Below are 61,257 nucleotides of genomic sequence, written 5' to 3'. Positions count from 1 at the left end.
TAACTTCTTTAGGCTTCCTAGTCATTAAATAGCACAAAATCTTTTTTATACATTTTTTAACTTTAATATAATTTATTGATGATTGTCCTTATTTTTAAATAATAGAAATTTTTATCAATTTATTTTCATTTTAAATAATTATTTTGTTACGATCGTTTGTATATAAACAACATGCTAATACGATTTTACTTCAATTAATTAGCGAGTTTCCTTAATTCAAATCACATTTTTTACTTTATTCACGAAATTACCTTAAATATATTTTTATACTTTGTTATTTTAGTTACAGTCTATTATTACATGGAAGTCGGAGGAACTAATTTTAAACACAGATAAGATTTAGCACATGGTTTTGAGAAGCCATGGTTTTTTATAAAAGCCCATGGTTTGGGCACATGGGTTTGGATAAAAAGCGGTTTACCTTTCCACTATATAAAGGAGGACTTCCCTCTCATTTACACCACTTCACACTACCTCACATATATTTTCTTCTCTCTACACTCTCCATATTTTTTTTTCATAGGAAGACTAGCATCTTCCTCCTCTCTTTTATTTATTTATTTTTTTCTTTTCTTTTTTCATACATTGTCTTTACGCTTTTATATACCTTGTCTTTACATTCATTATATGCATAGCCTTTATATTTTTATATACATTACATACATTGTCTTTATATTTGTTCATGCATTGTCTTTATATATATTCATGCATTTATCTTTACATTTATTCATGCATTTGTCTTTATATTTGTTTATATTTATTCATACATTGTCTCTACATTTTCTTCATACATTTTCTCTACTTTTTCTTTAAATTTGCATATATTTTTTTACTCCCCTATAAATATTTTTCATACACTTGCAAGCATTTTCTTTTACCTTTTTGTCAATATCATCACATTACATGCTCATTTTTATTTTATTATTTTTTACACATTTTGTTCTTTATATTTTCTCTACATTGTCTATACATTATTTTTACATTTACATATATTTTAATTTTTTCTTATTCTTATATTTTTTACATATATCATATACATATACATTCTTACACCGTGTATACTACACCAATTCTAGGATCAAAACAAGTTTTATCTCCCTTTTGTCACGTTTAATAAACTTTATGTCAAATCGCTTTTTTAAAGGCTTTATGTCAAATCACTTTTCAAAGACTTTACGTCATATCGCTTTTCAAAGGCTTTATGTCAAATCACATTTTAAAAGTTTTATGTCACATCCCTTATTTTTTTACTTTTTCAAACTTCTTTAACTAACATATTTTTCTTTCATTTTACAATTTATTACAAATATTACACACATGGCCGATGAAGAAATTTCCGTCGATTTCCAAGGCCTCCCATGTACAAAAGATGAGTTTTTTTTGTTTTAAGTTCATTCATTATTTCTTTAATTCATTCGATAGTTATTTATTCTCTTACTGATACTTTTACTAAGTGTTTATACAGGTATCCAGAGATACATCCCGAAGACGACACTCAGAAGGAATCCAAAAATTTCATCAAATCATTGTTTGTATTTACTTTCCGCATTTTTTTTTATAACTGTACAAAACATAAACTCATAGTATAGTGGAAACTTTATTTTTGGAATGACGGGTTGATATATTTATTTACTCGTCGTCTTGTTTGTTAAACTTAAAATTGTCATTCGCTTTAGGCAAGACTTAGGCCATCAATACTTTCATAACTAAATTAAATTGATTTGGTATAAATACTTTATTAAATAAATTCACACTTTTGACGTTTAGGCAAAAATACTAGTCCATCCCTTATTTTATATTCTTTATATACTCTTAATGCAATTTACATTTTATATTGTTTCGTGTACACTAATACATATTTTAATTAAGTTAAATTCACATTTTGACGCTAGGCAAATATTAAGTCGTCCATTTACAAAATCTTTTATTATTTAGAGGCATTACACATTTTCACTCATTTTTTATCCACAATTCCTTATACTTATTTTTTACCAATACTTTTTACAATTATTTTGTTCCTTATTCTTTTGATAGGATATTCATTAAACAAACACTCTTTTTAACTAAACGATAGAAACAAATCAAATAAACTTCACTTTTCGAATAATTTCGTTATATAAAATTTTTACACCAATGAATATTCGTAAATTATTTTTACATTCTTTATGCACTAATATACCTAGTTATACAATTCTTTATACATTTTAGGTTTGATGTACACTCTTTTACACTTGAAATATGTTCTTTATATGTTTGATATACATACATTCTTTATACATAGACGCACATTCTTCATATCCTTGATATATTTATTTTTTACATAGTCTCACATTTTTTTATATTCTTAATATAGTTACACGTTCTTTACACTAACATATATATACACTCTTTGTACTAACAGACTATACTTTTATCTTACGAGGTACATTCTCTTTTATATATTCTTTTTTACTATACATTCTTTATGGATACTTGATACTTGATATAAATACATTTTTATACACCGTATATACTTAGTATATTATCACCTAGTGTAGCTTTTCATGAAGTCATAACATTTTGAAGACAGTAATAATAATAATAAACGGATAGATAATCCCCTCAGTGTTCGGTTAAACTAAGTCTAAGGATTTGTCTTGGACGAGGCTCCGAGGATGCTTAATACCTTCCTCGGGGTAAATAAAACCCTTATCTAGAATCTCGTATGTTTCGTGGACTAAAAATGGAGTAGACATACAAATACATATAGGTTTCCTATTTTTCCTTAAAGATTAGGTGGCGACTCTAACCCTTTTAACCCAGTTAGAATAACCGGAAAGTTGCAAACTATCTTGGACCCAGTTCAAAATAGGGCGTAACAGGGCACGAGTATGTGGTAACATAGATAACATAATCATAGGGGTCAAGATTATCATCAGACTCGAAAATCACTTAGATGATAGAACATGGGAATGAGTATTAAAGCACTATAAATACGTGGGACATGAGTGTGGTAACTTTAGACATGAGCACAACCTGATGTGCGGAACATGAAAGGATATTCCTTTGCATAGCTTACTATCGTGTGTAGTCTTAATTCTTGTATCTTAAATGTGGAGTGTTAAGCTCTAACATGGGCATGATATGGGTACGAAAGGCACGAGTAGAGTACGTCTGGGCATTGGTACCACATAGTACATGAATTACTCTGGAATTGGAACCGTTATACCTTTAAAAGCCGCTATTCGATCTAGAACTTCATCTCATAACATAATTACCTAGTACTTGATCTCAACTGGCATGACAAAAATCGCATTCTACGCACCTTATCTTGGCTATATGAAATTGTGATCCTCTGACATAATCTCCTTAACCTATCAACTTACAAAACATATAATCTATATCGGCCCCTTATCGCACGATCTCCCCTTAGTTCAAAAGTTCGACGTTTAAAGCACATGATCTCTCGAGTTAGCGATAGGTGGTCTCATCTAGTGGTTTACGCTAATTTCCTCTAAAATACCGAAGACTCATTTCTTCGCTTACTTAAAGCAAGTCTTACTTCATCGGAAAAGCTGTATTACTTAAATGAACGGGTTTCTAATGTACATAATCGGCATACTAGCTTTGTCAATCTTGGGAAAACTCTTTTCCGATAACTCTTAAAGGCTCTTCTTTGTAGCTTGCTCTCTTCATCGCTTAGATGGTTTTCTTCTTTCACCAATTTCTATACCTCAAATTTAACTTAAACCATTTTGGGTTCTAACAAGCCTTCGGTGTATTGTACAGTTACCCACTTAGTAGTGCTAACTTGACTAAGTAACTCAAATCATACTTCTACTAATTCTGCTGAAAATTTCTAATTCACTGCATCTATTTAAACTTACTTACTATGCTTCTGTTAACCACTTGCTGGCATCATATTCTCTAATTCTTCTCTAAGTACTAAAGTGAAGCATAAGGTTATTTCTAACTTTTCCTCCTTATCTGACTCTATTCTGGATTGTATACTATCTTTCTGAATATAGACATAGATCACACTTTGGGAAATTTCATCTGTCTCAAACGAGAAATTGGAACAACTAACCCCAAACTCCCTATACACTTTCAAAATTATATCATACTATACACATCAGGGATAAATACTTAATCACGTAACCTAAGAGGGAATAATCATATCTTTCATCTCATGGTAATACCTGCTTCTTGTAGTAACTTACTCACGTCATACTCTCTAGGTCTGATCTGAATAAGCTGAAACAATTTGAAACTAATACTAAAAAAAATTCAATATCGTCTGCTCATGGTTTTCTTATCGCATCAGTCCTTTCCTAGTAATGTGCACAGATCATATGGCAATATATATATATCCTTGAAAAAAGTCGAGACTTTCTAGTATTACAAGTGGTTGGCTCTTAGGCTATTCCCCTGCTACGGTTAACTTCATAACATGCTACCTCGTGGGGTCTTAAATATGAACCATCACCCTTATACTATAGCTTCATGGTCAAAGAGTCCAAATAAACTTACCCTATAGGGTATATAACCTACGTGTGCTACCATACCGAAATTTGTCTTTCAAATGGTACTAACATCTGATAAACACACCATGCACAACTTGGCAAGTCTTGGGTCTCGAATTTCCTTCTTGCCGCTTACACATTTGATACGTTTAGAATTCAATGGAAAAAGAATATTACTTACTGCTCTAAGCTTCATGGCACGAATTAGAATAATTCCTGATGACTCCATCTGAAAGAAACACATCGATAATGATTAGATTTATATCTTTCTCATCCATTGAGACGTGGCGTATTCAGTGGGAAACAACATACGAGTCCGAGTGATTTCTAAGAACATAACTCTATTGCACGATCTAGAGTTGAAAGAAGTGAGACAATCTTAAATGTCTTGGTGGTCAACTGTTTATATGTGTGGGCGCCATACACATATAAAAGTGACCCCACTGGACACGGTTTCATAGACTCCCTAAGACACTTGAACCTATGGCTCTGGTATCAAGCTTTGTCACGCCCCGAACTATGGCCTGGGCGAAACACGGCACTCGGTGCCATACTGCATGTGACCGAGCTGTTATATCCCGTATTTGTGCATTGGGACATTCCGAGCTAACCATGAAAAGTTAAGGACAAGACTATTCCGGAATACGAGGTTGAGACTTTTGACCTCCGATTTTGTTTTAAGGCATAAGTTGCTTATGATTTTATTGGTATGGAATATTAAGGAAAAGTTGGGGTTAAAAGTGAATTATGGAAAGTTGACAATTCATGAAAAAGGGCCAAGTTGGCCGTGTGGTATATGGGTGGTTTCCACCCATGGCTTGGCAAATTTTAATTCATCCAAGCCATGTGTGGGCCATGGTACACATGGATGAACCTTATATGTACACAATAGATGACCAAGCAAGACTTATTAGTCATCTTTTCAACCTTAGAAAACTTGAGAAGCTTGGAGAAAAATGAAGAGCAACATTCGGCCATGGTGGCCGAACATGGTGCTTCAAGAATTGATCAAGAAAAAAATAATTTCTTCTAGCTTTTCAACTCATTGGAAGGTCCTTATTAACATGGAGTGGTTGTTGGAGTAAGCCAACCATTCATTCTTGCAAGCACAACCTTAGCCAAGTTGAAGAACTAAGTGGAAAAGATAAGGTTCAATCCTCTTTTACATGTGTTATGGATGGTTTGTGTATGCCGTAGTATGTAGAAATGGATGAAATTCATGAAATGATGTGTCTTGGTGAGGCCGTGTGGGTGGTGTGTTGTGTAGGAGTGATGAACTAATTTTATTTAGTATTTTTGGTTGTTGTTGTTGTGGATTCTATGATGATAATGAAAGTTTAATGATTCAAGTCAAGTTGTAATTGTTGTGGGGTGATTTAGGAACTAATGTGATTCTAATATAGTTTCTTGTATTTAAGAGGATAATGTTGTTAACGTGTGGAATGTTGGTGTAGTTCATGAATTTGGAAGAAAGAAATGTGTTGTTGTTGTTCCTATTGAAATTGGAGGTTTCGGGTTAGGTGGTATATTGGTTGGGTTGTTTGAATAGTATGTGGATTGTTTGAAGTGTTCTTGGGTCTTGTTTGAATGGTTTCGGATTAGTACTTGAATGTGTGAGCATTGGTGTTGGTTTGATTGTATGCGGTTGATTTGAATGTAAATGAAATGCCGTCGAATTATATGGAAAGGAATTACTAATGTTAGAATACATTTTGAATTACTCGTTGATGTTGTTAGTATGGTTGTTGGTATTGTTGTTGAAGATTGGGCCGAGTTGAATTCTCGGAGTTGTTGAATTTACAGGGGAAATGCTGCCCAAATTTCTATAGATAAAGTGCTAGCTTGGGATTGGATTCCTAAGTGCTTATGACTAATGTTTGGTGTCTAACGACATTGTTGTAGATCTTGGGGAGCCGGGACTTAAGTTCGGATTAGCTTAGGAAGCGGACGAGGTATGTAAAGCCTAACCTTTCTTTCTTTTGGCATGTCTTAGTTGTAAGTAGGCTATGACACGAGCCTCGGGGTAACTCTCATTCAGCGATCCGAGCATGTCTCACGATTCTTATTCACCTCTTAATGTTGGCATTCTTAATGTAGAGAATTATGGTCCTTATGTTTTTGGTATGATTGGATTTCAAATGTTGCATAAAGATTTTTTTTTTGTTCTTAAAGGATTCTATGTCTAATAATGGTCAGTAACTTTCGTAGAGAACCGGATCGCCTCGTATGCTCGTAGAAGGTTACTCCGTAGCGTATAATGACTCTAACTTTCATAGGCGGGCCCGGATTGGGTTGATACTTGTCCGTGGTCCCCGCGACTTTCCTTTGTATAGTTCTCGACGACTTTGAAAGAACTTAGTATGGCTATCTTCCGACCCCAGAGCATGGCTAGTCTACTTATCTATTGAGTCCGTAATGATGATTTTTATGCATATGGTTACTCACGACCACTGCCGTGCATCCCGTTGTATCTTTCGCCAAGTCCGGGCCGGTTGCGTAGTCATGCACACACTATGATATATTCGGAGTATGATGTGTTATGGTTCGCCGAGCTCCTCGCTAGAGGTCGGTTCCGTATATATATTTTGGTGTTATGATGTGTTATGGCGTTATGATGTGTTATGGAGATATGTTGGGTTACGGAGATATGAAATCCTCTGGTGTTATGTTATGTTATGGCGCCAATGACGGGTGGGCGACCATATTCCCTGAGCCCCATGCATGATTTGTGTTTTAATCCGTAAGCATTTTGGTATTCTGGATTTTGTACTTATTTTCTATACTTTTTGTTCCGATTATGATCCGTTACATCGCTTCATGCTTTACATACTCGCATATTTCGTACCCCTTTCTTCGGGGTCATGCGTTTTGCCGCAGTACGTATACTCGTTTTGGTGATCCGCCACCTAGGATTTCCATTCGCCTATATTTTGGAGCGCTCCCTTGTTCGAGCCTATGTTTTGGTACGTACTTCTTCCGATGCATATGTATATGTCTATTCATGGGTACGGCGGGGCCCCGTCCCGTCATATGATTCTCGTTATTAATCTTAGAGGTCCGTAGACACATGTGTGGGTTATGGGTAGTTCGTTCGCCCGTCTCGTGTGATTTGTGTTCGGGCGTCCCTATATTATGACGCCCCTTGCCGGGCTTACGTGCGATATCATCTCACGAAAGTTGGGACAACATATATGTATATATATATATATATGTTTGTGACAGACGGGGGGGCGACGTATCACTTTTCGTATGTATAAGATCTCGTTATACCACTATGGTCCGACGTCTGACCTTTGTATATGTATAAGTTAGTTGCACGCTGTTTCTGGTTAATGGGTATGTCCGGGTGCCCAACTCGGGCACTAGTCGAGGCCTACGGGGTTGGGTCGTGACACGAGCGAACCACATAGCTTGCTGAATCATCATGAGGCATACATGAGCGGAAATATAGCATGAACGTGATGAGATTTTATAAAACATGAGATGTCATAATAATTTAATGAAATACTTGTTTAAATCACAAATGCGGAAATAACATGAGTTGAACCAAAGATGGCTAAACACCTTGCATGTCTAACATAACTAAACCGACTAGTTATGAAACATCTAATCATGAATCTTGACCGGAAAATGTACTTGGCTGACAAGCCCCCCAACATACCTTTAAATGCATGACTAGTAAAATAAAGATAACCGACTAAACCCCGAATGAGATGGGGGCTCACCCATGAGTCGATACGAGCAAATCACCGAGCGATCATGCACCACCGTAAATACGTACCCGCATCGTGAAATGCAGCCCCCGGCAATAAAAGGGACGTTAGCACATTACCGAATGTACCGGTATGTAAAGCAACCGAAAGAAATAACATGGACATGAATCAACATGATAAGAACCGAAACCGAAAACATGATCATGGACATGAGTACATATACATATACATCACGCGTAAAGTATCGCGAGTAGTGGGGAGAGCGAAGAATATAACCGATAACATAGTCCGGTACTTGCGTCCTACCGGGGAATACTCATACCTTGCCCGGGACACGAGGTTTAATAATATTATGAAAGGATCCGGTCATTATGAGAGATCGTCATACGGACATGGGTGGAGCGATCCTCATCCTACGGTGGCTACGTAGTTTCGGTGCTATTCAAGCCCTCCTCGGTAATTAAAGCAACTCCCAAAAACATGAACATGTAAAATAAGTGGCACTTATTGCCCATGATTTTCATGAATATAACTTGCTTGTATATGGATATCATGAATTATAGCTTGCTTGCATGAACTTGTAAAACATGTATAGTATTTTCTTGAAAATAGCATAATATATCATAAACTAGCATGCATGAACCCATGGAATGGGATATATGGGTTTTTCATAGATTACGTACGTATTCATAATAATCATAAAGAAATATTAAGAACTCAATGATGGAATTATAACAATTCATACATAATATAATCATGGACATGGACCTAGGGTTATTATGAGCATGGTATAGAAACCCTAGTTTTCGTAGAGAATCGTAATTTATGGACTATGATGGTGGGGAAGAAAATGATATTCCCACACGTAGATAGTAACTCTATATACCTTAGTCGCTCCAAAACTTGAATTAAAGACTTGAGCTTTGAAGAGATTTCCAAAATCTTGAATTCTTGAATCTTGAGATGGGTTTTCTTGAAAACCCTAGTTTTAGGAATGATGATTTCTTGTTTAGATTACAAAGATATGTATTAGAATTGACTTGGAATAAATAGAGTAAGCTTACCTTAGTATTTTTGATGATGGAAGAGGGTAGGAGGTCGTTCTAGGGCTTGAAGGAATGAAAAATAATGATTTGAACTGATATGGACGAATATATAGTGTTCTGGAAAATTGCGCTTACGTCTAGCAAAAAAAGCCGTAAAATACCGTAGTATTCCGTATGGACTGCACTGCGTATCTACAGTAAAATGGTCATAACTCTTTGCACAGATGTCCGTTTGACCCCCATAATATATCATTGGAAAGGTATTTCAAAGCTCTACAACTTTCATCAAGGAAGTTTTCCCAAATTCCAAATATGTTTTGAAATACGGGCTGTATTTTGAAATACGATCCGTATTTAACAATGTAACATTCAAATGTCAAATTCCAGAATGCTCAGAAATCCTTGGTACCAGTTTACGACTTGATTTACGGCCCGTATACTGAAATACGATCACTGTTCATGGGCGTAAACCCCCATCTTACAACTGAACAGGGAAATTCCAATTCTCACATCCTTTATCTGATTTTCTAAGTCTAGGATCATGGTCAAAGCTTAGGTTAAAGGCACGGGGTGTTGCAATAAGTGGGAACAAGCATGTCACTGCCAGAAGAAGAATCACACATTTCTCTGGAAAAAAACTCCTAATTGTTCCAGAACAATTATAAAGAAATTCTTTAACCAGAAGAATTTGATAGAGCGTAAAGCAAACATGAAGCAAATATAATGAGAGTGCAACAGGAAAGGAGAAGGGGCAGAACAATTTCATGTGAATCATTGTTGAATACTCAAGGCATTAAACAACAAAGAAATCTAAAGTTCTGGAGTATAATGTACTGGCAAATGTTGACCATAAATTTTTGAGTTGTCATGAAACACTAAACAGGTTCACTAGTTATTACAACCATCATATGAAGTCAATAATTGCAGAAAATCATATGTCAAAGTTCAACGAACTCTCCGCAGCTAACTTTGGAAGTGTCTTATCAGCCAAACTGAGAGATGCAGAAACCTGGAGGCAAGAATAACTTAGTGTCAGAGTCTCTCTGCATGGAGATAAACAACAAACAACGGCATGAAAAATAAAATGTATATCGTATATTTTAGATGCTAGCTTCACAAACAATCCAAAGATCAAATAAAGAGAACATGTCAGTAACAGATTTGTTTAAGTCATAAACTAGAAGACACCAACCAGATTTGTCAACGACAAATCAAAGTTATGTTTTTGGGTATTTACTGGTATAATTTACACCGCACAAACATGATATGAACCACTTTAAGTTAACTACGTTAATATTGTCATCACATACATAACATAGGAGAAAACAAGATTGAGAAAAACAAACCCAACTCAACCACTCAACATAAACTAGTGCATGTTTTCAACTCACGATATAAGTCTGGAAGAGGAGGCGTTGAATAACTCATATATAGCTACTTCTATTACTCACTTAAATAAGGCGGCCAAGAAGATACTGATGAATCAATCAATTATGTCGTGTTAGTTTAAATAAATCATTTTTATTCATTGCGCTCTATTCAGGTCTATAACAACAATATAACTCACACAACAAAACAATACTTACCTTAAAAGATCCATCTAGCTTAGAAGTGCTCGACCATTCAAGCCCCAAAACATTACTCTTCATCTGATACGTGGCCTTGCATACATGATCCCCATAAACTTTACGTGACACTGCCAAATCCCAAGATTTATTTTTCGTATCATAGCTCGGCTCGAGAGTAGTGAGTCCTCCATGAACATAACTGTACTTCAGTTTACAATCTCCCGAACCTAGCTCATGATTGGCCGACACATTGTTTGCAGAATTAAACACTAATGTCCCATCCAATATTGTTTTGCTATCTCCTATATTGTGAAGGGGCTTATTGTGAGTGTACTTCAAATTCAACGGCTTCTCCATAACCTTAATTGAGTTCATAAATTGAAAGCTGAAGTCCTGGAATCACAAAAGTTCTAAAGCAATTGTAAATAATAGTCGAGACAAATTCTAAACAAAACGGACAAAAATGTTGGTACTAAACAAAAAAGGAGGACTCCTTGCATTTTCTCTCCACCTGTTAAGAAAGCATTTCAGATTTTCAAAATACTTCAATTAGTACACTGAAAAAATAAGCTAATTCAGCAATGTTTTGTTCAATTTCTTGTGAAGTAGCAGAGTAGTCTTGTTGCCGAAAAAAAATAGTTAATCATACTGAGTGTTAAGCAAATACTCCTCCCCGAATTTATGTGACATGATTCCGAGAGTCAAACTTCTTTATTTTGATGTGAATTTGAACATAGAATCTTTGAAAAATAATTTAAATGTCTATAAACTAGATAAAAAGTGTGATAAGTCACAAGAATTAGAATTTAAAATGTTTAAAGGGCGTACAAATAAATTACAGTAAAAAAAATTTCCTATTTGACTTTCGAGAAGTGAAAAGTGTCACCTAAATTGAGACAGATGGAGTATATAAATATTGTAAGTGGCGAGTGATTTTAGTGCCACTATCCATGGAGATTTAACTATTTGTTGCTTGAATTCGTGAACTAACAGTAATTTGAAACACAACATAGCGTATTTGTAACAGGCATTTTACAAGGTAAATTTCATAGATGATCACGTAACTATCACTTTTTTCACTAAAATCAGAACTATGCGTTCTAGCCAAAAAAAAAAAAAAAAAAAAAAAAAAAAGAGGCCAAAGGTGCAAATATACCCTTCAACTTTGCGAGTTAGAGTAGATCTACCACTCGTTTAAAAAGTGGAGCATATATACCCTGTCGTTACACAAATAATGCAAATATACCTCTGTCGTTACACAAATGGTACAAATATATATATGCCCTTTTCGCTGCCTGATTATTTTTTTAAATAATTTAGCTAATCTTTTAATTAAGAAACGTCACGTGGTTTTGAAAAGAAAAAAAAAAACGAGTCTACCCAATTTTTAGCAGACTTAGTTTTTTTAAAGTCACAAGGTAATTTTTTTTTTCTAGTGGGTTATCTTGTTCTTTTCTAAAAAAAATATCTGCTTGACTTTTAAAGAAAAAAAAGTTTGACTATTTTTGTAAACGAATCAGACATGACCGATGAGGGAAAAAAAAAAAAATTATCCCGTAGCCTTAAAAAGTAATTACTAAAAATACAAATGAATAAGATATTAACGGCACCTTTTGGGGTTTGGATTCTTTTTCGGAGACCTTGTAGCCTAAAATAAATGAGTCAGGTTTTTCGATAGCTAAAGCTAAGCCGTTTAAGCTTGAAGCATTGACTACAGTAGCATCAGTCATAGAAGCACGTAGCTTAAAGTCGCCGGCGTTGAAGGTTACACTTGCGCCGCCGGAAACCCGGCCATTGTTGCTTTCTTTGTTGGCGGGCTCATACCCAGCTTTCACTGATATTGCATTCATCGTATTTATTTGAGTAAATTTTTTTTGATTAATATGTGCTAGCGAGATAACATAACATACATATATAGTAGTTTATAAAGGATGGAAAGGTACAGATAGTTCCAAACTTTTTAGCTACTACATGCAACTTTCACTTTTCTTTTTGTTTTCTCCATTCTCACGCCAACATACCTACTTTGAAATTTGTGGAAGAAGGTATTGCGTTTGAGTTTTAGGGGTCCTTTTTTTTGAAGAAAATTATGCTAGGATTAGTTAAGTTGGATAAGTTATTCTAGTAGTATTATATCTAATTGATTGTTTGGTTTGTTGTATTAAAAATAACATGCCAGGACTATTTTTGTTATTTTCATTGTTTAATCTTGGAACTATTATTCCACCCTTTGCCGGAGATAAATTATGCCGGTGCTATTTTAAATTTCGGGATAACTTATTCCAAGATTCATAACCAAACTAGAGATGAGACGGTACTAAACTTTTATCCCAAAACTATTTTTCCTTATCCATTGTATCAAACGACCCCTTAGGAATAGAATCCTTTTAGTTAAGGGCGGGTTTAAAATTTTAATTTTATGAATTTTGGATTTTTAAAAATATGTGTAATTTTAATAAATTTGTTAATATAAGTACAAGATTTTTGGTGAGATTTGAATTAATCGTAATAAAATTACAATTACGAATTGGTACTCACAAAAATGGAATTGCAACCTTTCAACCGGTATATATATCGCTTTGTAAAAGATTTATGCAATAAATTTCTTAATACAAGTACAGTACTATCCGTTTTTTTTAAGTATAAGTTTTATGCATCCACAAGGGAAAAAAATTTTGTGCATCCTCAAGGGACAAAAGTTTTACACCATTAGGTCACTTAAATCATAATGGATTAAATTTTTTATACAACATTAATTGGTAATCTCCTAATTTTTTTATAGCCTGTTTGATCAAGTTTTAGGAGATCAAAAGTGTTTATTTTTAAAAAGTGGGTGTTTGACTTAATTTTTGGAAGAAAATAAGTACTTCTGGAGAGTATCATCAACTTCTTTTTCAGAAGCTAAAAAAATATTTTTTCCTAAAAAACACTTTTGAGAAAATATATTTAGAAACACTGTTTAAAAGCTTGATCAGATACTAATTATTTTTTAAATTAATTGATCAAACAAAAACTATTTATCACCAACAAAAGCTTAAAAGCACTTTTCAAAATAAGTTAATTTTAAAAGCTTGATCGACCTTCGTTAGTTAACTATGTTTTCACTTGATAGTAGCTCCATCGTATTACTTTGTATATTTAATTAATTCGCTATGTATTATAATTATATTTCATACATGAAAGCATAAAGTACTAAAAAGTCGTTTGGTAGAAGGTATAAGCTGGGATATCCCAACACTAATTTTTATACCATGTTTGGTAGAAAGTATAAATTTATCCTGGGATAAATTTATACCTTGTACCAAACAAAGTATAAAATGCATCCCATGATATAAGCTGGGATATACCTTCTTATACTACTTATCCTGAGACTATTTTATACCATCTCCTAGATGGTATAAAATATAAGATATGGGATAAATTAGTCGGGATTATAATCCCGGATAATTTTGGCCATGCACCAAACGACCACTAAGTGCATAAAAACTTTAGACAAAAGAATAGCTCTTAAAGCTGCCACGTCCCAAACAGCAAACGAGAATATAATATTCGTTTCTTAGAAATACTTGACATCGTTAATCACGATAGTCCCAAACTAGAGAATATTCGTGTTTGAATGTGTTCCACATGCATCGTCGTTAATCACGACGATTGATACCTTTTCTTGTTTTGTTTAACTAGAATACTTGTATTAAAGTTCAGTTTAAAAGACAGAAGGGTAGAATATATGAGTTGCATTTCCAAGCCATCAAAACGAAATTAAATAACAAAAATGGGTATAGTAGCTAATAACTAGAGTGCATTTGACATAATGTAGCAAAAAAGATTGAAGGGAGGACTGAGGAGAATACGATGAAGTATGGGGCTCTTTCGAAGTGATATGAGAATGCGATTATTTCAATACCATACACAATTTATTCTATTATTTGTGAATGCTATCACTTCAATCTGCACATATATCTCCTGGTAAATCTAAAACGGAAAAGGCTCAAATATGTGGAAGAAGGTATTGCGTTTTGAGTTTTAGGGGTCCTTTGTTTTGAAGAAAATTATGCTAGGATTAGTTAAGTTGGATAAGTTATTCTAGTAGTATTATATCTAATTGATTGTTTGGTTTGTTGTATTAAAAATAACATGCCAGGACTATTTTTGTTATTTTCATTGTTTAATCTTGGAACTATTATTCCACCCTTTGTCAGGGAGATAAATTATGCCTGCTATTTTAAATTTCGGGATAACTTATTCCAAGATTCATAACCAAACAGAGATGAGATCTAAGATTAAACTTTTATCCCAAAACTATTTTCCCCTATCCATTGTATCAAACGACCCCTTAGGAATAGAATCCTTTTAGTTAAGGGCGGGTTTAAAATTTTAATTTTATGAATTTTGGATTTTTAAAAATATGTGTAATTTTAATAAATTTGTTAATATAAGTACAGTATTTTTGGTGAGATTTGAATTCTGAATCAGAATAAAATTACAATTACTAAATTGGTACTCACAAAAATGGAATTGCAACCTTTCAAATCTGGTATATATATCAGTTTTGTAAAAGATTTGTGCAATAAATTTCTTAATACAAGTACAGTACTATCAGTTTTTTTTAAGTTTTATGCATCCACAAGGGAAAAAAGTTTTGTGCATCCTCAAGGGACAAAAGTTTTACACCATTAGGTCACTTAAACCATAATAGATTAAATTTTTTATACAACATTAATTGGTAATCTCCTAATTTTTTTATAGCCTGTTTGACCAAGTTTTAGGAGATCAAAAGTGTTTATTTTCTCCAAAAAGTGTTTATTTTTAAAAAGTGGGTGTTTGACCTAATTTTTGGAAGAAAATAAATTTTATAGTATCATCAAACTTTTTTTCGTGTTTTAAAAAAATATTTTTTCCTAAAAAACACTTTTGAGAAAATATATTTAGAAACACTGTTTAAAAGCTTGATCAGACACTAATTATTTTTTAAATTAATTGATCAAACAAAAACTACTTATCACCAACAAAAGCTTAAAAGCACTTTTCAAAATAAGTTAATTTTAAAAACTTGGTCAGACCTTCTGTTAGTTAACTATGTTTTCACTTGATAGTAGCTCCATCGTATTACTTTGTATATTTAAGCTTAACTGTTCTGCTATGTATTATAATTATATTTCATACATGAAAGCATGTATAAAGTACTAGGTGCATAAAAACTTTAGACAAAAGAATAGCTCTTAAAGCTGCCACGTCCCAAACAGCAAACGAGAATATAATATTGGTTTCTTAGAAATACTTGACATCGTTAATCACGATAGTCCCAAACTAGAGAATATTCGTGTTTGAATGTGTTCACATGCATCGTCGTTAATCACGACGATTGATACCTTTTCTTGTTTTGTTTAACTAGAATACTTGTATTAAAGTTCAGTTTAAAAGACAGAAGGGTAGAATATATGAGTTGCATTTCCAAGCCATCAAAACGAAATTAAATAACAAAAATCGGTATAGTAGCTAATAACTAGAGTGCATTTGACATAATATAGCAAAAAAGATTGAAGGGAGGACTGAGGAGAATACGATGAAGTATTGGGCTCTTTCGAAGTGATATGAGAATGCGATTATTTCAATACCATACACAATTTATTCTATTATTTGTGAACTTATCACTTCAATCTGCACATATATCTCCTGGTAAATCTAAAACGGAAAAGGCTCAAATATGCCATCCAACTATCAGAAATGGCTCATTTATGCCACTCATCAATAGTTTTGTACCATTTATCGCCATCAAACTATAGTGAAATGGCTCATTTACGCCATCGAACTATGTAAAATGGTACTATTTACGCCACTCATCAATAACACTATTTACGCCATCGCCTATTATCAAAATGACTCATCGATGCCATATTTCATTAAAATTGGTTTTACAATACCATATATGACATGTGGCCTTCAACTAGATTATGGTTGTGGGTGAGTAAGGTGTATGTATCGGGTTTTTTATTAATTTGGTATTTAAAATTGGGCTGGTTTAATTAAACGACGTAGACCTAATTGGAGCACACGGTGTCATACCTGGTATTATAAAACGGCGTTAATGAAAAATGGCATACGAATGAGTCATTTTGGTAACTGATGGCATAAATAAGTCAAAGATTGATGAGCTAAGATAAATGAGTCATTTCTATACCAAGATAAACGAGCCCATTTTCTATACCGACGGCACAAACGAGTCAAACTATCGACGAAAGGGATAAAAAACATTTTCCTAATGGCATATTTGAGCCTTTTCCGAATCTAAAATAAAGTCATCTCATAACATATTCCATCAAGATATATCTCATTTTAAGTATTGAATGCATTTTTCAAATAAATAAAATATCAATCTCTTCCCTTTGTACGTCTCAAAGTAGAAAACTCCTACAATTATTCAACACGGATTCGAATTCGCTGGACTAGTAAGTTAAATTTATAGGACCAATAAATTTGAAATACTGGAACTGGAAGGCTAAAGCAAAAGTGGAAGCTTTTAATTATAAGCTTGAGTTTAGTGATTAGTCAACATATATAGTCATAAACCCGTCTGAAGGATTCCTTGGAGTGGCTAAATGCAAAGTGTATCCAGCCATGTGCTGAAGAATTCGTTGCAATTGCTCAAGTACTGTATATAATGATGATATTGATTATTCTAATATATTAACTCTCATGCAAGATAGTCCTATTTATTTTTACTCTTACTTTATAAAATTGTCTATTTTATTATGTTGATCAGTTTCATCCGAGACTCCAAAGTATAGTCCACTGACCAAAACGATGAAATTTCAAGGAACTTGTTAGGACTATTATTTAATAGAAAGGAAAAAAAATCGTGGAAACTTCTCTACACATTCAAAGCACTTTTGAAGCTCAACATTTAAACAACTATAATGTCGGATTCAAATTATAAATTTGGCAAAACACGACAAATAAAAATTTCCAAGAAAGTTGAGAGCTATGGATGGGAAGTTAATTGGTACAGTCAAAGTATCCGGTCAAGTTTTGGATGACTTGAGAATTATTGGAGCATTTAGCAAAAGTTAAAGGAGCATGGGCGAAAACCAGGTAAGAATTGCAATAGAAATATACAGGAAAAATTGTTTTTTAAAAAACTCAATGTCATTCGCCGTCTGTGGGGATCGAACCCACGACCACGTGGTTAAAAGCCACGCGCTCTACCACTGAGCTAAGACGGCTGGTTGCTAAATGTGGTGGAATAAAAATATATCTTATCGGCTCCTTTTTTATTTTTATCTGGTAATTTTGTGTTTTTTTTTTTTACATTGGAAAAATTAAATATTTTTTTAATATTCTTCACAGAGAACATGGCATAAGTCAGCCAGAAGAATAAACTTCATAGTCGTTAGAAAATCTTCTACATACTTGTGCCTTCCGTTAATCAGAAAATTTACGCATTTGTTTGTCTCCCTCAAATGAGGATTATATACCACCTCTAAAATAAGTTTGACAACCATAAGTAGTCTGTTGCCATTTCTCATTCTTGGTACCCAATTTCTTTTGCAAATTTGAGATCTTGTTAATGCTCTATATTTCCGCAATAAGACTTGATGTAGCCGTCTACTTACCAAAATATCCCAGCAACCATTTTTCTTGGTCATCCCTAAAGATCTCTCCAAAAGTATCATCTCTAAAACTTGATTCTTTGTATTATCATCGATATTAAGCTTAATCCCTCCTATACAAGGACGCAACCACAATTAGTTTAGCATTTTCAGATATATTATCGAAGAAAATACGCCATTCATTTTCTTAGCATAATCTCTAATTTGCTTGCATATAAGTTAAGTAAAATGTTATTCTCAATCAAAATTTTATTTCACTCTTTCATGTATCCACATAGTCGAAAATAGAAGTGTAACATTAAAAAAGGCTCGCCGAGAGTTATTTATGATATCATCAAACCATTCAACCATTGGTTTCTTATTAAAAGTATCATCCATTTTGCAAAATGAACATGTTCCATATCTACTTCAACAGTGGACAACTCCTAATACTATGTGCAGAGTCCTCGAATTCTCCATCACAATCGTTCACTCTTTGGCGATTCAATTATTTTCATGTTGAATTTAAGCTCATTTGACATTAGCCGATTATGTTTTATAAGTCATATAAAATATTTTAGCTTAATATTTAGTGCCAATCAATTTTTTCATTACGTGTTCCATTCCAAGCGGTCTATTGCTAAACAACATTGTTAGAGATGAAATGAGTATAAATTATTTTCAAGTGGATCAAGCAACGAAGCAACATATGTGATACCCATACTCCATCAAGCAACATGTTAAATACTGTAACTGTTGTGCCATTGCTGCTAGTGTCTACATTACTTTGTTACGAGTGGGCTATCACATATCACAATTCTAAGTAAAGAATTTATCAAACCACCATGATCTATATTCCATTTCGCCCTTTGAAGAAAACATGATTAACTCTTATAATATTTTCCAGAAATTTATGCTAAACAAACTTACTTGTGTTGCACAAACAACTTTACAATTACAAGAACTAGGAATTGTACCCTAAAACAAGTAAGATTCAATTCCACGTCTATTAATGGTTGATTTTGACTTTGTCTAATAGTATTAATTATAAATAGTTTGATTAGATATAAAGACGAATTATTAAGAAAAAGCATGTTGTAACACGTTTGTAAAGATTAGCATAATACACAAAGTATTATAAAAACTAAGGACCTATATAAGGAAAAATGCACAAAATGAAATTAATAAAAACATTTTAAAAGCTACATTGAGAAGAGGACATATAAAGATCCAAAGAAAAGTAGGAATTGTTTGCACCCTTAAACAAAGTTGTTTGAAGATTTAATTATAGACGTCGATTATCTTCAAGGTATATTATGATATAGATGAAATACTTTCATTATTTATTAAAGATTATGAAAGTCAAATTTTGAGTAATGAATTTGATAAAGGGCACTTCACAATTGAATAGGCATCACGCAGTGTTAATTTAAATATACTAAACCCAGAGAAATAGGATTTTTTTAGTTTTTTCCTTTTGATAGAGGACACTTCATAATTAAATGAGCATTATATCGTGCAGATTTAAATTCGTCAAGTCAATAAATTTTGATCAATCTGTTAAATAAAAAAAGCTTTGAATAGTGTTTTATTTTGAATGTACATATTTTTAAAATTAGTATAAATTTATAAATAAATAAATTATTTACAGCTTTAAATTAATTTTTGTTTTTTTTTGTTTTTGTTTTGTAACGATAAGCGTGAAGCATGTTGTAACACGTTAAAAGTATTAGCTATCCTAGTCAAAAACCAACAATTGACAACCTTCCTTCCTATATTAATATTCAACAATAGCCATCTAGATATTTCCGTAACCTACTCATCGCCAGCCTTTAGCCCTACTCCACAGTCAACACATCTCCACCGTTAAATCATCTCCCATATCATTCAATCCAAACCGTCCAATCATCCTAACCCGCGTTATAAAATGACGCATCATTTCTTGATCAACTTGCACTCCATTTTCAACCTCTTCCTTTTTCACCATCTCTTCTCTTTTCAGATCTGTTCACAATCATTTTTCTGCTAATGGATTGGTATTTAGATGTGTATAGATCGTTCGCCGATCTACAGTTTGAGTATAGTTTCGAGTTGTGTCAGATATCAGTTTTCTGGACAGTTTGTTTGCTTTTGAATGTGCGTTCTGACTGTTTTGTTTACGATCTAAACGGCGGTTAGAACGTATATTCATGATCAAACAAGATAGAAGGAAGGAGAGTCTTATTCTACTAATTTTATTGAGTCAACCTTTCAATCAGATCTATCGTTTTGAGTTGCATCTCCTATGGGCAAGCTGTCGGTAACGGTCAGATCTGATGGGTTTGGTACGAGATTGAGAGCTTTAAACAAGGTTTTGACCTTTGTTTCGTTGTTCGCTGTTAGAGTTTTGTCGGTGAGCCAATATTCTTTCTTATATATGTGTTTATATGTACAGTTTTGGACAAACTTTTATTTATTGACATGTAATTTTGGTATTTCTGGATGCTGCAGGTGATCGTCATTTTATGTGGGTGATCTTACCATATATTTGAAGAGATTGATTGCAAGTGGATACTGCTGGTCCTCAAAATTATGCTAGATTGGTAATCAGCAAGAGTGAGGTTGTGAGATAAGGTTATCATAGTTTAATTTGTTGTCAGTTATATATCAGCTTAATTACTAGTATGTGCATTAGTTTTCCTGATGTGCATGCATATATATAAGAGTTAATGATGTGGCTAGAGAGAAAAGAGAGGATATGTGAGGTTGTTATTTTTTGTTATTGTTTGCCGACCTTTGCCATGATGGGTGCGCTCGCATGGCAGGTCAAAATACCTAATAAAGTTTCGATTTTTGTGTTTGGAGGGGAGATGGTACGGGGTTTTTTGCCCGGCTCTCCTCTCTGTGTGTCTTGTCTTGGGCTTCCCTTTCTTTTTCCCTGGAATCGTTTGCAAGATCTTGTCGCATCGAATATGGTGGTTATGCGAATTTCGAATGATGGTTTTGTTTATCTGCAAAGTTAAACAACAACAATTTATGTTGGCATCAAACAGCAACAACAATGCACAGGTTAGGATTATTCTGCTCCAGCTCTCCAACCAAAGGTACAAAAATGAATTCCTTTCACTAATATTTACCGTTAACTTGCACATAGCATATGGTCTTTGCAAATAGTAGTCCATAATTTTTTTAATGTTCTATTAAACAATGATCGCGCTAAATAAACTGTCTTGAAATAGTTTTCCACAAGTCTTTTAATGTTCTATTAAACAATGATTGAGCTAATTAAAATGTCTTGAAATAGTTGTCCATAAATTTTTTAATGTTCTATTAAACAAAATGATCGCGCAAACGGAACTGTCTTGAAATAGTAGTCCATAGAATTTCAGTGCCCTTAAATAAAGATGGCAGTGTTAATGTACTTGTCTAAGTTTTCATTTGAGTTATTTGGATCAGCTAATGGTTTGCTTATCAGCTTAATTTCATGATGAAAGGGATTGTGCAAGATAATGGAGTTATTTTAAGGTCGATTGAACAATCCAGAACTACTTTGTTGAAATATCATGTTTTTAACTATCAATTTATAGGACAAACAAAGCTTAACTATGTTTTTGAGCAACTAGTTTTCCAAATTTTTGAATCTAAAAATCCATTTAGATTATGCTTCCTAATTTGGTCATTCTTAAAAGATTTTAGATGTCTAACTACATGAGCTACCCACGGCTAACCTCACAAATCATCCATTTCAATGCCAAAACCTACGTAGTAGTTTGTTCTCGTTAGATTATTGATTGCTAACCTCACTATTCATCCAATGAATATCATCAGCAATACTATTTACTTTGCAAGCCCACTTGAATGTGTATGTTTTGGACTTTGATGTTTGTACAAATGATTGAATGTCCTCATAGTATTTATTATCATTGTGAGAATCTCAAAAACTGGTATTGATTGTTAAGAGGTTGTAGGACAATCATTGTAGTTTCCTCTTGTTGTAATTTAGTGGCGGATTTCAACCAAGAGTTGTATTTTGTAGTCTTGGAGGGGTGAACATGTACTTGCAGATTTTATCTTTTGAAATTTAGAGTTGTTCGAGATTCTCCTCCACCGGTTGTGTGATGATTATCTCACATGCTGAAGAGTATAAGCTTTGGCCTCGGCTGAAATTATCGTCCAACTTGGATGCTGAAATTGCTGCTGTGTTGTACTGTGAATGGAGAAGCTTTGCTGCTGAATTGATCAGAGGTTAATAGTATTTCTGTTCCCTGTTTGCTATCATTCTTTCCTTGGAGTTTCTTGTTTGCTGTCATTCTTGACTTGGAATATACATGGAGCAGTAAACCAAATTTCAGCTGTTTTTGCTCTATTTGGATGGATCGGAATAGCTGTTGATCTGAAATTGAATGAAATGAAGTATCTGTCTTTTCAAAACCATCAAGTGTTGCTGGCTGAGTCGTTGAAGTTGGTCCAGATTGTTTGCTGCGTAGCTGAAGTAGTATGACCTTTAACACAGCAATGGTAGGGATGAAGCTGTACTTGGCATTCAACATTATTATAACTGTTGAGTACAACTGCATTCCCGCTGTTGCTGTGTTCAGAAGAAAGCTGCAAGGGGGGTCTATCTCATGTTTCATATTAACGTCTTTGTTCTTATTTTGTCATCTTGGTATGGAATTGAATATGGCAACTTTCTAGGCGGTGGATGCGGGTTCATTCTCATTGCGCCTAATCGAGATGTTACACGTTTATAATGAGAATATCTGCTATCTTGTCTTGTGCTAATCTTACTAGGTTGTGGAAGTGTGTACCTCGACTGAAAGATTATTTCAAGGAAATTTTGTCTTCTCTGGTACATGGGTAACTTGGTCATCTATTGAGGTAATGTGTATTGCCATATGCTAATTATTAATCGGATATATTGCCACCATGTTTTCGTTGTGTTGTATTTACAGAGTTATTCTACTGCCTGGTGGAAAGCTCATATTATCTAGATATAGCATGTAAGGGAAGTGATATGATGTTCAATCATCCATGGTTTTGAAAGGCCTAAATTTGTTACTGATGCGTTATTCGCGAGAGGAGATTGTTGTTATATTTTGTCTGATGAGGTAGTTTAATGTTACCTTTTCTTTTTCGTTGTTTTGTTTAGATTTTTAGTAAGATAAAATTAAAGAGTCCTGTAGTCTCTTTTCTCCCCAAAGAGTCCTGTTCTCCCTCTTTTCACACTTACATTTGGCAATTAATTGTGATATTAAAAATCATCCTGGGAACAAAATTATGTTTTCACTTGCCAAGATTATATTTTCCAAATATTTTGAGAACTAAGCGTAGGATTGGTGTAGTGTCTAATCTATCTATCTCGTTTATGAGAGGATGCTTGCCTTTTTCGCTGCCTTTTTCAGTAATAATTTATTGCGGCACATACTAGAAGTCGTTGTGGATTTTCTGCACCATGCTAATTTAAACCGAAAATTTTTTCTACTTGAATTTGTCTATTTATTTTTGTAGCTTACGTGCATAGTATTAAAAGTAAAGTAGAAGGTTAAAAAAGTTGTTAGAAGCACACAAGCATGCCTAATTTTGAAACATAGCCACTTTGTTTAAGAAAGTAGAGAATAATTTTGAAAAAGATGAGTAACAGATATCATTACTCTTAACTATTTTTTCACAAAAATTGGATTGCGGCTTATTGTAGATTTCTGAAAAAAAAAAGATGCATTTAGGACCTGTTTGGCCACAAGAATTATTCACTTGTTTTGGAGTATATTTGTTTTTTTTTTTTTAAAAATTAGTGTTTGATCTTGAAAATTTCAAGTTGCATTTGGAATTTGAAAATAAAGAGTTGTATTTGACCGGATCCCAAGAGTTTTATTTGATTGGATCCCAACCCATCAATACATTTGAAAAAAAATTAGTTTCACCTTTTTCACAATCAATTGCATTTTGATAAAAAATATTATTTGCAAAAATTATGATTAAATATAATTCCAACTCTGACTCCAAATTATGGTCAAATACAATTTCCACTCTTATCTCAAAATTTCAAAAAAAGTGAGAAGTTTTTGGTTTTAATGGCCAAACGCCTACTTATATTGTTGTAATGGACCCATTGTTTGGTTTTGATGGATCCAAGAGCTCGGCCTTTGGGGGAGCGCTCAATGCTAATCAGCAATTGAGAGGACGGTGGTTCGAATCCACCTGGATCCCATAAGTTTAACATAATTAATCCTTCCGTCCCAATTTAAATGTTTTATTTGTTTAAAAAATAAAAGGAGATTTTTGAATCACGTGGTCTTTACTTAAATGTGGGTAATGTATTAATTTTTTTAATTAAATTTTATGGATTTATACTTGTCGTGTGAGATGTTTAAAATTTGTTATATAAGATGTTTAGGCACTCTATAAAAAATAAAGTAAGACATTTAAATTGGAACGGAGAGAGTATTTAGATCTCTAACTCGTGATTTAAATTAGCACGTGGTCCTAACTTAAATGTGGGTAATGTATTAATTTTTTTTTTTTAATTTTATGAATTTATACTTGTCATGTGAGATGTTTAAAATGTGTTATATGTAAGATGTTTAGGCACTCTATAAAAAATAAAGTAAGATATTTAAATTGGAACGGAGAGAGTATTTAGATCTCTAACTCGTGATTTAAATTAGCGGGAAGAAATGATTCATTGTCTCTCTGGTGTTTATCATTAGGTTTATGTTGCCATTCTTAAAATTAATCTTACATGGTCTAAGTAACTTCATTAGGGTTGTAGAAAAGATGAGTAATAATTAAAAGTTGGTCGTCTTTTGTATGGGCAAAAATATTTTAAATTTTTCTGGTTGGTTGAAATGTTGAAACGCTTGGAATATATATATATATTTTTTAATAAAAACAAGCCCTGTGATTAAGTAAATTGTTTCTCTAATGGGGATAGTAAGAACAAGTTGAATAGCTGGCTGGCATTAGCTCATTATTTTACATGAACTTTCACCCCATAACCCCTCCATCCCCAGCCTTTACCCTTTCATAGAGTTTTCTTAGATCCCATACAAATGTTTGAATAATATTTTTTTACTTATGCATTAATTACAAGAAGCTAAGTGAGAAAATGGGGGATTTAATTTGGGGCGGGTCAAGTTGGTGGGTTGGGATCCGGTCAATTTAGATTAAATTTAATGAGTTTAGTTAATTAAATGATGTCACGTATTTAATGAGATGGAGCTATTAGAAATAAGGGCATATTAGACTCCAAAGGTGGACGGCGAAAGGTGGATGAGGTATTTTTACAGCAATTCTAATAGTTTAACGGTATTTTAGGCCTTTTTCTGATTACGAGAAGCTAAGTGAGAAAAAAAACTCATATTTCGGGAAACTATTTTTCATAAATTCTTTTCCTCATACCAAAACCACAAAAACACCCTTAGTTTTAAAGATTTATTGAGGTGGTGCGTTTTTCTTTTTGCTGGAATTGTTTTTTTTTAAAATGAACTCCAAACCTTCGTAATTGTGATTGTAAAATTTGTATATTAGTATAATAGTAGAAAATTGTATTATTGGTAGGAAGAATATGAGTTGTTTATAGATGTAGATAGTGTTGTTGTAAATATGCAATATCTTATCTTTTTCCTAGTTAAATGGTTCATAATTCATACTCACTCTGCTGGTTACTTTCTTATCTTTTAACTTGAGTTGTATCATTATCCGATGTATCGTAGACTGTAGTTTATTCTTAGTTGTTATTTGGCCTTTATTGGTATTTTGGTAGTTCTATTAGAGTGGGACAAGGAGACATCTGGCAAGACTAAAGACGAAGATAAAGCTGTACTCAGTTCATGATCCATTCACTCTTACTTTCTTTGTTGTCTATTTTCTAGTTATCGTTGCAAGTCATACAGTATACTGATTCTATTATGTTCCATTTAATACGATACATTGACTTGGGTCCTGAGGCCCGTGCGTATAAAAATACGCGGTATAAGCTAAAAGGGGGGCGGCAAGAAAATTTTACATACAAAAGGTATAACGTGGTGATCCGTTATACAACCTTTATAATTGTCGAGATGTTGAACTTGAAAAAAAAAAAAATATATTTTAGTAAAACGTGGATCCCTCCACGTTTTACTAAAATATTTTTTTTCCCGCACGGTTTAGGGTTTTGTTTGACGTTACCTCTATTTAAATCATATTCGGCTATGTTCTTAATAAAAAATTTTTATTGTTTTTTTTAATTTTTAAAGCATATAGTTAATTTTAGTGAATAACTCCAATAAATATTTTAACACATATAATAATTAAATATGTGTTATATATATAACAAATAAAAATAAAATATAAGTTAAATAAACGTCACATTAACTAAGTAATAAATGTTAAATTACATGATAACTATTAAACGGCACAAGACATGTTATATATTCTAAGATTACATATGCGAAACAACGATCGTACAAGTTAAGAAAAAACATAAAAACTAACAAGCAACAATTTTACCGATTGATGGCGGCGATTAACATTGTGGCGCATTTTGCTTGCACGTACTTCTAACTTTACGATCGTACGGCAGGGCCTATATCCATTTCATTCCTCCTTGGTTAGTCCGCGTTCGGATTCGCTCGTATTCGGTGTTTTAATTAGCGGAAGGGAGAAGGTGGCCAATATCTTTCATCACCCAATCGGTGAAAAATTTTCCTTTATCGTTTCTTTGTAAAACACACGGCGCGTAGTCTTGCTAACATGTTCCTTTGGTTGAATTCATGATATCACTAATTTAATTGCATGTGAACATGGCATATGGTAGTTTCTCCCCCACGAACACTTTTTCCCTTAAAGCAGAGACTTTATGGATATTTCCGCCACTAACATCGTGTGCAAGCCGAAATCCCCAGCCTTTCGCCAGGTTGCATTGTATTCTGTGCATCGGTATCTTTAGGGACCTCTCCCGGTATTCATCAAACTTCTTTTCAGCATTGTGACTAAAACTTTTATCCACAATCTAACGAATCGGCAAGGGTGCTTCTCTCAACAAACCGATCAATAAAATTTTTAAACGTATAACGGACCATGGCAAATATGGGCTAAGTACCCACGAGCTTTCTTGATAAACCGTTGTAAGACTCGGAGACATTAGTTGTCATAGCCCCCACCTATGACACCGTTGTCCTTACGATATCCATTCTCCTCCGGAAGAGATTTTAACCACAGATCTGGCTGGAGGTGACATTGTTTTGATTTGTTCCATCTCATTTATATTTCTTCTTCATAGCTCGCCAACCAATGACCATTAGGTTCTCAAGGTCTGTTGAGAACTTTTTTGAAGTTGTTTTTCAAATCTTCAGAACGCAAAACCTATGGTGTGTGGATGGTGGTTGTAACCAATCATGTGTTTGGACACATTTGCAAGATGCACGATGACGGTCGAGAAATAAGTCCAATTCCTTGTCTCTGCGAACAATATGTCTCCACAATAACATAAAGGAACCACGTCCAAGGCTCAAGCTCTCACGTGCAACAATAGCATATGCAAGTGGAAAATGTTATTGTTCGCATCAATTCCAACGAGAATTGATTTTTTCATCTCATCATCTAAGTACGGATAGATCGTCTATGAGATAATTGTGCTACTGCAACTTTTGAATCCATCGATGCTTGGTTTATAAGCCCGTAAAAGAAACTTGAAGATGTGTTCATCTTTGCATTGTAGTTGATTCGTGCTCCCACTCGACAACGGTCCCAGGATTGAAATATTTTAAGGCGACCATGTATCGGGCAATGTCTTGAAAGAGGTTTCAAAATCACCAAATACCATTTCAATAGCTTTCTTACGCCCCTTTTGTGCTTTTCTATAATTAGGAGTAAACAAATGCAATCCTTTTATTTTTTTCTGAATCGACTTAATGCGATATGGATCGACCATAATATATGGTATCAACGTAGTAGCAATTAGTGATCGTTCAAATTGAAATGATCCTTTACGTAATCATCCGTGAAGACATCAGCGTAGTGGAGATCCGCTTTAGCTTCTCTTCCACATACCACTTGAAATTTCTCTAAAACGGATCATCCACTCATCGACCGTATAAACTTTGCAAATAACCCTCGGAATTACCTTTGGAGTGATCACAAATGAACTCTTTCTTTTCTTTCGGACAATATTGTCTTTCATTGCGCTTCGTTTCATACGTTGCGAAATAACATACTAATTTATAATACAGGAAAATTATCAACCCGTAAAAATGGGCCAATAAATAAAGAATATTCATCGCCACCATCTTAACACGATCGATAAATTCGGGTTTTTACAATCCACGATGCGAATCGAGCTTGGACCGTCATCTCTCATGAAAGCAAAATCATCGGGCCTTCACGTATTTATCAAATACGGAATCGCATTAGAATGGTAGCTAACGTTACCGTCAACGACGATAATGTCTTCGTAAGAATACGTCGTCATCGGATGAGTGATGTGGAAATCATTTACGTAACAGTCTAATGGGATATCATATCGACTGTTGGGAGTGATCATTAGCTACGTCATTATTGCTATGATTTGTGTGGTGAGTTAATACGGGATTTTCTTCAAAATCGTTACACACAAACATAGAAAAATTCAAGGGTTCAAATCTAGAAACAACTAGTTAGAAGTCTCTAGTTTAGCGAAAAAACATCGTTATATTTACCTTTACGTAAATGACTCTACTTGAGTAAGGGCGATATCAAACTATACTCCCGCCACCTAATTCACTTGAATACGGAGGCACTACTCGGTCCGGGGAATATCACGGCTACATAGTCTGACCGAAAGTTATGTGATTGGTTACCAACTCCTATCATTGTTTGTTGTAACCCTGCTTTGAAGCCATATTCGCCAGCGGGGAAGATCGTAGTATCCAGAATATCAAACTCATCATCGGTGGGTGCTTCAATATTAGTGAGCGTTCTTCGATTGCGTACATGCCCAGTGTCGCTATCTTTTGATGATATGATTGCTAAATATAGCGAGGACTTGAAAAATAACGATAAGGAGTCAATAGTGGAAAATAAGAGTTTCCTCGTAATGTAAAATCCACAGCCGTAATTGATGTTGGATATCGTCCCGGTATTAACCAAAGGTTAGGATCGATTATGGCCATTTGCTTAAACACGTTGTAGACGATCGTATTTGAGGAAATTGGAGAGCTTTGTACGGCTTCCGCCACCGACGGTTATATCTCGCTTAAATACTTCGTACCCAACTTCACCACCCCATATAAGTTAACTCTTACATAATTTTCCACCATATTATTTTCAACGAATACAAATGTTTAAGAAAAGTGGAGAATGCAGGAAGAAGTGGAGAACGAGAGAGAAATGCAAGTAAAAATTATTGGTGAATGCGAAAGTGGTATATAAAACAAATGATTCACGGACCTTTGGTGTGATAATGCTTATGTCGAGAAAAAATATATTCTTGTTTGATTTTGCATGAATGCATGCTTGATTTGAGTACATAGCGGTTATTCTGCGTAAATCACAACGCCTTAACAATAAAAAATTTTACAAATTGCCAATACTATTTGCTTTGGCAATTTAATGCGTGATTGTGGCTAACGGGATTCTGCGCGTAAAAAAATTTCAAGAATCAATTATTCTTTGCGTTAGCCGGTCGAGTTGATAAAATGAATTGTTACAAAACGTAGGCGGACAACGTTTTGCAACAAAGCGAATTCTTGAAACAGAGAAATGGTGCCAACGTTTTGCAACAATTCGTTTTGTTACCAAACGTTGGCACATAGCATTTTTACAGCAAAATGTTTCTTTGCGGCAATTCGTTTTGTTATTACTTGTCTATTTTGCTTTTACCGAAATTTGCATCGTGATTTGGCAGTACGAGGATTACTACAGCGTAAAAAAATTTCCAAGAATCAATTATTCTTGCGTTGGCGGCCAAGTTCAATAAAATGGTGTTACAAACGTAGGCGAGACCAATGTTTTGCAACAAAAGCGGATTCTTGAAACAAAGTTGGCGAGGCCAACTTTTTTGCAACAAAATGTTTTGATGCGACGATTCGTTTGTTGCAAAACATTGGCGGTTGCATTAAGCGTGCATGAAAATTGTTATATGCACGTAAACGTTCACTTTGCCGTAAGGTCTTTAAATGCCATGTTATCGTAACGTGAGAATGCAGTTGTTTTTCTTGTAAAATGTTCATAAAGCAATTTCAAATTTAACCTTTATTTATTGTAAAACGTTGGAAAGTATTCAAATCTAACCTTTATTCAACACGATATATTCCCAAAGATTACATAGTATGAGATTTGTGATAAATTCAACAATTCATAAAAATTTAATGTTTACGGTGTCCTTTTTCCCCCCGTACCCATTTAAGGTTCTGCCCGCTCTTCGTTTTGATCTACGTTGGTAGAACCTCCTCTTGTATCACACTAGCATCCACAGCCAAATGCCATAAAAATAAAATAGAAGTTATTTTGTATGATTGGATTAAGTCGGATAAAATTTTCTTGACAATTACTTTGATTGTCTACATAAAATCAGACTGACATCTCCCCACCGTAATGGACTTCCTCCAAAACCATATATACCAACACAAACAACCAAAACAACGAGAGCAAAGCACGCATAACAACCACAAATCGGTAAATACTTTGAATTAAAGACTAACTGTGGCTCTAATGTACGTAAGTCGGCAGAATGTGTGGCAGTCACGAAGATCAAAATTACATGAGAATTATGCAAAATAAATAATATATACACATAGGTAGCCATTACATTAATAAAATTAAACAAGATACAAGCCTTTACAGTGGCCTAGAATAACACGTCGATGGAAACTACGGTCACTCTACTAGTAAAAATACATCCCGGTGAATGCGGGTAAAGACACACGATTAAATCCCATAAAATTTGCTGTCGAACACCAAGCTGACCGGGCATAAGCTGAGAGCTAATAGGCTCGGAGACGATGCGAATACTTCAGGCCTAAACACGATTACCACGCATTGGACCTCGGGAGCGAACGTCGATGGGCTGGTACCAAATCATTATTCTCGGTGATATCGTCGTAATTCATGACATCGTTGAAATTTGGGCATATCTTGATCAAAAGCGAACTTCTTCGTCGTAACCAGCTGGTGATCACGGGACCTCGACACGTACGTGCCGATTGGCGTCACCACGCCGCCGGATCTTGGTACATTAGGACGTTCGCCAGCCAGGCACTATGATGGCTGACTCCAACATGTTCTGCTTAGGTGGTATAGTGGGAGCGAAACTCGCTTATCGTCCCCGGAAGGCGGCGGCCATGGATTTTGTACTAATGCGGCTAAACATACGTGCTACTTACTTCACTTCATTACCAAATTGATTGAATCAGACATTATTTGGGGGCCAGCTTTACGATTCTTGATGTACAAAGCCTAAAAAAAAAAAAAAAAATAAATAAATAACAAGATTTGATAGTGGTCTAAGACACCTATAAGACATCAAACATCTAATGGAATGTAATGTACGTACGGTGCCTCTCATGCTGTCTGCATATGTGTTAGTATACTCTGGGCCACATTATACGCAGTTTCTACATCAAAGTCTTGTGATGGCCGTCGTCTGGTATGTTATCGATAATGCCGGTCTTCGGTTCCTCATTTGGTACCCTTTGTCCGTTTACAAAAGCTCTTGTGTGCAAAATTTTGTTGAACCTCGCATTGTTGCCATCACAGTTTGTCACGTTTGTAATGAGAAGGATCGATCATAGCATATGGTCCGGGGAATATATTTCGCCTCTGCATTGTCTAAGAACGCGATGCAGCATGTGCCACTCGATAGATCCCACAAATAGGGAACTGCGCCCTTCAAATATCTTGACGCGACGCGCGGCCTCGGGAGCCCATGTGACTGAATAAGGTTGCTGCAAGCCCGATAGAAAGAACATAAAATTACATGATAATAAAATAAATAAATTACATAAACGTAACAATTATATCAAACGCCATTAACAACCATAATTATGATAAAATACACGACCTTCTGACAGGTTGTCCAATACGTCCCTACATACTTGGGTATGCAAACACGTGCCTCGTTTCGCGAGCTTTCTGATGAGTCAACACAATCCAAAGGCGTGTGTATTTATGAAGGGCTTGCAGGTGGTGGTGCATCGGTATGATCGCTCCCAGCTTAAACTATATTAAAAATTTAAAATAAATATTTTTTTTTAATTTCAATAGCAAATAGGACAACCTGGCCCTAAATTTATACATCAATCTATTACTTACCCTTTAAAATTATAGTCAATATGTACCTTCACATCTTGAACCTACTTTTTTTCTTTAACTATTTATCTATATGTTGATGCCCTATTGAGTTTTAGGATGAGTCTAAATTTATTAACAATTTAAATACTATTACTTTCATGAATCTGATAAATTTTAACTATGTCAAATCATTTTTTTTAATTTACTTATCAGATACTAAAATAAATTCAATATAGTTCCTTCCATTTGTTAAAAAATATATTTAATAATGTCAGTTGCATTTGTTAAAAATATTTTTTTCAATGCTCAACAAAGATTTTAAAAAATATTAAATCAAAAGCAAATAATTTAATAATTACTTGAGTACTCAATAAGCAATTATAGAGTGGATCCCTTACAAGTTGCAACTCTGTCAAAAACCTCACCTTACAAATAAAAAAGCCTACCTCAGTACATAAAATGTCAAAATTGGGACCATGAAACACGCAGTTAAAGCTGCTCAACTATGGCTTGTTATATAGGAGAATGTATTGTAGAACCAGAATCCTTTCAAAAGATTTTGTTTTTTTGTTATTTTTTTTTCTATCCAAAGTATCAATTGCTTTTTGAATTTTTCCTTAGTCTAGTATTTAAATTTTCCTGTATTTTTTTCTTTTGTCTAAAAATAGTTGATTAATATTTTTTTAGTGTAGTATTTTTATTTTATCTTTTTAGGGAGAAAAGTAAAAAAAAAGAAAAAAAGAAAAGGAGAACTAATGGAATTAAGCCATCTCATCACAAAAATGACAAGTTTTCATAACAAATCTTATCACAAAAAGGATAGGGACATCACACGGACAAGAGGAAAAAGGGATATGTTTTTTTGGAGATTTTTGTTTTTTTATTCTTGAAAAGGAAGTTACACCTACACCTGCATATTCACGTTGTTTGGAGGGAGATATATTTTTTTGGAAGGAACCCATTTTTCATTTATATGTCCAGACTTAGTCCCAGTATAATAACGACCTCACCGGCCAAGAATTCTATTTTCTAATTTTCTCAGATTTTCCCCCTTTTTTTCCTTTACCAGTGATTTTTCCTACATTTAATTATCCTTATTTCTTTCTCCGAACAGTTGCATGCCAAGTCCAAAAGTCACCTCTGTGGTCATTTCTTTTTCTCAAAATTAATCGTTACATAGTTACCAAATTTATTTCCTTCATCTCCTCTCCCTTCCTTCTTTACTATGGTAGTGTTATTTCATTCTTTTGGGTAGGATTATAGCCTGTTTGGTCAAAGTTCATGAAATTAAACATTTTAAAAATTTTTCTCAAAAAAGTATTTTTAAAAAAAAACTTTTAACGGTTTGTGTTTCTTAAAAAGTGCTACTTTTGAAACAATTAGTATTTGAAAACTTTTGAGAGTGCTTCTAACAATCATATCTTAAAACTTTTAAAAAAGTAAGACAAACATATATCTTATACGTATTAAAAAATATAAATAAAAAATAACAATTAAGATATATAAGACGATCAAATATTCTACATCTACTAGAAATATACAATTATTAAGAAAAAATACTTAATTTAGATAGCAACAAAAGATAAGGATGAAAAGTTGCTTTTTAGTATGAGTTTTGAAAGAAAATAAATGGAGGAGAAAAATAGAGAGAGTTGCCTCTGTTTCCTCTTCTCTCTCACTCCTTTCCGGCAATCTTATCATATTAATTTTTACATAATTACCTTATTTATTTCTTCCCTCATTATTACCAATTAATTATTCTTCTAATAATCTCTCTCTTCCTTCTTAATATATGTAAAGCGCTGGAGGGATCCACGTCCTTTCCCGTTCTATATATTTTTCGTTCTTCCTTTCTACTTTCTTCATTGTAGATGGAATTAGAGTTATTGATGTGTGCTTAAGGCCTTTTCAGTTTAAAAAGACTAAGGTTATAATACCAATTCTTATTATATTACTGCATTTTTATCTTCTTCTTTTTTATTAATTTTAATTGTGAATATATTAAGCTTTTGAATTGTGTTTGAAGCATTTATTTTCCTGGACTTCCGACCAATTGAAATACTAATGTGCTTAGCGTGTTAGTTTTTGATATTTTCTCTCTCTTTTTTTTTTTTTTTGTTTTGGGGGGGGGGGGGGGGGGGTTTAATTGATTTTTATTTGGGCTTTTTGTTACAGGTTGAATTATGTGTGCAGTTGCAGTATATGGATTATTTATTTTCTATAGGTATTGTTAGGTCGTGTTTTAATTGACGTTTTCCACTTTTATATAATTAGGGATAAAGATAATTTTATTATGTCCTTATTAAGTTATCAATTTAACCATTAATTAAAATCTAAAAATTAAAAAACGAACCGATAGTCCAACAAATAAAAAATTTATAAAATCGTCAATTCAATAACCCGGTACTAATAAATCAATGCATCCGAATTTTGCATACCCATACTTCTCCCTTTCCTCCTAGATTTTCAAATGGTGGGTGAAGTTTTTGTCTCAATAAAATATTGACTGAGTCATAATTTAGGATATTTTTTCCTTTTTAAGAATTCCTTCATATGATTCCGGTTAATTTTTTTGCTTATAAAAAATACCAATTAGTTGGTGGGAGTTTATTCAAATCGAAAAAGCCAGTACAGAAAACTAATCAAAATTCGTTAGTTGGAAATAGGAAAAAGCAAAACAAAAGAAAATTACAGAAATGAAAAAGAACGAATTCTGGTTAATTTCGTTGTGCCTTGTGGAGAAAAGTTTTTGTTCCTTTTGTTATTAAAAAAAAAAACTGTGGAGGGTGATGTACGAAGAAGCTACAGTATGTTTATCATTCAATCTCTGACATATCTTATAATCAAACTCTCATCGAAAAAAAGAGATTTGTCCTCTCTTGTGTTTTTCTTCCATTTTGGTTACAAAAGTAAGTGAAAATGGTATGTGAAGAAGACTCTAAAGTATGTTTATTATGCATTTTCCTACCTCCTATATTTATTATTGTAGGTTTTCGCTGTTTGTACATACTTATCCAACAATATTTTTGTTACATCAGTATTATGTAATTGTTATACCCCATTTTAACCGGGATCAAAATTAGGAGTATGACGTATTGGTGATTCCTATTAATTGATTTTAAGGAGTCGCCACCTAATTAATTTTACGGTGAATTAGGGCACCTATTTTATTAACTAAGGTAAAGTCTAACTAAACCTCCGTTAATGGTGCGCTTAATCTTCATTCTAGGTAAGGGTTCTATATTATCCTAAAGGGAAGGGGTTAGGCATCCTTTAGGATCCGTTAACTTACGGTTATCTAGGCCAAACTTAGGTTAATTAATTAAAGAATATAATATTTAAAAATGAAAATAACTTACAAATATTGCTAAAGTTAGAAGAAAAATGTAATAAAATGTTGTTAAAAAATAGGATTTTCAAAAATAATAACTTGCATAAAAGATGTCTTTAAATACTATTTTAAAATAAAATTTATAAAGGTTATTAAGATTTTGAAGGAAAATATAATGCTATATAAATAATACTTGTAGAAAATACAATAATTTACTTATGAATAATAATTTTTTAAAAAGAGAAGGTTTTAGCAAATGCGAACTAAAAATTATATTATGAATGTTGTGATATAGAAAATCCTAGACTTATTTTAATATGATGAAAAAGGCATGGGTTTCTTTCTTTTATTAACTCTATTTGGCTATGTTTGGCTAAAAGAAATGTATAAACGGATTAATCTAAAATGTTTAAAATACATTTGAATTCATCTATGCATATGGATGACATTTTAATTTTTAAGATAGTAATAACAAATCATGATTCCTTAGCTCAACATACGTAATAATGCTATTTTGAAGAAAAAAAAATAAAAAAAAATAAAAATAATAATAATAATAATAATAATAAATTCTAGTGAAAACAAATATTGTAAATACTATAAATAGTTTTAATCATAAATAGAAGAGAATGAAAATGGTGGTATTAATTATTAATTTCCCTTTAACTTAACTACCCATTATTAACTAAAATCCACTAATTCGCTAAGGTTCATCTAATCTAATAAGACACAATAAAATGTTAGTCATACAAAGCAAATAAGATACACAATAAAAAATAAGGAAGAGAGTAAAAAGAGTGAATGGTTAGGCCCATTTGTCTTGAGGCTCAACTGTGATCTATTTTGCTATTGGGCTTTGGCCCAAATTTGTTTTCTTGTTGGGGACGGAGGGAGGGGAACTGAGAATATTATGTTGGGCTTTAGCCCAACACCAAATGCGAAAGAGGAACGAGTCCCTCGGACTCGTGTGCGGGGGTCATGCAAAGAAAATGAAAGGAAAAGATTAGTATCTAATCAATGAATAAGGTTAAACATGTAGAACATAAAACCAAGACAAATTAGCGAGTTGTGTATATATCTTGCGTATATTTGAAGTATACAACCTCGCTGCCTTAACAAAAGTTTAGAGGAAAGAAAACAAAGAAACTCAACAAATTGAAATTTCATTCCTTTTTAAGAAAACGAGAGACCAACAAAAGGGAGAATTGAGTTTAAATTTTATATCCCTTTAAAGAAACATATTCCGAGGCCTTTATATAGTAAAACCTGATAGTGAATCAACAACTTGGATTACAGGATTACTAAAGGGACACACCAAAGTCGTGGTCAGTTTTAACAACTCAAGCTATATGTCTTTGATCTCTAGGAACATAGTTTAGAACCCAGCAGACTCATTTTGGACCTGAATCTATTCAAAGCAAGAACAAAACAGCACCTTCAAACCGCAGGTTTCAAGACCATATCCAAAGAGGAGAAGGGGAAGAGTAGACAGAGGATTTAATTCTTAACAAACTATAGAAGAAGAAAAAAAAAATAGATACTGCCAAACAAATAATTCCAAGTTAGTGCTCATCAAGTTTACAATGTGAATAAAGGAAATAAAAAAAAACAGGGAAAACGATATTAGAGGGGCAATCTGATTGTCAAACACGAAAAGATAAACTAAAGCAATTAGGATCGTGAGTATGAGTCTTTCAACTACCACATATATGTATAGACAATACGTGCGAACATAAGTAAAACCCCACTAAATGCCATTTGACGGAACTCAATGTATTTCCGACCAAACGACAGATTGAAGACACTATGAAAAACGATTCACAGATTTTAGACCAACGAGAGGGTCAACTCTTTGTTAAACGGCCGGCTAAAACCGTGTTTCTCTAAGTCAAATTCCCAAAAACAACGACGACATGTGTAAGAAAAAGAGACAACGCCCAAATGGCTTAGGACAAAGACGGTGATATACGAAACAAAATCAAGATATCCATAGCATGCGCGACCTCGATTCTTAAATGTGCACAATAGGATCATTTAAGCAAATAAACCCTATAAGCAAGGCATCTTTTGGCAAAGTTTAGCAACATGCTCACTAAGGCAAAACATCATCCCTTGGACCAGGTTTTATCCATTTTATACTATATTTAGATCCCTATACTTAAATCCCTAATTTATAGCTAATGCGTATGAGCAGAAACAAACAATTACACATAATTGCAGATTATGAGACACTCGATACATGGATATAGCATACTCAGACAGGCGCAGGTTGGACAGGTTCATGACAAACAAACGGTGCTCGCAGCAAGAAAGGTTAAACTAGTAGGTTTCCCAAATAACTCTTCAATCCAAAATAACTTAAACTTCACCGGCGAGAAAGAGAATAACCACAACAGCCTAACATGAAAATACGATCTATATCGAGATCCCGATTCTATCGGTTACCTATTACAATATGATAGACTAAGTTTGATTCATGCTTTAGTCGAACAGGGAGAGTGTAAACTGCGTTCAGTCAACAACAGCGATACAACGAACATATTTCATGATATACCATAATATACCGCTTATATACATAGCAGGTATACATTCATATACTAATTCAGTGAACCGAGACATTCAATTCCTATGTTGATAGAGACTTATGACTTAAATGGACTGATTCATGTATTAAACTAAACCAACCAAGTAAGATCAGATACTGAGCATGTATGAAATCGAATGGATTTAAACCAAAAGAAACAACTTAAACACACTCCTCCAAAATCCCAACGTGCATTACGCAAACAGATCACAGAACCCAAAACGTGATTTTTCTACCACTTAACTAATGTCGACGAGGAGAGAATAAGGAAGGACAAGGTCGGGTATTACCTTTTGTGGAGTGCGGTGAAGTGAGCGTCGACGTCGTCGAATCTACGTCTGAACACGATGAACCCGACCCGATTAAAACAACCCGAATCTCAAATGTAAAATCAAAGTAAAGCAATATTGAAGGTATTTTTAGAGTGATGCTACGGCTATCGAAAGGAACCCCTTTTTTTCAATTTCTGTTCCCCCGGTCCGTCCCCACCTTTAATGTTGAACCCCTTTTTTCCGAAGATATATGTCACATATATATAGGTGGAAAAGACTAGGTTTGCTTGGCTCGAACGAGCGGGATTTTTTGAAATCGAAAATTCAAATTGAGTCAAAACTCCTTGCCAATCCGAACGTTGAAAGCCTTTCACGTGATTTGCTTCGTATGTTTGCCCGAAATGGACCGATTTTTTGTTCTTTGTGAAGCTATTGTGTTTTAAGCGAAAAAATGAAAGGTCTTTTCTGTCAACGACAGAGCAAACGTAGGCAAATCAGATATAGGGTCGTTTTTTGTATGGAAATAGTGGAAGACAAGACTGCGATGATGAAAGAGGGACTGCGTTTTGCCTGAAAATGGAAGGGGGATGAAGAGGAGAGAGGAGAGAGGACGACTGAAGTGGGTTGAGGAAAGAGAGAAAGAGATTAGGGTTCGTTTGTTTCATTAAGCTTAGGGGTGGAATTATAGAGGTTGGGCCGGGTCGGGTAGTTGGGTGGATCGGTATTGTGGATATCGGGTCGTTTGAATTTAATATGTTGGTCCGAATTGGGTGGGTACGGAAATGTAGGGGTTGAATTGATGAATAATGTGTTTGTATTGGGCATTTTTTTTTTTCGTCCGAAAATTGTGGCCTTTTCTCCTTCGATCTTAATTCTTTCTTAGGCTTCTAATTTATTAATCGGTATAATATATATATTATGATAAATTATGATTAATAATGATATTAATAGTAGTATAAATAGTAGTGAAAATAAAATACTTAACTCGTCAATAAATTTAGAAGCCCCTAAGAAATAAATTAGAATAAAGGAGGGACAAAATTGGGTGTCAACAGTGGCGATGGTGGCGGATTGGTGGTTTCGGTGAGATGGGGGTGGTGGTGATGAAGAAAATATAATTATTGGAGAATTTAATGGTTAATTAGGGATTAATAGTGTAAATATAATTAATAAAAAGAAAATCGAATGAATAAAGAAAAGGAAATGACTATAAAATTAAAATTTAGGAAATTTCCAAGGTGGCGCTGACGTGGTGCTGGCGTGGCGCTGATGTGGCGAGAGTATGTGTTACACTTCCCACCATGTGACTGGTTTTCAGCTCTGGAGGGGTAAATAATATCACTTTTTCATATATTAGGTGTGTAATAGGTCACTAGCAAAGTTTAAGTGCGATATCGACTTTTGGGGTATAGTTTAAGGGTCAATTTATGTCTTTTGCCTTCTTGTTTCTTAAATTCTTCGGTACTAAACATGGCATGAAAATTATAGTAGTAGGAGTATAATTTAGCTTGTAATTAAAGACTTCTAAGAAGGGACAATTCATTCCATTGCAGAAACCTAAAGAATAAAAAATAGTTCTTCGATCTTTTTTATCATGTAATTGAGGTTTAAAATTTCCATCTTTATGAGCTTAGATTAAGATTTAATGAAGGTGAATGTAGCTTGCTTCATTGCAACCTTGTATGTTTTGTTCAAGCATCTGTAGAGTAATCTGGTAATATATTAAAAAAGGTTCATTCCAGTCCCTAAGAAATGTTACAAGAATGTTTTGAAAGATAAATAAAATAGTTTGCTAGGTGGCATTTTAACATGATTTTTATTTAGTACCTTTTGGTCGAATTGGTTTTTAAAGTTTTTATTTTTTATTTTTTATTTTTGGAGAAAAGCTTAGTTACGTGCTTATTTTTATTTCTGTTTCGGTTAAGTTTGTCTTCAATTAACATATTATTAGATTATTTTGAAAATCAATTTTTTTCCTGTTATGATCGATTTAATTTCCAAACTAACAAGATTATTGTTGCTAGCCTTCCTTGAGTTTGGTTGTTGATTGGATGCTTATTGGTTTCCAAGAGTCCCACTAAATAAGGGTTCAAGACTGGCGTCAAAATCCCAAAAGAAATATTCAAAATCTTTTTATCTATTTATATTATTTTAAAAGCATGAATATAAATGTTGGTTGATTAAAATATTCTTTAAATATTAATAGACTTATATACACTTAGTCTAATTCTACCATATTTCTACTGACTATTTTGTAAATAAAAAAAAAAGCATAATTGAAAATAGAGTTTTAATCAAATTCAACTTCTGATAATTAACTAAAGAATAGGAGTGTTTGCTATCACAATCCTACCTATAATTCTTGGACACGATTAAAAAGTACAAAGTCAAGAAAAAAATATTGAACCGCTTTGATAAGTTCTAATATTCCTAACTCACTCAACATACGTTAGGAATATTATCCTATTACTGCTAGGGAAAAAAAAAACATATGTTAGCCAGGGATATAATATTAGACTTACTTCTGTAAAGGATAATTATACTTTGTAACTCTTACCAAATTTCGTAAAAATGAAACCAAAAAATATAGTAGAGGATACTGCCTTCTGTAAGATGGATTAGTCCGAATTATTTTGTACATATTTAATTTCTTTTCCGTATACAAAATATTTTCTTTTCTTATCAATTTTATAATAATTTACATAGGATAAGTCGTGCAACATCAAAAAGCAGGTAATGAAAGGAAAGGCAGGGATTTTCAATATATGATCACTTAATTCCAAATATTGAATTTTCTTAGTCACAACATATTTGTTATATGGGGGAAAACAAGAACAAAATAAATACCAAGGATATTAATACTTTTGTAGCTCATAAAATAAATGTTTATAATCACAAATAGGATTATCTAATAATTTTTACAGTGATTGAGATGAACTGGGAATAAAATGCAACAGTTTATAGAGACTAGTATGTTATTTTAAAAGCATGAATATAAATATTATTTGACCAAAATAGCCTTTAAATATTGAACGATTTCTATACCCTTTTAGTCTAGTTTTACTGTATTTCTTATTTTCCTTATTTTCCTTGTGTGATTGAAAGTTGTTTGTGCACGCTTGAAGTTGAAGTCTAACAAAGAAAATTAGGTAATTATAAGACCATAATTTGATAGGCCTAGATATTTTTAGATTACTTTATATGTGTGGTCTTAAGAGATAGAATAAGAGTCATTAAACTAAAGTAAAGTATTATTTCAAGACAGTGAGTAAAGTAAACGTTGAATAAAATTATAATCTTAAAGATTTTATTAAAATATTGAACGGTTTTTATTCAAAATATAACTTCGTGCTGGATAAAATTGTATTCTTGAAGAATGTAATTAGTGACAAACTAAGTTTATTCCTCTGCAAATTGATTATGCTAAAACATCTATCACAAAGACTATAAAGAAAGAGTTCTAAATAAGCACTACGTCTAGATTTTCCTCTCATAATTAGGAATGGCCGCCTTACTTTTATGAGTTCGTCCGAAACAATAATTGTCCTAGTGAAATTGGAGTTATCGGTTAGCCTCCACTTTAACATACCCAAAGATTCTAATGTGGTTTTGTTTTAATGTGCAAACAAGTGCAAGCCAAAGAGAGGAACAAGTAATTTTATGGCCTGTGGATAAGGGTGTCAACCAGTTGCTAACCCGGTTTTAACCGGTAACGGACTTGGTTAAACCGGAACCGAACCGAATCGTAGAACCGGTTAACGGTTCCGTTAACAGATAATTGTATACCGTCCGGTTCCAATATTTTAGGAACCGGAACGTTAAACCGCATAAACCGGAACCGGACCGTTAACCCGGTGAAAATTAAAAAAAAAAAAAAAAAAAAGAAAAGCCGTTGGGCCCCGTTAATGGACCCGTTGGCACCGTCCATTTAAAAAATGGCGTTGCCAACGGCCATTTTGTTAATTTTTGCCCCCAAATTTTTTTTTTTTAACACTTTAACCCATCCCCCACCCCTATATAAACCCTTCTTCATTTTCATTTTAATTTACACCAATTCACTCTTCTTCATCTTTCTCAAATCTCAATCTCTCAATTATAATTATTTTGCAATAACTAGCCACAAAGTCTTATTATAGTTTCAACTTTCAATTATTAATTTTGCAATTATAATATTGTTGGTGGAGTTGGTGATTTTGCAACAATCCTAAGTAGCTTTGGTGGATTTGCAATTCTAGCCGCCTTGACTTTGTTGGAAATTAATCCAGGCAATTTGGTACCTTCGTTCCAACTCTATCTTTATTTTTCGCAATTTAATTCTAGCAATTTAATTTACGCAATTTAATTTGTTGTAATTTATTTTCTTGTGATTTATTTGATTGTGATTTAAATTAATTCTATTTAATAATGTCAAAGAGATTAAGACGTGGTGCCGGTAGTAGTAGTCGTATTGTTAGGGGTGCGCTTAATGAGGAAACATTTGTGGAAGAAACACCTAATATAGGTATTGATGTTGGTGGAAATAATCCACTTTTAGGTCATGAGGCAATGCAACAACATTTTACCGACACTTTTAATGAAGACTTAAATGATGATGATGAAACACAACCCCCCGAAAATCCCATAGGAGATACGTGTCCCGTACAATCACATACACACAAGACAAACCGCCTAGAACTCGTAAGCCAACAGCTAAAATTTGGAAATTTATGACTAAGAATAGGAAAGCCAATCAGCTACATGTAACATATGTGGACAAGTATTTAGTTTTAAGCAAGGAAGCTGGTAAGATGGTGGAACGGGTACACTAAATTCTCATATGAGAACCAAACATATGGATCGGGGGAGAGCAAACGGGTTCAAATGTGGGGGATTCAAATGACGATAGACCCACGAACCGGTAGAAATTTTAAGTATGACAAGAAAAAAGAACGCGTAGAAATAGCTAAAATGGTTGCTTATGATTGTTTACCATTTTCCTTTCCCTCGGGTTTGGGGTTTGTTACTTACATTCAACGTTGTTATAATCCGTTATTTGAGGGTATTCCTAGAAGTACTTGTAGAGCCGATGTTATAGATTTGTTTAAAAAATATAGATTTTATTTGCGCCACGTATTTAATTCTTTAAATTGTAATGTTTGTCTTACCGCCGATTTGGGTCTTAGTATTAACCATTTAGATTTTTTTGCTATTACATGTCATTGGGTTGATGACAAGCGGGTTATGCAAAAAAGAATTATAGCTTTTTTTATATGACGAAGGAAAAGGTCGTCACGATGGAAAATTTTAGCCGATTCAATGTCTACTATTATGAGATTTTTTAACATTTATAGAAAAACACTTTATATTACTTTAGATAATGCTTCTAATAATACAAAGGCGAGTTGGTCTTTTAAAAAAGAAATAAACCCTCCTCTAAAAAAATATTTTCATTTAAGATGTAGTTGTCACATTTTAAATTTAATTGTTAAAGATGGTCTTGAGCATTTTGATGATTCTCGTTCAAAAAGTTAGAAATCTTTGTTGCGTTTCTTTTTGTAATGCTAATAGGGGAAGAATTAGAGATTTTAAGAATGCTTGTGTGGAAAATAACCTTAGACCTAGGAAAATTCAAATAGAAATTGAGACTAGGTGGAACTACACTTACATTATGCTACAACAAGCATATGAGTATAGGATTCCCATACAACAAGTTTACAACAAATATAATATCGATAGTCGTGATTGGTTAAATTTTATGCATTGGGAAGATGTTAAAGAATGTATTGAACTCTTAGAAAATTTTAATAATGCAACTCTTGCTTTTTCTAGACAATTTTATCCCACGGTAACCGGAATTTTAGCCTACTTAGCGGAAATAGCTAGAGTTTTACAAGAGTATAAACATAAACCCGATTATCAAGTGGCTATTTTTGAAATGATAATCAAATTTAAGAAGTATTTTTTTCCCATCCCAACTTTATTTATATTGGGTTCCCTTTTAAATCCTTGTTTAAAGCGGGTCTTATACTAAAAAATTTGGTTAGTCAAATTTATACATTTTTAGAAATTGAAGCGGGAACTCAACCATCTTTAGTCAAGCCGAACTCGCTATTGATGATGAGTTTAGAAAAGTTTTTACTCATTATTCTAGTTTGGAAGAACGCGCAAAGACCCGTTGCTCCACGCCCTACTACTTCTCAAAGTAGCAAAAAGGGCATCGGGTTTAAAAGTTTTACATTCACCAACTTCTTCTTCACCGTAAACTTTGATGAATATATATTAAGTATATATATTAAGTATATATAGTTATACATATTTAGTATATATATTAAGTATATATAGTATATATAGTATATATGTATATATATTAAGTTATACATATATTTAGTATATATATTAAGTTATACATATATATATATATATATTAAGTTATACATATATATAAGTATATATAGTATATAAGTATATATATATTAAGTTATACATATATATAAGTATATGTAAGTTATACATATATATGTATAACTTAATATATATATGTATATATATTAGTTATACATATATTTAGTATATATATTAAGTATATATAGTATATATGTATATATAGTATATATATTAAGTTATACCTATATATATAAGTATATATAGTATATATAGTATATATATTAAGTTATCCACATATTTAGTATATATATTAAGTATATATAGTATATATGTATATATATTAAGTTATACATATATTTAGTATATATATTAAGTTATACATATATATAGTATATATATTAAGTTATACATATATATAAGTATATGTAGTATATAAGTATATATACTATATATATTAAGTTATACATATATATAAGTATATATAAGTTATACATATATATGTATACGAAAAACACTATTCCGTATTGCCGACTTGTTATAGGTCGTTAGTCGATAAATTTAAACTTTAATTATAAAGTTGTATAACATATGTAAATATACCTACAATATACAAACAAATACTATAATATATATATATAATACAAAAAACAAAAAAAAAAAACATATTTTAAACACTCCAAACCGGACCGGTTCCGGTTTGGAGTTTAAAAACGGTAAAACCGGAACCGGTTAAGCGGTTCCGGTTTTTTAACCGGAAGGCCGGTTCCTTAACAGTTCCATAACCGGTTCCGGTTGGAAAGTTGACACCCTTACCTGTGGATTTAATTTGTTGAGGAGTTGTGGCGCTTTTTGTCGCATGCATCCGAATCATACAAGTTACAGTAAGTCAATAAGTATATCATCTTTAACATTCACATCCATCAGATTCTGTATTGTTCTTTTATTTAAGATATACACATTAATTTTTAATTGAAAATCAAAAAGACTAGAAAGCACGAATATAATTATTAATTGACCTGAATAAGTTTTAAATATCGAGCGGCATTTATATCCTTGATAAACTTTAATTCTATTTTTTAATGAACTACTCATGTTAGGACTACTCAACACAGGACAGAATGTTATCCTATTACTACTCTCTCCTTCTCAAATTATTTGTCGTGATTACTAAAATAGTTGTCTCAAACTATTTGTCATTTTAAAAGTTCAAGACACAATTAATTATTTTATCTCCATTTTACCCATATTAAGATTTCATCATTAGTGGAAATGACACATAATAGAGTAGACATTTAATAGATAAAGATTATAACTTAGACATAAATGAGGGTAAAATTAGTCAAACTCCTCATAATTAATATTTTTTAAGAGGCATGTACACAAAAAAAGTGACAATATTTGAGACGAAGGGAGTAGTGATATTTTGATACATAGTCAAAGTGATTTTTGTGTGATAAACTTTAAGTTGGGCGGTTTTTTTAATACAAAAATAGAAAAGTGATTTTTGTGTGACAAACTTTAAGTTGGATGACTTTTATATAAGAAAAAATAGAAAAGTATTTTTTGTGTGATAAACTTTAAGTTGGATGACTTGTATGTAACAAAAAATAGAAAAACCACTTTTATGTGGTAAACTCAACGTTTTGTTTTTGGTAAACCAAGAGACTTTAACATAAATAAATAAAGCTATTACAAATAAAGCTATTACAAACTAAGGAGGGAGTGTATCCCAAATTGGTTCAGGGATAGCCCCGTTAAAGTTGTTGATATTACAACCTGTCACAAAATGTTTATATGTAGTTCCTAACATGTCTGTCCAAAACACGGTTAGGATATTTTTAGGGGAACCAATACGGATATGCTTGAATAAAATAGAAATATAAGAGAAAAAACAAGAATATCAGGTAAAAACATAAAGGATAATGGGAAGTATTAAGTGGATACGATCAAATAATATTTTTGTACCTTATACAATAAATAATATATAATTTCAAATAACATCACCTAACATTTGAGAGATTGACAGGGAATAACGTGCGAGACACGTTCATAGAGACTAGTAATACTAAATATATTGATACAAATAATCACCCAACAGTTAAAAATTGAAAGTTGAAGTATATCTAATTTTCATCCTTTGACATGAAATGATCCTTCTATGATCTACCGCGTACGATTTAACATTCAAGAAATATTTAGAAGTAGCACCAATGAACCCTCTTTTAAAAGTAATTTTAACCAAGTTTATCATATGTTTATAACAAATAAATTTATCGATTTAATATAAACTGTGTCTGAACCTTAAGAATCATAAACTTTGAGTTTGAACCTTACTATGTGTTAGCACGAAGGAAAACATTTTCGAAGAATGTTTCAATTTTTTAATTTTTGCTTAGTTAAAATATTTTGATAAATATCTTATAGGGAAATAAAATTCTTTAAAAATTTCCTACATGAAATAGAAAAAGCAAGTTTTATAAGTGACGTGAATTGTCTCCTCACTACCGTTCAACACGGTCACCCGACCACCCCCGCCTTTGCTTAACCCCATCCTCGTTCCCATTCACCCCGCCCCACCCTCGCTCCGCTCAGGGTCTCCCCCTACCCCCTTTTAGTTAGTTACCTAAATTATATATAGATGGTCTTGAAATAATAATTATCTACTTACTTATCAACAACAACAACAATATACTCAGTGTAATCAAACGAGTGGCGTATGGGGAGGGTAGGATGTGCACAAACCTTACTCCTATCATTCTGGGGGGTACAAACACTGATTCTGATAGACCCTCAGCTCAAAGGAAGTGTAATCAAACCAGCAATCAAAGATAGAAAAGAAATAGTGATAACAAAATAGCAAGTCACAACAATCAAAGTAACTACGAATCGAAGAATAATATACTATGCGAATATTAGGTAAGACTATTAGATAAAGAGAAAATGAGAAGAGGAAAGTCACAACAATCAAAGTAGCATATAGTAGTAGAATCGAAGAATAATATACTATGCAAATATTAGGTAAGACTATTAGATAAAGAGAAGATGAGAAGAGGAGACTAGCTCCCGTCTCTCCCTCATAAAAGTATTACAACGCAACTATCTATTACCGTTCTACCCTAGTCACCTAGTCCTTGACCTCTAATCTAAAATAAACAAAAGATACTTATTTTGTAGAAAAATATTTTGAAATATTTTCCTCAAACCAAAAACACCGTAAGAAAGATGAACTTTGATTCTTCACTTTTCCTCTTACTAAAAAATTGAAAATATGGTCCAAACTGCAAAGTCGGACATCTATCCACGTGCTTCAATGCACTATCGAACATCAATGTCTCACATCCATACACATGCTCCAATATACCACTTCTATCTTGTTAGTGCCTTCTCCAATTATTCTTTTTCAACTTAAGACAAATTCCTGGTCTCTAGAGATGTAGAGCATAAACAAATACTATATATTGACTTGTAGTGGAAATTGATGGAGATAGGAAGCAAAGCATTTTTTCTTCTCTTCCACAATTTCCAACTCTTTTTTGTTAGGATTTTTCTTGGATGTCATCTTGCTTTCGGCAAGTTTGGTCCAAATCCATCACTATCCTTATTTCTTTTTTATTTCCCACCCTCCCATTTTCCTTGTTCTAGAACAGTATATGAATTTCAGGCCATTCAAACGAGTAATTAAACTTGCATCATTTATTTTTCTTTTACTTTTTCGGAAGGAGTGGACCCGTAAATTAGGAAGAAAGAAAAATAAGAGAAAACTCGCATGTAAGTGAGACAAAAAATTGTAACCATTAGACTAGAGCTCCAATCTTGTCTTTATTTTTTCTTGTGTGAAAATAATTCACACCTTAAGTTTACTTTAAAATATCAACTGTTACTTCAATTTTGTACAATAGTCATTCTTTTCCTTATATCTCAATAATTGACGAGTAAGAAAATATTGAATTACCTGATAGTCCCCATTTTGGGAATGTCTAGTATCAAAGTCACTGAATGGGTAAGTCGTCAATCCCTGAATGTACTTTATTTTCTGGGTTACAGACACATATTTTACCAGAAATTTCTAATCTACCCTTATGTGGTTCATGTGGAAGCATAGACTCACACGTAAGTGATGCAGGATAAGTTGCAACTGTTAGATTGGAGCTCCAATCTTGATCTTTTTGGATAAAATCATTTAAACCCCAAAATTTTCTTTAAAAATCAAATTACTGTTTCAACTTTGAAAAATAGTCAATTATGGACAAATAATTTCACGGGAAAGAGATAAATTTGCATAAGTTGTATGAATTATAAACATCAAATCATGAGTATAATATTTGAAGGATTCAAGTGGATCATCCATCCACCACCTTGTTGGTACTTTTGGTAATTTTCCAAGCATATGAATCTGAAATTGTATCAATCGTTATTTTTTTTGCATAGTCAACAATTATGGGAACCACCAAAAAAAAAAAAAAACAATTATGACAAAATAATATGAGCAATAGTGGTCTATAGGTCAATAAAAATCGAAATTATTTATTGCAGTTTGAATATGACAATTTGACCGCTAGGTCAGTCATCCCAAGTGAGATGAAATTGTATTAACTGTTGAAAACCAAAGATCACATGATTAATCTTTGAAATTAATCTTTTCAACTAAATAAAGATAGCACAATGTTAGCATGAAAATACTCCCTCCGTCTCAATTTATGTGATATAATGATTAGGCACGAAATTTAAGAAAAAAGGAAATTTTTTTAAAACTTGTTGTCTAAAATATGTCATAGTTATTTGTGTGACTGTAAATAATTTTATTAAGGGTAAAAAGGGAAGTTTGAAATTAAATCATTTCTAAATATAGAAATGTATCATTCTTTTTGGGACAAACTAAAAAGAAAATTGTACCACATAAATTGAGACAAAAGCAGTAATAAACTTCTAAAAATAGTTCAAATATAATATATTTCTCACATAAAGGGACTATAAGCATATATTTTAATTAATTAAAAGTTATATATGTTAAGTCATATATTACAAGATCAAATCCAAATTTACCAGTAACACTGAATATTCTAAAATAGAAACATTTTACTATCATAAATTGTATTAAAAGGAGTTATTAAGATAAATATATACCAAAGGTGGAAGCTTCCCTGAAAACTCTCATCTTATAGATCTAAATGCCACGTGGCAGATGTGACTCACACCATGTTACATCCCACTATCCCAGGATCCCATTAACAACAACCATATGTTAATGTTAATTGTAACATCTGATTGTCCTTTTTCTGTTATTGCTCCACACTTGTCCTAGAATATATTCACACATCAACACATATCATATCATATATATACACATACACACATAATATATACACTCTTAACTCTGTTCTTTGTATGATCAGTGTCTGAATTTACTGATATATTTGTTTGTACTTTTAGTAGAAGTTGCATGTCATTCTTGATTAGAGGAGCTACAATTTCTAACCAAAGGTACGACCATGAATTAATTAATAGTCAATGTCTTTGATTTGACCTCTATATATAGTGTATTAAACACATCTGAAAAAATTAATTTATATATATTGTGATTGTTACAACTGGCTCTGTATTCAGTGACTTAAAATCCTGAATTCGCCATTAGTGATTATTACAATTGATGGATCTATTGATGGTTTTTTGGCTATTTATCTTTGATATGTAGATTTATATGCTAGTGATCTTGATTTGGTATATATAATAACTGTTACAATCTGGAGCCTGTTAGTTTTGTGACAAAAGTTAGGATCTTTTTGATCAGCCAAAAAAGATAGGCTAAAAAGGTAGTATCTTTCAGAATTAACCACTCTTTTGTAGGTAGATCATGGAGTGAAACAACCATAATAGCTTTATTGGTGCAGAGGGGGATGTGGAGTTGTAGCACCGGGTTCATATGAGCCTAGTACTTTCGATGGGTAGCATAAATTATTTTGTAAAGATCCCCTAAAATTGCAAATCGTATATGGGGAACCATAATTTAGAATACGGGTTTAGTACTAAGAACGTTAAAGATGGAACCAATAGATTTTAAATCCTGAATCTGCTTGTGTTGGACTTTGACCTTGTGATAGAGGCGAGACTTGAGACTGGGTGATTGTTTTAGCCTCAAAATCACCAATTGGAGAGAAAAATTAAACTGTGTTTGTAAAGAGGAAGGCTAGTCATTAATGTTGCTACAATTTGTTAATCAAACGTAGTTTCAGATTCTTGCGTGGTTCTGGTTAGACACACAAGGGCTTGTTAGTACCTTTGATTGATCCAGCCTTTACTTCGCTTAGGTAGTGAATAAATCACCTACTTCTAAAGATGCAGGTGTGCATACCATATCTGAGACTGCTAAGACAGCATACATGCCAAATATCAATCACCTACTACTAAAGATGCAGGTGTGCATACCATTTCTGAGATTGCTAAGACAGCATCCATCCCAAATATCGATATCATAGATCCAAATCATATAGAAGTGTGACATGTGGGCTCACGGAACCTAGTCAGGAGTCACGACTTTCGTATGCATTAAGTGTGACTACACAGTAGCATAGGCTTGAAAACCGAAATGCAATTCTTTTAACAGTACTTATGTGTAATTTAAAGCATAATTATAAGGGATCTCGTTTATGAAATGTATTTGGAGATAGGAAATATCGTGACTATCAAATAGAAGTTCTAGTTGATCCGTATTTCTTTATTTCAAAGTAAATCTTGTTCCCTTTTGTCTATTTCTATGGAGTTTTATATATGAAAATGTATTTGTTGACACATGGGAATTTCGATTTTTATGTTAGTGGATTGGTGAAACGCCTCACTTTGTTTATATTGGTCTTGCTGCAGTTAAATTATAAGTACTAGACACCAGTATCAATAGCATTTATCATGTTCCGCCGCAAGACCCATTCCCATTGTGATCAGGAGGCGGGTGAGGATCAACCGCACAAGGTAATCAATCGTTGAAAAGTTTAAATTTGTTTGTCGAATTTTCTGTTTCTAAGTGCGTTGAAGATAGAAACAACTTAAGCTTTTAGATGAGATGGAACCGTACCTTCAGTAAACTCTTTCTTTCAGAGCTCAATTAAATCATAATTTGTTCCCTGAGCCTATTAAAACTTTTAAATAGTTGTTGACGTTATAAAGATGGATAATTCTTTCTTAATACTGCTTATCATGAGAAAGTTTCACGGAGGATAAGGAAGTATATCTTCTTGATACTTCTGAGGGACTGTGGACGTATTCTAACGACCAAATCATCGTGTGTTTTTAACTTGCTCTAATCAGATCATATCTATGAGTGAGTGGCTGTTACTTTTATTGCAGGTTAAGGAGCTTAGAACTTCCTTGGCGTCACTATCAGGACGCAGCTTACAGTACTGCAATGATGCATGTTTAAGGAGATACCTCGAAGCGCGAAACTGGAACGTTGATAAATCAAAGAAGATGTTGGAAGACTCCTTAAAATGGAGGTCAAGTTTCAAGCCTGAAGAGATCCGTTGGGTAAGAAAAGAGACGAATTTGTATGTTGTGGTTATCTTCTTGTTGACAAGTAACACGTTGTGGTTATAAGAGTTAGCTTGCGATAACTTATTTTTGATGTCATGAATTGCTAAATGTAGAGAATTTCTAGTGTTAGAGACACTAAATGTTTTTATAAGATTAGACTCAGATGGGCTTATATAGTGCAATAAATCATTGTTGGACTGAGGCGTAGTTGTTATGAACTAGAAAAAAGTACTGCATGATAAACAGTTGGTTGTTATTTTGCATACATGAAAGATTTGATATTTTTGTGATTGTTGTCTTTATTTCTATTTACCAACGATTCATTTGTCATAATTATTAATATCTTGTCGCTACTAGATGATTCTTTTTATTTTTTATTTTTTTTTTAAATAAAATAAAATATGCATGTATATCTTTGAGTGTTCTGCCTTTCCATCTGCAGACATCTGTAGATTTTTATGTCCCTAAAAGTATTTTTGCATCTGCTGAACGTATAATTTGCAATTTGTCAGCATGAAGTTGCAGTTGAAGGTGAGACCGGGAAGGCTTTTAGAGCAAATTTCCGTGACCGCGATGGCAGGACCGTTCTTATCTTGAGACCAGGAATGCAGGTGATAGTCTTCAAAGTTTGTTTTATGGTAATTGGTATAAAATTTTGAATCGGTTGTCATAATTCTCACTTATATTTTTCAGAACACGACATCACTAGACAACCAGATGAGGCATTTGGTGTATCTGATAGAGAATGCAATTCTTAATCTTCCACAAGGCCAAGAGCAAATGTCATGGTTGATAGACTTCACAGGATGGTCTTTAACCAATAATGTTCCCATCAAATCTGCTCGTGAGACGGTCAATATTTTGCAGAATCACTATCCTGAAAGACTTGCTATAGCATTTCTGTACAACCCTCCGCGAATTTTTGAAGCATTTTGGAAGGTTTGATCTGAATCTTTTCGTTTTCTTTCACCTCTTACCTTTTACTTGACCAAACAAAAACCAAACAAAATTTCAGTTCTTCTTTCTGATCAGTTATTTCAAGTGTTCTAACCTTGCTGATTGTATTGTGTTACTATTTTAAAGGCCAATGCTTACATTTTAGATCGCAGTATATATACACATTTATATGAAATGATTCTCCTTGGGTGAAGATCAACCTAATAGTCTATTTGGCCAAGCTTTCCGAATTTGTTTGTTTTTGAAAGTGTTTTTAAAAAAAGTACTTTTGCAGAATAACAATTTGTATTTGGCTAATCAATTTGAAAAGCACTTTTGCTAATATTGAGCAAAAGTGTTTATGCGGAAATTCTACTTTATTTGGCAGAATTCTAAAAGTGCTTATGCGGAAATGTTACTTTATTTGGCTTCTGAAAAACAGTTTCTGCTACTACTCAAAAGTATCAACCACATCCCCAGTTACTTCATCTATCCTTTTATTTGAAAAAAAGGCATCCCACAGACAAAGCATCCCACGTTCACGTAGGGCCCACGAAAGGGCTGCACACCAAAAAGTGTGACATGTGGGTAGCCAACTCGGACGCAAACATCGGCAACCGATTCCACCACACGAACCGGCGAAACCTATACGTCACACGGAGATAACTTTACTATTGTTCCAAAGCCTTCCCTTCATCTTTCCTTATATATATGCTGATTTGTTTTCCTTCTTGTTCCAGATAGTCAAATATTTTCTGGACCCCAAAACAATGCAGAAGGTCAAATTTGTTTATCCAAAGAACAAGGACAGTGTAGAACTGATGAGGTCATACTTTGACATGGATAATTTACCAACTGAATTTGGAGGAAAAGCAAATTTAAAATATGATCATGAGGAATTCTCAAGGCAAATGGCTCAAGATGATGTGAAAGTTGCCAAGTTTTGGAGTTTTGACAAACACCACACTGAAACTAATGGCTATTCTGCAGCAGAAGCTACTCCAAAAACTGAATGTCTTGCTCAACCAGTCGTAGTATAGAACTTTAGATGCTTTGCTAGAGTACCACCTTCTATTCTTCTATGCATGAGTCTAAATAAATGACAACAAATGTAAGATCATAAGATGTTCATTTAAAGAATAGGCAATAAACGCTAGGCGATTTCTTCCTATTTATTTAAATCTTGGTTAACTGAGTTACATGGTACCCTATGCTGATAGAATACAGCAAATAAATAGTGGGATGGATTAGTCGGAGTGTGGGCAATCCGGACACAACCGTAATAAGAAAAAGCATAGGATGTCCCTTCCAATTTATTTAAGCCTTGGATGACGGAATTACATGATACTTGCATTGGTTGGTAGGTGGTAGCAAGTAATTGGTAAGGTGGATTAGTCGTATGCACAATTCGGACACATCCGTAATAGAAAAAGTAAAAAAATGTCCACTTATTCAAGACCTACTTCTTATTAGCCCTCCATCCTAGATGGTTCAGTTGCGCGCGGTGCAACAAATTGATTGAAAACTATGATGGGGTCGAATAAATCTTGTTGTTTGTATTAATATGTATTGCATGACTGAAAGGAAGGTCGGTCTGCCGGAGGATCCTTTTAGATAGATGACTCGTTGGGCAATCACATGCACAGAGGGACTTCTTTAGGGAGAAAGACTTGAATAAATTTGTTGTTCTAAAGGAGTTTTGTAACAATTGCTTTCACTGAAAGAAATTTTGTTAAAATCAAAATTAATAAGATATTACCTTTTATTAACAATGTCAGAAGATATTAAATGGATTGACTATATTATCATTTGAAAAAAAAATGAAATTATTAGAAGAAATCGATTATAAAAAAATAAATAAAATTAACTTTGCATTTTAAAAGGCTAGAAAAATAAACATCAAAATAAATAAAAATATATGTGGAGTTTTCTTCAAAAAAAAGGTAGGGCCTCTCATTCAAGGCTGACTTTAGGCCTCAAACTTTCTTGAGCCGCCCTCAAGGCTAACTCAATAGTAGCCAGAAGCTTTTCAACCCAACTTGTAGGTTATTTGTGCCTCTTGATAAGTAAAATCAACTTGCTTAGAAGATAAAATCAAATTGCTGTAGCTTTGAATCCTAAGGTAATATCTTCTCAATCTTTCATAAATTTAACCTATTTTTGTTCATTATATGTAGTAATCACGAAAAAGAAAAAACTTGTCTAAAAGATTAGTTAACCTACCAATTCTAGAAGTAGGATGTTTGATAAGAAATAAACACTAAAAACAATAAAGTCACATGTTATACTATTAATGGTCCTGATTTCTGAATTGCATATAACCAGGGGTGGTTCAATAAAATTGGTGGCCTAAAGCTAAATCATAACAAAAAGTCTCAAGTATATTCAATAATACTAGCTCACGCACGTGCATCTCGTGCGGCGCAGGAAATATACAAATTTTCTGATTGAACATTCATCGTCGTGTAAGAGATCGTCTAGTGAAATTTTCGCCGAACCTCAGGAAATGCTAGATATAGAGAGACAACACGAGCTAGCCGCCCCGAGAGTTTATGTTACACCTTGGAAAAATCCCCCGTACATGTACAGTGAATATGATAATAGAGGACATGTCGTATGCGATGTTTTCACGAGTAGGAGAGAGTATTAGATGACCCTTAATGCGATTTTAAAGGCATACGATGCAAGGATAGGAAGTTGATAAGGAAGGCGGATCATACGTGGTGTATCGGATAAGAATTTTGAATAACGGGTCCACGATAGCATAATGATGTCTTAGAGAAGATTAATAACGCCCCTAATATTGATATTGAAGTGTTAAACAAGTTCCAAGAATGCTCCCAAGGATCGGAGATCAAACGAGACGACAAGAACGAAAATGGAATCAACGGGGCATTATACGGTCCAATCTACTGACCGTATAAATTATACCACCCGTATAATTGGCCGTATAATTGGCCAAAGAGGGGACCAGCCACTGGACCGAATGTACGCCAAGACATACGGTCCGTATAAATAGTACGGACCGTATGTTGGTCCGTAGGTTGTTGCCCGACCAGTTTTTAATACACTTGTGGGATCATTTCCTCATTTCATTTCTTTCACTCATCTTTCACTCTCCAACCCAAGAACCCTCTAGAACATTCTCCAAACACTTCAAGCACAAGAAAACCAAGGAAATCAAGGATCAACAACATCAAATTCATGAACCCGAGTGTATGAAACCCAAGTAAAGTTATCTTCCTCAAGGAAAATCAAAAGAGAGAAAATAGGTTTTGGTGCTAGAAGTGGAAACTCCACTCAAGACTTGTTCTACCACCATCCAAGGTAAGTTTCATGATCTTTTCAAGTTGTTTAAGGTATTGGAAGGTTAAGATACCCGATTTATAGAAAAGCATAGCAAATGGGTCATTCAAGAGTGAATAGTTTCATAATTGAAGGATAGTAGAATTGAATCACGAATGTTGAGCGTTGTGACACAATATGTTACAAATGACATGTAGACTAAGAGATAGGTATGAAGTATGCGAAATTATGATGGTGGGCTACAAACTATAAATGTGAGTTAATTGGAAGAAAATGGTGGATTTTTCTAAATGTACATAAATGGTGATTGTTGATTGTGATATTGTAAGTGGTATTGTGAATGTTGGGAGTTGATATAGAACATGGGAAAAGTAGTAGAAATAAAGGAAATGTCGCCCAATTTTTCCCTAGAATTAACGACGCGTTATTGTAGTTGGTTAACTAATGTTAATTCGGATTCTTTCATGAAGGTAGCGACGTGATATCAAGGGAGAACAAGCGAGAGGTAGTTAGTTAAACGACAAAGGTATGCGAGGCCGCCCTCTTTCCAAATGGCATGAATCCCATAAAGAAGCTCTTTTACTCTTCATGAGTCCATGTATTTCAAGAAGCTAAAAGCCTAGATCCGTAATGTCTATATAAGATAAGAGATATGATGTGATGATGCTACTTATCGCCTACACTCACCTCATATGTCGATTCCTTCGAGTGAGTGCGGATTGTTTATAATTGCCCATAGTAAGATCGGGAGTTCACGACCTTCCGTCGCCCCGATAGAACACGGTTAGTGCGAGTCTTCGCATGTATATATATATATGATAAGTACATTATTATGAGCATTGCATGACAAAAGCATAACATGATAAGAATATTATTACAAGTATTGTATGATGAGCATGTCATGAGCACATTACACCGCGCCTAGTTGGCCGGGCAGTCACCGCTAAGGCGGGCAGCTATACGGATACACCATGACCTTTTGGCACGGGCGTACACCACAGCGGGCGGTACGAGATGGTACCCGGACGCTGCTAATGTTATTGATTATCATACCGTTCCGATATGGACGGGCAGCTTGCATATTATGCATATATATGAGATTATGAGAAGTATGAGCAAGACAGCATGCATCATTTCTTTTATGATTGTCATTCAGATGCAGATGTTTCATATTGATGTTCGTATTATATTAACCCTGTCTTTCTCATCGTTTATGCCTCTCATACTCAAGACATTATTCGCATCGACGTCCGTTTCGGACGCCGTGTTCATGCCCACAATTGTAACGGGGAGCCGAGCTTGGACCTGCATCCAGCCCTCGATTTGGTTGAAGGCACTCCATTGTTCGGAGGTGCCTATGACTAATTCTTTTGTTGTGTATACATATATTCATTTTGGGCACGACGAGCCTTGTTCCATCCATATGTGAGTATGTCCGTGCAGGCTCGTAGATGCGCGATTAATGGTTAGATGGTCTCACGAAATGACATTGTCGTATATATTACTTGTTTTGGCAAGGCGTACCGTATATAAAGCACTTATGTTCCCATATAAATCATGATTTCCTATAATTCATGCATTAGCGAGCAGAGAGCATTAATAGAGTAGAATGAAGAATAGAATAAGCGGTGCTCGTGGGTAGCCTCGGGTACCCGTCGCGGCCCCTAGCTGGGTCGTGACAAAAAGTGGTATCGAGCCGATTCGTCTCGAGGAAGTTGTCTACGAGCCGTGTCGCTAGTAGCCCCGTTTATGCGGTGTTGCGCGCCACGCCAATAAACAAGGGGCTACAGGCACTTAGGAAAATGACCGTCTTTCTTCTTATGAAATCGTGCGACAGAGCCATATATAAGATGTGTATCTTCTCCTAATAGTGCGTTGTGATTTCGCAGATGCCAAAACTGAGCCGCTAAGGCCGCCTAAGGCAAAGCTACGACAAAGTTGCGGGGCGGAAAGAGAGCCGCCTATGAATGTTGAGGAAGGAGAGTCCCATCATGAGGCTTCACCTAGTGCCTCCACTACTCCTCCTATTACGTAAGTGGGGTTTCTATTCAGTTCCTCCCCCGAGCCGGGGTCAACAAGTGCTTTCAGGCTATTAACCTATTGACACAATTGGTTGCCGCCTGTGCACAAAGGCAAAATGCGGGCCGAGTGATCGTTCATCTAGTACGAGAGCCCGTGATTTCATGGCCCTAAACCCCGAATTCTTTGGGTCAAAGCCCAAGACCCGCAAATTTCATTGACGAAGTGTCCGGGACTTTACGGTTATTAAATAGCACGGGGACCTGTCCGTGTTCGGTTTATAGACTCGCGATGTGCGCGTGTCGTGGTACAAGAATGGATAGCAACAAGAGGGCGTGTACCCATCTCCACCCGCGTGGCAAGAGTTTGAGGATGCCTTTATTCGTCACTATCTCGCCACCCTTGAAGTTCGCCGAACTAGAGCGGACAGATTCCCCGAACCTAAAAGCAAGGGCAATGAGCGTAGGAAGTATAGTATGAGGTTCAATTCTTGCTGTGTATGCTTCGCCGTTATAGTGGCCGACATGGGAGGCAGATTTATCAATTTGTGAGTGGACTAGGGCATATATATATAAAGAATGTTTGAAGGCCCTTTGCAAGACGGGATGGACATTTCCTGTCAAAGCCCATGCCTGCATCGAGTGAACGACAAGCAACGCTCCCAAAGAAGCTCGATCGCGATAATGACCGAAAACAAGAGAACCGACGAGTCTGTGAGCGGAGCGTGTGCGAGGACCGAGACAGACGTATTCTAGGCACTCGGTCGTCGATCGACCAAAGGCGCGCCTCACTAGGTTTCCGTACAGTAGGGTTGATCGCTGCTCCCAGGCGGGACGTACGTAGCTTCGAAGGCCTCTCGATTCTCGCTTGTAGGGACCACAAGCACAGAGACCTCCCACATCACGCGTACAAACAAACGGTGACGATTCCCGGGACAATGTCGTCCGGGTTCGGATGCTTGTTATACTTGTGGGCGGTGTTGGTCATATGATGAGAGATCGCTCGCCGGCCGAGGGGTGCGGGACCCACCACAAAGTTCGGGCAGAGAGAGAGAGATGTTCGTCTTCGCATACTCGCGGGGCGCACGTACCCCCCGTACGTCGGCAGTAGTAGTGCAGAGGCAGGGGGGTATCCACTGTGAGGTGCCCGAAAGCCCGTGTATATGCACTAGCGGGTCGATGATCTTCGAGTCCTCCCGCACGTCAGCACAGTACCTCGATTATATCTCTCTCGCGACGTATATGCTCGATTGATCCGGTTCTACCTTTTCACATATTACTCCGTATATTGCCGATTGATCGTTGGCGACTCCGAGTCAATTAAACCTTTTCGAGGTATCCACTCCGGTTGGTGATCCCGACAATAGCGAGACAAGTGTATAGGGGGTTGTGTAGTGATTATATGTGATCGCCGTACAAAGGCCGATTTGATTGAATTGGAAATCATCGACTTTGACGTAATCATGGGTATGGATTGGTTGGCATTGTTGACACCCAATTTTGTCCCACCTTTCCTTCGAGATACCTATTTTTCGCTTCCAATATTTTGGGCAACTTTAAAAATAATTATTTGCGTTTTTACTATAATTATTAGCTTTATTAATACCGGCATTTCATTATCCTGTCATTATATTTTACAACTGTTACTACTACCATTATTATTATTATTATTATTTTATTACCGGCATTATCATAATTTGCATTATAATCATTTCAGCATTTTTTACCGCATTATGCACACGCATAGCATTTATTTTCGCAAAATTAAATAGCAACATTTTATTTACTGTTGACTTTCAAAATATTGCACGGCTATGACGACGTCATACAATTTTTTTTTTATATCAGATAATATTTCAACACATGTTAGCATATAATTAGTTAAAATGGGTCTTTTATTTAAATTTAGGAGCCAAGCTATTTCTCTATATTAGCCCATATTTCAATTCATCAACCCAACACTCCTTAATTTCAAACCGATGCGTTTCGATACACAGTCGACATTTTAAAGCAACAACTTAGCAGCCCATATTTTCAACCAACTCGGTCAAATAATTGCCCGACGGACCCGGCCCAATACGTAACCGGATCGAGCCCGATTTGCCTAAAACAAATGAAACCTTAGGGTTTCGTTTCGTTCTCTCGTATGCTTCTCTCTCTCCCTCTCTTCGCTCCTCGTCTCTCTCTCTCTCTTCCCCCCCCTCTCTTTTCTTCCCCCGCTCCTCCCACCCCCGGTCCCCCCCCCTATCTCTTCCCTATTCCTCCCCCCGCTCCCTTTTCTCTCCCCA

General features: G+C 34.2%; 2 protein-coding genes, 1 long non-coding RNA gene and 1 other non-coding gene across 5 annotated transcripts; 2 read left to right on the top strand and 2 right to left on the bottom strand.

Annotated features, from left to right (window-relative positions):
- Positions 1-9,991: 9,991 nt before the first annotated feature.
- On the bottom strand, positions 9,992-12,694 carry LOC132039318 (outer envelope pore protein 24, chloroplastic-like). Its single transcript, XM_059429822.1, has 3 exons — positions 12,416-12,694; positions 10,848-11,222; positions 9,992-10,270 (listed from the first exon to the last, which is right to left on the bottom strand). The coding sequence occupies exons 1-3, from the start codon at positions 12,677-12,679 to the stop codon at positions 10,193-10,195; spliced, it is 717 nt and encodes a 238-aa protein (XP_059285805.1). The 5' UTR covers positions 12,680-12,694; the 3' UTR covers positions 9,992-10,192.
- Positions 12,695-17,977: 5,283 nt separating this feature from the next.
- On the bottom strand, positions 17,978-18,049 carry TRNAK-UUU (transfer RNA lysine (anticodon UUU)). The gene has a single exon. It is a non-coding gene; the product is annotated as a tRNA-Lys (tRNA).
- Positions 18,050-22,542: 4,493 nt separating this feature from the next.
- On the top strand, positions 22,543-23,321 carry LOC132040058 (uncharacterized). The gene is made up of 2 exons (XR_009410553.1): positions 22,543-22,639; positions 22,732-23,321. It is a non-coding gene; the product is annotated as an uncharacterized LOC132040058 (long non-coding RNA).
- A 27,087-nt stretch (positions 23,322-50,408) lies between these two features.
- On the top strand, positions 50,409-54,844 carry LOC132040273 (uncharacterized). 2 transcript variants are annotated; one of them, XM_059430901.1, is made up of 6 exons: positions 50,409-50,669; positions 52,047-52,151; positions 52,527-52,703; positions 53,222-53,320; positions 53,403-53,648; positions 54,386-54,844. In XM_059430901.1, exons 2-6 carry the CDS (start codon positions 52,089-52,091, stop codon positions 54,683-54,685), a joined length of 885 nt encoding a protein of 294 aa, XP_059286884.1. In that variant the 5' UTR covers positions 50,409-50,669; positions 52,047-52,088; the 3' UTR covers positions 54,686-54,844. The 2 variants fall into 2 exon arrangements, with proteins under 2 accessions (XP_059286884.1, XP_059286885.1); XM_059430902.1 differs by lacking the exon at positions 50,409-50,669 and having other exon boundaries at positions 52,047-52,131.
- The last annotated feature ends 6,413 nt before the right edge of the window (positions 54,845-61,257 follow it).

This window comes from Lycium ferocissimum, chromosome 12 (assembly GCF_029784015.1).
Source record: "Lycium ferocissimum isolate CSIRO_LF1 chromosome 12, AGI_CSIRO_Lferr_CH_V1, whole genome shotgun sequence".
Taxonomy (NCBI): Eukaryota; Viridiplantae; Streptophyta; class Magnoliopsida; order Solanales; family Solanaceae; genus Lycium; species Lycium ferocissimum.
This window is presented reverse-complemented; position numbering and strand designations above follow the sequence as displayed.

Bases quoted from the DNA above. Each gene is read 5' to 3' on its own strand.
- LOC132039318 (XM_059429822.1), bottom strand. From the start codon at position 12,679: ATGAATGCAATATCAGTGAAAGCTGGGTATGAGCCCGCCAACAAAGAA. The intron at 11,223-12,415 runs GTATTTTTAGTA...TTGTGATTCCAG, and splicing joins CGTTAATATCTTATTCATTT to GACTTCAGCTTTCAATTTAT. The intron at 10,271-10,847 runs GTAAGTATTGTT...TCTTGCCTCCAG, and splicing joins AGCTAGATGGATCTTTTAAG to GTTTCTGCATCTCTCAGTTT.
- LOC132040273 (XM_059430901.1), top strand. From the start codon at position 52,089: ATGTTCCGCCGCAAGACCCATTCCCATTGTGATCAGGAGGCGGGTGAG. The intron at 52,152-52,526 runs GTAATCAATCGT...CTTTTATTGCAG, and splicing joins GTGAGGATCAACCGCACAAG to GTTAAGGAGCTTAGAACTTC. The intron at 53,649-54,385 runs GTTTGATCTGAA...TTCTTGTTCCAG, and splicing joins TTTTTGAAGCATTTTGGAAG to ATAGTCAAATATTTTCTGGA.